At 40.7% G+C, this 50,779-nt stretch overlaps 2 protein-coding genes and 1 pseudogene across 2 annotated transcripts; all 3 read right to left on the bottom strand.

Annotated features, from left to right (window-relative positions):
- Positions 1–17,352: 17,352 nt before the first annotated feature.
- Positions 17,353–19,885, bottom strand: LOC139445664 (3-[(3aS,4S,7aS)-7a-methyl-1,5-dioxo-octahydro-1H-inden-4-yl]propanoyl:CoA ligase-like). Its single transcript, XM_071226854.1, has 2 exons — positions 19,852–19,885; positions 17,353–19,579 (listed from the first exon to the last, which is right to left on the bottom strand). The coding sequence occupies exon 2, from the start codon at positions 19,563–19,565 to the stop codon at positions 17,916–17,918; it is 1,650 nt and encodes a 549-aa protein (XP_071082955.1). The 5' UTR covers positions 19,566–19,579; positions 19,852–19,885; the 3' UTR covers positions 17,353–17,915.
- An 8,497-nt stretch (positions 19,886–28,382) lies between these two features.
- LOC139446213 (3-[(3aS,4S,7aS)-7a-methyl-1,5-dioxo-octahydro-1H-inden-4-yl]propanoyl:CoA ligase-like) lies at positions 28,383–31,648 on the bottom strand (annotated as a pseudogene).
- Positions 31,649–41,233: 9,585 nt separating this feature from the next.
- LOC139446736 (3-[(3aS,4S,7aS)-7a-methyl-1,5-dioxo-octahydro-1H-inden-4-yl]propanoyl:CoA ligase-like) lies at positions 41,234–45,894 on the bottom strand. Its single transcript, XM_071228038.1, has 2 exons — positions 45,839–45,894; positions 41,234–42,890 (listed from the first exon to the last, which is right to left on the bottom strand). The coding sequence occupies exon 2, from the start codon at positions 42,875–42,877 to the stop codon at positions 41,234–41,236; it is 1,644 nt and encodes a 547-aa protein (XP_071084139.1). The 5' UTR covers positions 42,878–42,890; positions 45,839–45,894.
- Between the last annotated feature and the right edge of the window lie 4,885 nt (positions 45,895–50,779).

Genomic DNA, 50,779 nt, shown 5'->3' with positions numbered 1-50,779 from the left:
TCATTAAGCCGAATCCAAGTTCCGGCCAACTTTGACGCATTTTCTTTCACACTGTCGATGTTTCAAGCCACCTCTGTTTGTTTGGGACACATCTTCCATGTATTTTAGACATTTCAACCCAATTTGGGAATCGACACGTAACAGAAATTGGAGGCTCGTCCGGGGTCGAAATTGAATATTAACTAATGTCCAAAAGAAACGATACCAAGTGGTTGAAAGTTTATGGAAGAAAAACAAAACCATATAGAAAATTCATATTGGTATATTTCATTAGAGCTATCTTTTAACATTATGTGTACAAACATTAATTTCAATCAAACTTTAATATGCAGACGGACAGGCCCAAAGAGTTGTGTCAACAATGAAAGTCACAGTCATAACACATGACGAGGCAAGTGTGTAAAATGTCAGAATACTCATCATAATGTCACGTTAATATCGGGTATGTACACCTTAGGCATTAATGCACGCCGGAACACGTCGACGGGCCGATGACGTCAAACGTCGAAAGATGTTGGGGGGAAGTGCGTTGCCATTCGGCAAGGAAGAATTGTTCCAATTGCTGGTGGTTGACCGGACCCACTGGTCGACTTCTGATTTAGCAATCGAGGTGCTCCTATAAATTTTCAATGGGGGTTCATGTCCGGCGAACATGACGGCCATGGTAAAACCTGAATGGTTTTGAATGTTTTACTGAAATTCTGCGTCAACCATACCGTATGCGGCGTCGCATTATCGTGCTGGAAAATGATTCAATGATTATTGTCTGACATAACCGTTGCATCAACCTGGTAACAGTTATACAGGCGCATCTAAACGTGCTGGCAATGAAAGCTTGCATCGCTCTTTGTTGGGCCATTTCAACAGCTCCCTCCATCTCCGTCACAGTTAAATGTGCCATTTCTTTGGTGTGCTTTTTGGTGTTGTGTTCCAAACGCATCGTGTCAACAGTTTTAGAGAGTATATCTGCACGTGCATTTCATGCTACCGCACCTGACATCGTTTTGCAAATTGTCAATTTTTCCCGCTTTTTCCCACCAATCAGATTTGGCTTGGTACGTGGGACATGTTTAAGTATGTTTCCATATAAAATAGATCACATACAAAAAAGAATAATACAAAAAATAATTGGTATCGTTCCTTTTGGACATTAGTTTATCACAAATTGTTTGTGTGATATTGTGTGAAGCCGGCAATCACTATGGTGTTTAGTGTAGAGGAATTTGTTAGCCAACCTTTAACAAAACAAGTCTCTATGCTAAAAAAGTCTGAACTGGTCGAATTGGCCAAATATTCCAAGTTCACATCAAACAAGAAATGTTTAAGGCAGATGTCTAGAAAAGTTTGACAACACACCTGGTTGAGAAATATATTTCGGATGATGATGTTTTGGCTTTGAGGAAATTGCAATTTAAAGGGAGAAATTGGCTATGGAAAAAGAATTTTGGCTTAGAGAAATGGAAGAAGAAAAAGATAGAGTGACTTTCCGCTTAAAGAAATTGAAACTGAGAATGAAAAGAAAACAATGAGAATTGACGCTGAGAATAAAAAGACAACAATGAGAATTGACGCTGAGAATAAAAAGTTGAAAAATGAAGCTGATAAAGAAATTAGGCCCCAAACAACTTTAATTACAGAATTATCTCACTCACCATAAATGAACAAGTTATGGATCTTTTGATCTTTCCCAAGCACATAAGAATGTTCTGCCCTTCTCTAAAACGTGATGTTGAGAAGTCTTTTCTTACATTTTGAAATGGTGGCTAACAGTTTGAAATGGCCTCAAAATCGGTGGACCATGTTGATGCAATGTGTGTTTATTCTGCCTTATCTATTGATAGGAGTTCTGATTATCAGGTTGTTAAGGCTGACGTTTTGAAGGCTTATGAATTGGTTTCTGAAGCTTTCAGGCAGACGTTTAGGTCTGCTATGAAAAGGGATAGTCCTGCTTTTGTTGAGTTTGCAAGGGTGATTTTGATAGTTTGAGGCAGTTTGTTTTGCTTGAAGAATTTAAGCAGCGTGTGTCAACGGGTATGCGGACATATCTTAATAAGCAGAAAGTTGATCAGTTATACAAGGCTGCTTCTTTGGCTGATGATTATTGGCTAACTCACAGGGTTTTTAAGCAGTCAGGGTTTACAGGCAGGAGTTTGCAGGGTTACAAATCAGGAAAGGAAAGTTCATTACCTCCTAGATCTAGTTCTAACAATTCTGCTTCCGAGTTTGTTGACAAATAGTTCAGTTCTACTCTATTTGGATCTAAAGATACTTCTGGATTTTCGTCAGAGCCTACTTGTAGATATTGCCGCAAGCCATGGCATATCAATTATGAGTGTAGAAAGCTCTCTTAAAAAACCCATCTTCCCCAAATGCTTTTGTGAATGTCAAGTCACTGCCTTTTTGAGGTTCGGCTAATGAGGAATTAGTTGTTGTAGACCAGTCATCAAAGTCTGTTATGAGAGAGGAGTACTAACCTTTTTATGGTAAAGGTGTTGTGTCAGTTAAAGGTGACAGTTCCAATGTTAAGCCCAATACCGTTTTGAGGGATACTGGTGCTCTTCAAACCCTGATTGTTGATTGTATTTTTGGATGGTCATCCACGAACTATAAGGTTTTGTTGGAGGGTTTATGTGGTTGTACCAATGCACCTTTCCTTTTTTTAATTAAAAGACAGATATGGTGTCTGGGTTGATCAAGGTGGGGTTTGTAGAAACTCTACCTGTTAAAGGTGTAAACTTGCTCATTGGGAATGTTTGCAAAAAATAAGTCAGGAAATCAGTACATGCTTATCATGTGTGCTTCCACAAGGTTTACAGAGGCTATTCCTTGACGGACAATTACAGCTCAGGTTTATAATCAAGGCTTTGGTAAAGTTCTTCACTGTGGTTGGTTTGCCTAAGACATTACAGTCAGATCAGGACTCCAATTTCATGTCAGGTATTCTCCAACAGGCTATGCACCAGTTAGACATAACTCAGATTAAGTCTAGTACGTATCATCCAGATTCTCAAGGCGCTTTAGAGAGGTTTCATCAGACTGTTAAGAATATGATGAGGACTTACTGTTTTGAGACTTAGACGGATGTTGTTCTGTGCTGTGAGGGAGTCAGTTCAGGAGTCCCAAGCTAAGATTTGGTCCTTTTGAACTTGCCTTTGGCCATACTGTTCGTGGACTTTTAAAACACGTAAAGGTCTTTGGTTTAAGGATAGGTCTGAAATGAGTTCGTTGGAGTACGTCTCATCATTTCATGCTAGGCTTTCAAAAGCTTGTGAAGATGGCAGGGATAACTTGAATGAATACCAGGACACGATGAAAGGACACTATGACAAAAAGTCTCAAGAGAGAAATTCCAGTCCTGGCGATAAAGTCTTAGGGTTTGGGGCAATCCCTGGTCAACCATTACATGTAAGGTACCACAGTCCGTATGTTATTGACAGAAAAGTCAGTGATATAGACTATGTTGTACAAACACCAGGCCATCGTAAAAAGAAACAGCTTTGCCATGCCAATATGTTTAGAAAGTAAGATGAAAGAGGTGAGGTTTGGTGAAACGGTGTATAACACCGCATCCAAGATTATTGCACTTATATTGCGGCATGCATGCACGTGTGTGTGTGTGTGTGGCTGCTTGTACTAGTTCGGACTGATGCCGATTTATAGTGCTAGAAGACTGAGATACCTCTGTTTAACATGAATACCAAACTCAGACACAATATACTGACCCCGAGCTGACCAGTCCCGGGTTTTTGAATACCGTGTACCTGTAGCGTATAACCCTACTCTCTCATATTTCGTGATAAATTGAAAGCATCATTGAATGTTGGGTAATGCTGCAGTCAACGATATACCAGCTGTGTCACGGCAGTATGTACATAATATAATATGCCCAAGACATACCAGTGCCTGAAAGCATTAATAACCAGGGGCATGCATGCAGTCTATCAAGGAGCCTGACAACATGATCCTCAAAGGTTGACTTGAACAACAAGCGTGGGGTTCTATAAGATGACAATATCTATTTTTCTGTGGAATTATCATGGGATACGTCCTGATTAAAATTTGACAATAGAATAATTTATATGTATGCTGTTTTGTAGATTGAAACATGATGCAGTGACCTTTAAAAGATTATATATATACATATTATATATATATGGGCAAGAGTTCACGATGTGCTCCCTCATCCAGCTGGACACAAGCACATATCTCGTGGTGGAGGATCTTGTCGGGAATAGGAACAATGAAGTTCTGCTTAATCCCGGGACTTTTAGCAAGCTTCTCCTCAAGCCATGTTGGGTAATGCATCAGATCGTGGAAAGTGATTGCATTGTCTTTCGCCTTTCACGCCCAATGGAATCGGTTTCGGTGAATCGTCGAGAGTGGTTATTCTTTGGCGTTGACAATTATATTTTCCCACATGGACAGGGAAATATGTGGAATTTATTAGATAGTTGTCCCTGAAAAAATCATTTCTTTTCTCGCTGAACGAATCCCAGTATGATATGGTGCCTACGATTGTTTACCTTTTGATAATGACAACACGGACTACATCAGTGTGCGTGTTTCTGTGAATGTATGGAACATGTTAATTCTGAATACCTACTGAGGTGATGGGGTTGTGAATGTCTGTCATAACAGTTGTTGGTCTATAAACCAGTGGTTGAAAGCGTGAGCAACAAAACACAGCTGATATTAAAAAGACTAAATGTATTTCTAGAGTAAGCGGGTTCTTTATCGGGACCCATCCCTTACAGGAAAAACCCTAACATTTACTCTGGATTAATAATAACTAATTTCAAGATTCTACATGTTGTTTGTTTGTTTGTTGTTTAACGCCGCACTCAGCAATATTAAAGCTATATGACGGCGGTCTGTAAATAATCGAGTCTGGACCAGACAATCCAGTGATTAATATCATGAGCATCGATCCACGCAATTGGGATACGATGACATACATCAACCATGCATCATCCCGTTAGTCGCCTTTTACGGCAAGCATGGGTTGCTGAAGACCTATTCTACCCAGGAATCTTCACGGGTCCCCTCAGCTTGCAATATTGGTCCAGTAAACCTTATATACACGCATGTGATGTGTTATTGAGGCCGTTGTATTGTGCAAGATAATCCTGGACATATCCATGCCCTTGTGTCCACAGTGACTGGCATCTAGAATCTCACGATAAGTTTTGACAATAATCGTGATCGTGCATCGTCTGGGTTTCGTGACATTTTAGCGACCTTGACCTTGAGTAGATGTGCTATTATTTTTTTATTGAGGTTAACTGAGACAAGAGGAAGATTGATTGACTGTTTGTTGTTTAAAGCCGCTATGACGGCGGTCTGTAAATAAACAAGTCTGGACCAGACAAACCATTGATTGACATCATGAGCATCAATCCACGCAATTGGGATACGATGACATGCATCAACCAAGTCAGCGAGCCTGACCACCCGATCCCGTTAGTCTCCTTTTACGGCAAGCATGGGTTGCTGAAGACCTATTCTACCCCGGATCTTCACGGGTAGTTAGATAATGTGATAATATGGAACCTGATGTATTGACAGTTAATCTCAGAAGGATATAACAGAAGAATATGAATCTAGATGACTAATATGTGTAAGAGAACTAGGGTGTGGGTAAGTATTGTTTTGCGCCGCTTTGGCAATACTTCAGGCAAATCACGGCAAGAGTTTTCGACCATTGAATCCAACCTTGGACTCGAACCCAGTCACGACCTAGCTACACCACACGATGTATATGTTATCGTTTTCTGTGCACAAAGTTTGCTGTGGATTGTTTACAATGTATCATTAAATCAGATACTGCAAGCATTCGTTTAGATTGACAGGTGGCCACAACTACAATACATATACTTCACTTGACTACACGAACATTTGCTGAATATCAAATGGATGGAATATGAGTAGCAGCAATTATACAGATGAAAATTTGACGTTCATGGTACACTATCATATATCTTGTCACTTTTTTTGCGACCTAATGCAGCAATCACTTGATCACGTTGAGTATGTTTTTATTAAATCTTGTAATGAGGAACATGTTAGAAAAAATATCCTTTATGTATTCATTTTGTTTTAAAATACATTATGCTGTTAATTAAAGCACGGGTCGCCTGTTACAAGGTTGGTGAGACAGGGAGAATCTTAGAACTTCCAGTATTATCATCACCACTGGTGCTTCCCGACTGATGTCAACACGATCATGTTTCCCGCTAGTTAATGTTGAGGACTTGATCTTCAGCTTTTTGTAACATATTTGGGGTTAAATTCTAGCAAAGGAAGCATTGACAAACTGCCATACGTCTGATGGCTTAAAGGGGGCATAGGTGGCCCAGGCGTCTAAGGCACTGCAATTCGCTGTGCGTGCCGTAGGTGTGCCAGAAACCCGATCATGGGTTCGAATCCTAGATTCGTTCTGCTAATGTATGTCGGTTAATCAGCAACCTACCACGCTTGTGGTAACAATCTAATATCTGCATCACGTCAGACTTTACTCACACTTCAAGATGACACGCCGTGATATGACTGAAATACCGTTCAATTCATGGAACGATTAATCTCGTTCATCTGCTTTGGCACAAAAAGCAAAATAAGTTAACATGTTGTATTCTTACTGCCATGATTCCTTTGCAAATACCCATTATAGCTCGATAGCTTACAGTGCCTAGGAGTATGGACCAAATATAGCCATGATTTGCTGCAAAACTCTCAGTCCTGTATTGGATTGTCTTGTGTTGTATGTTCCGTTCCAGTAGCAGTATTTTGGCGTCTGGTTACATCTTTGACTAACACATAATCCCCGAAATATAGTTGCAGTTTAATAATACAAAGGAACCCTCGGGTGTTAAGTTCCCTCAGGTCTCTTCATTTCAGTCTGGAGTTAAAATTAAGGGGAAGTTTATCGGCTGTTAGTGCTGAGAATGGTTTGTTTGGTTTGGTTTGTTGTTGTTTAACGCCGCACTCAGCAATAGTCCAGCTATATGACGGCAGTCTGTAAATAATCGAATCTGGACCAGACAATCCAGTGATTGACATCATGAGCATCGATCCACCCAATTGGGATACGATAACATTAATCAACCAAGTCAGCGAGCCTGACCACCCGATCCCGTTAGTCGCCTTTTACGACAAGCATAATCGCCTTTTACGGCAAGCATGGGTTGCTGAAGACCTATTCCTCCCCGGATCTACACGGGTCGCTGAGAATGGCATGGGAATGGAATAGGGTGAATGTTTCCATGGCAGGTGTACTGCTGTGCGACATCAGGCAACAGACACTTACTCGTTCATGCAAATCGTGTAAGTGACGAGTAGTACCGATAGGGCTGGACATATTCACCCTTTTCGCGAATGCCTATTCTCTGCATTAAGGTTCAATATTTATCAAACATACACTCAAGGGTCTGTAGAAGTAAATGAGACAGGGGAAGCTGGGAAGGGTGGAGAGTGGAAAGGAGGTGTGTGTGTGTGTGTGTGTGCGTGCGTGTGTGTGTGTGTGTGTGTGTGTCTGTATGTGTGTGTGTCTGTGTGTGGTGATGGTGTGTGTGTGTGTGTTTTATTAAATGTAAGTGGTATGTTACTACCGCAACACAAAACGATGATGTTGTCATATCGTTATATATCGCGAATGAAATACCTTCAGGTTTCAGGCGTGTGTCTGAATATGATAGATCAGTAGAGTGAGTAAGTGAGTTGGGTTTAACGCTGCTTTTAACAGTATTCCAGTTACATCGCGGCGTGTCAGCTTAATGTGGGAGGAAAGCCCGAAGTGATGCAGGTCTCAGACGTTTACCACTTCGGTGAAACCCACGAGCACGGGTATGGTGCTGACAAACCTAGAAACATAATCGGGGCGAACTGGGATTCGAACCCACAATGATAGGTTTCTGGCGTGCCCAAGGGACGCAATTCTGCACAGCGAATCGCGGCGCCTTAGACGACTGGGCCACCCGTGCCCCCAGATCAGTAGAGAATTACATCACTGTTAACTATAGTGACTTCCTCACAGACAGGTAGATATGTATAATTACGTTTTAATGTGCACAAACAAGTACATAATACGACAATTGTCAGATTGTCTGACATTCATTCGACGGCATATATAAGCTGAAGTCAATTATTGCGAATTGTCCGTCATCAGATGATACATTTTATATTTCGTGACTGTATGGTACCATTAGACCGCTGATTTAATCTTCCTTGGGAAATGACAGCATTACAATCGCAGAACAATATCACACGTGCTCAGTTTCTTAAACAACAGAAAAACCGCCTGGCCGACGGTGAACTTAAATTTAGTGGAAAAATCATCGCTTTACGCCCAATCTCGTGGAAGAAATAATTTGATAATCTTCGGAAAATTTGTTACAAAAGCCCTCGTTGCTGTCTCGCGAACAACCGGATGTAGCCCAAGGCTGTCTATTTCCGGTCAATGCATAGCAAATGGCAGGGCGAAAGCAGAAGAGGGCCAATTGGAGATGTAGGGAGTTCTCATCGCACAATGGAAGGAAACAAGGAAAAACACAGAACTGTGAAAAAAATACGCTCAGCATTTAGTGTTGTTAATGTAATTTCGTTTATGACACGACCGACAGATCTGGGCCACAGCGCTCATGGGATTCGTTCGTTTATGGTGCCCATCTGCGTTCTGTGCACGTGGAATGCATTGCAGAGCAGAGACGACGTGGTTCGTCGAGAATTCCGTGTTATCTGATCACAGGAAGATTAATGTCATGTCTTGATCCGTCCATTAGAGGTTTCAAACGGTTTTCGACTGGAGGATTAGCCTTCCTTCCCAGCTGTGGGATGCTTTAATGCAGATACACGCGGACACTTCAATCCATCGTCCAGTGAGACTTAGTGGATGTGTATGTATGTGAAATACATCTACTTAAAGGGGCACTGATCTAACGCAATTCCCCGGGACTGGTTGTTGCCTTTGTTATTGTTTTTTCCCAGTGAGTACCCGGATGTAGAGCAGAAATCTAGACTAGCTCGCGACCTCTGTTGCGCAATTCGTAAGCGCATTAGTCACTTTTATGGATACCGGTAGTAATAAGAGCGTATGGTCACATTGATCAACAAAATGAAATACAGTTTTCGAGATAATAAGGAAATGTAGGTATTTTTGTGGGTAGCATCGGTAATGGTGACGAAGTTTTGATAAGTCACTTGCTTGGTAATTTTGCGATTTTCGTTTACACTATTTTGACTTGCAACACAAAGTAAATATTTCATCTGAGCATTGCTTTTTTTATAGTGTGTATATTTTTTTACTGTCAAAATGTGTAACATATTTATCAAACATAAATATTCAGTTATTTTACAAAGTGACTGAAAAACATTTCCATCTGTATTATTATGATAACGAATTCCAAACATTTTGATGTTTAATGTCATCACCAAGAGACTGAAAATGTTACGTTGAAAAGTACATTTCTATGTTGTTAGGCTTCTAATCGTATTATCGACGCAATCCGAAATTGCTTTCACTGCATAGATACTTTTTTTAGTATTAAACTATGACCATCTGGGGTATTTCCAAATGACGACATCCGATGAGCTCCGCCGTTCTTTTTGTCTGTTTGTTTAGGCTGAAGAAATTAATCAACATGCGCCCTTTGTCGAAATCTTTATAGATCACAGTTAACCAATCAGTGTTTATGCAAAAATTCGTAAAGCAAATATTGCCTCCAGCCTCCAAGTTTATTTAGCTGTCTTTGCAGACGGTAGCCCAGTCTCTGGTCACGCTCAGTTGCGTTGCGTATCATCCGGGTACTCAAGGGGGAAAAAACAATAACAAAGGCAACAACCAGTCCGGGGAATTGCGTTAGATCAGTGCCCCTTTAACACGCATGTCCTATTTGCATAATGTTTTGCGAAGATGTAATATGGGTGATTACTTCAATGCATGATAGAGTTATGAGTGAGTGAGTGAGTTGGGTTTAACGCCGCTTTTAACAGTATTGCAGTTATATCGCAGCGTGTCAGCTTACTGTGGGAGGAAAGTTCGAAGTGATGCAGGTCTTAGACGTTTACCACTTCGGTGAAACCCATGAGCACGGGTATGGTGCTGACAAACCTAGAAACATAATGGGGCGAATCGAGATACGAGCCCACAATCATAGGTTTCTGGCGTGCCTAAGGGACGCAACCCTGCACAGCGAATTGCGGCGCCTTAGACGACTGGGCCACCCGTGCCCCCTGATAGAGTTATGACATATGATACTACTGCTTAGGAGGGGTACGATCTAGGGCTGGGGGTCCAAATTTACTACCCGGGTACCCACCACCCTATTACCCTACCCTACCCGGGTACCCGTTGTAGATATTTAGAGATAGGTACAATCTGTCCGATTTGGAAAAAGGTTGCCCGTAGCCCTGTCAAAATGTGTTTAGATACACAAGTGTAAATCGATCTAGTCAGACTCATACATACACTGAAGTTTATTTCATGAAGCATTATCTTTATTCACATTTTGACATATAAAAGTCAGAAGGAATGAGTGCATTGTCAGAAAGAAATGGGAACATTAGTTACTTATTGTGTAATCATAGAGTTTTAGATAATTTTTGTCACTAAACAATATATGACGTGACTAACCACGGGTCCGGGTAGTCCTGTGGGTACCCGAGCCCTACTCAGGACCCACCGACCCGAGCACCCGAGTTGCCCGTCCCAGCCCTAGTACGATCTGGGGCACATGGGTGCTCAAGGCGCCGCAGTTCGCTGTGTTGAGTGCCTTAGAATACTATGAACTGGTTCCTATCCCGCTTCTATCAGATTCCATGGTTTGTTTGTTGTTTAACGCCGCACTCAGCAATATTCCAGCTATATGACGGCGGTCTGTAAATAATCGAGTCTGGACAAGACAATTTAGTGATAGACATCATAAGCATCGATCCATGCAATTGGGATTGATGACATGTATCAACCAAGTCAGCGAGCCTGACCACCCGATCCCGTTAGTCGCCTCGTAAGTCAAGCATAGTTTCATGTACTGATGTTTACTTCAGTTAAGGGGCGGTCGGGTAGCCTGGTGGTTAAAGCGTTCGCTCGTCACGCCGAAAACCCGGGTTCGATTACCGCCGTGATATTGCTGGAATATTGCTAAAAGCAGCAAAACCCATACTCATTCACTCACTCACTCACTCACTACTTCACTTAAACTCACTCAACAGTTACCTCAATTGTGCTTTGCTCTTTATCGAAATTGGCAGACTTTGTATCGGTAATCGAAATACCAAAGCTTTGAGTCTACCCATAGTTATATCACTGTCGACTGAAAGGAAATCAAACGACAGGAGAAATTATAGTAGTACTTATTTTGAGGACACATTATACCATAATGATTTGTGAGTATCGTACTGTGCATTTGTCGTTTCTGTTTCCTTTGGTCTATCTTTCGTTTCATCTGACAGCTATAAGAGTAGGAAGATTCCCCAGGCATTGATGATATGAGTTAATGCTTTGGCTCAGTCAGAATTCCTGTTAAATACACAATTACCAACCTGTCAAAAGTTGAATAAAACATTAGGTTGTCACACACGCTGGTGGTATTACATTGGATAGCATACACACCACCTACGAAGTGATGGTGAAGTGAAGATCAAAGATAGTGATTTGCTGCAACGCAGTTCTAAAGGAGAAAACAAATCTGGAAAGTACGTACTAGACTTTAGGATAAAAGTCTTAGGGAAGGTAGGTTATAACGTGTTGCGAGTCTAGCATGCAAGTATTACCATTTATTTGTGATTCCACCACACATGGTTAACCTATAAAGAAATGAATCAAAGGCAAATGTTATTTTAGAACATTTAGCAAATATGGATTTTGAACCCACGATTTTATATAAAATCACACTAATGAAGGCAATCAAATAGGCAAGGACAATTTGATTTATCCAAATGATGACGAAAGTTCATACCAGATTATGGCTATTTAAACAGTATTCGGATAGGTTCGTGCCATTCTTAACTACCAGTATTGTAAGAGTCGGAAAACACTATTACACTTCATATGAATTCTGACCACGATGGACTGCCTCACAAGCGGTAATCCATGGGGTGCCATTGGGAGATGGGCAGGTCGTGCTGATGTGCGTACATAGTGAGTGGGAGATGCGTGCATGAAAACGGAAGGAAGAGGATCAGTTTTATTGTCTCGACCCAAACATTTCTTTAGTAGTAATAATTGATATTTACTACTGAGCTTATGATGAAAACTCAGTGAAATCGGACCAGCCGCAAAAACATCGACCCGGTTCAATTAAATATAACACGTCAACGCTAGAGAATAATCATTCCCGATTTTCTGCCGAAACATAATTCAGTGGGCTTGGACAGAAAAATAGCGGTGAACATTATATGAGAGGATCACTGAAAATGAGTGAAACTCATTCTTATGTCCGGGGGCACGGGTGGCCCAGTCGTCTAAGGTGCCGCGATTGCTGTGCAGAGTTGCGTCCCTTGGGCACGCCAGAAACCTATCATTGTGGGTTCGAATCCCAGTTCGTCCCGATTATGTTTCTAGGTTCGTCAGCACCATACCCGTGCTCGTGGGTTTCACCGAAGTGGTAAACGCCTGAGACCTGCATCACTTAGATCTCTCCTCCCACATTAAGCTGACACGTGGTGATATAACTGGAATACTGTTAAAAGCGGCGTTAAACCCAACTAACTCACTCACTCACTCATTCTTATGTCAAATAGAAAGGAGGTGGGGGAGCCTAGTGGTTAGAACTTTCGCTCGTCACGCCGGACCGGGAATCCACCACATAAATATAATGACACACATTCATAATGTCCCCCCGAAAGTGATCTTGCTGGAACATTGCTAACAGTGTCATAGAAAGCATACTTACCCACTCCCAACTGCAAGATAGTATCATTAAACCATACCCTCGTGTTATCAAAGAACGGGATAGTTTTTTGCGAATTGTTTGAAGAGACTGAGCAATCACAGGTCATGTCAAGTGAAACCGAAAATGAATCATGTCTCCTGCGTAGAGGCTAGTATCATCACAGGGAACTACGAAGCTCTTATGTCTATTGATTCGCCTGTTATATATAATCGACTCCATGGGACGACTCCGACTATATTATGAGATTGTGTGATCATACTAGGTAACATTCATGCATTCCTGCTTCAATTTGTAAAACGTATCCTAGGTAGGTTAACTTTTAAAAGATGGTAAATATTGGGAAACGAATCACTTAAATATCGCTTATTCTATTGCGTCACCTTTAACTTAACCAAACATAACGAATATGTATATTTTCAACAAGGCTACCTCTAGTTGAGCGAGTCGCGAGTCGCGAGTCACGGGTCACCATGCATAGCATATGCTAATTAACGTATTCATTCTTTTCACTGTGTAAGTGACGAAAGTTGTCCTAAGGGAATAGGGGTGGTGAGTGAGTTGGGTTTCACGTCGCTTTTAACAGTATTCCAGTTCACGGCGTGTCAGCTTAATGTGGGAGGAAAGCCCGAAGTGAAGCAGGTCTCAGACGATGAAACCCACGAACACGGCTATGGTGCTGACAAACCAAGAAACATAATCGGGGCGAATCGGGATTCCAACCCACAATCATAGGTTTCTGGTCTGCATGGCGAATCGCGGCGCATTAAAGACCGTGCCCCCGAATAGGGGCGGTGAGATAGCCTAGTGGTTACAGCATTCGAACATCACGCGGAAGACCAGAGTTTCATGTACAATGTGTAAAGCCCATTTCTGGTGTCCTCCGCCGCGATATTGCGGGAATATTGCTTACAACGGCGCAAACTATACAACAAAAGCGAAACATCTATTTGACCTGTGTTGAATTTGGATGTCAAAATAAACGTTAAACACGATAGAACAGTGACGTTGTCATCAAATACATGACGAATTCAAGAAGGAAAGGTGTTGTTTAGTTGAGTTAGTGAGATAATGAGGTTTTGCGCCCTTTTAGCATTATCTGACGTGAAGAGTCAACGCCGTAGCCCCTAAAACGCACGCAGGTACGCATGCACGCATTAGCATTGGTTTATCGAATACACACTCACTGGAAAGGTTCCAATGTCCAACATTGTTTTAACGGATGGTTAGGGAATTCAACCAACTCCTACAACTCAAGTAAAGATTTTGATGATACAAATCCCATTTCCGTTGGTTCCAGAACGAACAAGACTTGTCCAATACCTGCAGTCTGCGACAAGAGACACATCTGTAGGTTTCATGTCAAGAACAAAATGTCTTCAGAATTTAACTCCTACACCTTGTCTCTTTCCATCAGCATAGAGAGTAAAGACACGCAGACCGTGTGACATTAACCACACACCTCGGACAAATGGTAGTGTTTGCAATACCAGCTCACGACCTTGATTCAGTCTTAATGGACCATGAGAATCAATTGAAGTCAAAACCATTTTGAAAAACTAAGCGCCCGAAACAAATTATGTTGGAACTGTTTGACTTAATCATCATTATTACGGATGTTAATACTCAACAAAGTATCTCAGATTATGATTCCGAAGACTCCAAGCACGGGATGTTGCTAATTGGCACACGCGTTATGCCAATATTACTGAAGGAAACGTGTTAGCGGGAATTATTGCCAACGTTTTAGCTCTTCCTTGAAATCGATCGAACAGAAATAAAAAGTGACCTGTACAATATTTGTCCAGGCAGACAGGTCAGCAAAACAATTACACGAAACCTCGATTAGTAACAAGACATAGACCTTTAGTTCGCATACATGACCACAGTTAAAATTTACATCATAATCATGTATTATTGTTCACAGGTAAGTAGAAATGTCAGATAGATTCAATCTGGATGGTATATTAATATGATTAAATTTCTCACTGAAACTTATCAAATGTCTGACTTTATCTCGTCATGATATGTCTGTAATATTGCCGATGTGACGTTAAATTTTAACTCCCTCACTCCTATTGGAACTGACGATCACAAGAAAATAAAACGAAATATATTTGTTCAATAAAACAATTTAAGTTCATTGAAGGTTAGATATCTTTGGGTATTGTTTGACGTAAAGCAACAAATTAAAAGTCGCTGTGTCGATGTTACACGATTCAAATGACTTTAAAAAAGCAAAATTGGACCTTGTACCTTCGTAATAGAGTCCTCATTTAGACAACGACAACGAGTGCGACAGCGACGTATATCGCCGACTGAGACATCATGGTATCACCGCCAATCGAAACACGTAACCCAAAACGCCTATGTTTTAAGGTATTCATTCCACAGGAAGACAGTTACACGTTCACACATACACACATTACTATGGTGGTAGTGGTATAACTGAAGGACGTCTTGGACCAGAAAAAAAGGTATATTTGCGCCCTACATCGACCATTTGACCCCTGCCAGTCGCCCCAACAAAAATACAAGTAGATTTACTGAACCAAAGGAATTTACCATGTATGACATCGTTGACGATAGCTTTCGTCGTGTCATGGTTTTCTGATTGTGGCTTCAAATACAGATTCGCTTTTATTATGATTCTTTATTTGTCAGCACCATGTTAGTGGTAAACATTTGAGAGCTGAATACTTTTGTGCTCTCGGTCCAGCTTTAAACCAAACTCACCAACTCAACCTTAACATAACTGCCTTATAATACCTCTTTACAATATGGGATGGATTTTTGCTATTGCATATGTGCACATATGTTTCATGGACGCTTCGAAACAGGATTCATGTATATACTGAACAAATAAAATTAGGGATCGTGAATGTGTCTGGTGATAGTTTGTGCAGTGATGACTGATTTTCCTAAAATGTGTATGGTATGTTAACATTTTTCATGATCCCTAACATTTTGTGTTCAGTATACAACATGTTCGTGTCTCGTATGTATTTGGTGTCATACATAACTGCAGCATACGTGTATCTATATATCATCAACATTCACTGATAAGCTTTCGACCTTGGCGGGTGTTCCTGATAAGCTTATCTCCACAGCACGACCACCATGTGACGAACATTCAGAACATTATCGGGCGACGTGTACTATGACACAACCGATCTACTTATCTTAAGTAAACATCGAGACAGTTGACCTGACCCAGTACCGAACAATAAAATCACACTATTATAGCCTAGTGGTTAAGTGGTAAAGGCAAACTCCCTGACAGCGAAGACCCTGGTTCGAGACCTATGATGGTAAAAGCCTGTTCTTGTGTTCCCCGCTGTGATTTTTCTGCTATGTTGCTGAAAACCCAACTTACTAACTCATATGGTGATATTAATACTTGTATTCCTGAAGATTTCGAATACACAGAAAATGGACGCCACGGCGAAACATACACCCCTGAAACAGCAATGTTGACTCCGGTGTGTGTGTGTGTGTGTGTGTGTGTGTGTGTGTGTGTGTGTGTGTGTGTGTGTGTGTGTGTGTGCGACCTTTCTATCGCACTTAGAACAACTTATGTTTGTCTGTCTGTTGTTTAACGCCGCACTTAGCAATATTCCAGCTATATGACGGCGGTCTGTAAATAATCGAGTCTGGACCAGACTATGCAGTGATTGACATCATGAACATCGATCCACGCAGTTTCGATCCATGACATGTATCAACCAAGTCAGCGAGCCTGACCACCCGATCCCGTTTGTCGCCTTTTACGACAAGTACAGTCGCCTTTTACGGCAAGGACGAGTTGCTGAAGACCTATACTACCCCGGGTCTTCACGGGTCATATGTATATGTAGAAAATCTGGAAATCTGAGTACACGTAGAAAATCTGGAACTCTGAGTACACTCTAAATGAATATAATAACTCAAACTGTAATATACTCTTGTTCTGTGTCAGCAGAAAAGGTGAACTGGCACTTAGAGGGACAATTCATACAATTGGGATTCCAACCCAGACCACGATCATATCTGTGCCCAGCGAATTGAGGCGCCTAAGACATCTAGATGACTCCTGGTATCATGACTTTATAAGAACCAAACAACACACCGGGGCTACTATTTATTTACTATTTATGACGCGATAAAGCACTAAACTGAGCCAAATGTAATCTTATATTTGTCTGGTATAATCATAAGTACATTGAACATACATTGACAGTCGGCGACCTTGCTGTCGCACGGAGAACAACGTATTAGCAACAGTCTACTTGAATAATATGGTGCACAGTGCATGAGGCGACGCCTGTATTCGTAGAAAATCTGGAAATCTGAGTATGAAATTAATATAATAACTCAAACTGTAATATAATCTTGTTCTATTTATCAGCAATATATTTCAACTAGCACGTTAATAATTAATAAATTAAGGAAAAGAAGTCAAATAAAAACATAAACAACGGCATGCGTAAATCACTGGAATGTGAACCTGTTCAATACCTGCTATTACACATAGTGTAGGATAATAATCGAGGTACAAAAGCCGATGTCCCTTGTGTTCCTCAAGGCGTAGGTGTGTTCTGCCATCGCATTCAACGACAAAGATATGTAGTACAGTAAACTACGGTTACAACGAACACGCTTATAACGAACTGACGGATATAACGAACTACTTTTTTGGTCCCGACTATTTGCTGTAGTTATGCTGTATATATGCTTATAGCGAACTACGGTTAAAACGAACTAAAATTAGTAGTCCCTTTGAGTTTGTTATAACCGTACTTTACTGTACAAGTACATTTAGAAGTGAATAAAACACATTCATTCATATACAGTGAACTACGGTTATAACGAACACGCTTATAACGAACTGACGGATATAACGAACTAACTTTTTAGTCCCGACTATTTTCTGTAGCTATACTGTATATATGCTTATAACGAATTACGGTTATAACGAATTAAAATTAGTAGTCCCTTTGAGTTCGTTATAACCGTAGTTTACTGTATGACAAAATCATTTCAAGCCTGCTTCAACTATAATTGAAGCCTCTCTCGGGCGAGTTTTGCCAGTTCCTTTCGGTTCAGTTTAAGAGTTTTTGTGACAGGGAATGTTTCAAAGAACACAACATATTTTGGAACTACGTTCATGGTAGAAGGAATATTCACCGTAATTGCAGCTTTAGCAAAGTTGAGAATGTCTTCTTCACTTGACTGAGATCCGTCATTTCGCTTGACGCATGCACATATTTCTTGGTGAAGAACTTTGTCTGGCACTGGAACAATGAAGAGCTGTTCAACTCCAGGGCATTTGTCCAGTTTCTCTTCCAGCCAGGTCGGGTAGAGGATGTAGGCACCGTGCATGATAGCATCTGAACTTCTCCCCTCAACACTCAAAAGACCTTTCGCGTCAACGTAACCAACATCATCCATACGAAACCAACCATCTGTCAGAAAGGAGGCCATATTCCCTGTGTCTCCAATGTAACCGTCAGTTAGAGTCTCCGAACGTACGATGATTTCCCCCCGTGTTTCGCCATCCGCTTCATTCAGCTCTGAATCAACTACTCGAATCTCAACTCCCTGCACGGGGTACCCTGTCATATTTTCCTTGAAGTCGTGTTTACTACTTTCATTAAGATCAACGACACCCATTGCGCCAATTTCGGTAGAGGCATAGAAATTCAATATGGAATCTGTAAGATGGCCTATTGCTTCAAGACAGTCTTTCTTCAAAGGTTGCCCACCAGTCAAAACCTTCTTTAGTTTCTTTCCTGCAGATTCCCAAAGATCTCTTCGTCTGAGAATGCCTATTAGCTGGAATGATGCGAAGCCTCCAAAGGATACATTTTCATCACATATTATGTTCCAGACAAACCTGAGCATGTCAGCTTCTCCTCCAACCGCATCATCAATCATGACAGTCGGAGAGCCAGAGTACAGGAAATATGCTGGGAAGCCGCCAATCCACCCCAGAGGAGCAGTAGTAAAAGAAACATCTTCTTTGCCACTTATTCCAGTGATCGCTCTTAGCCTGTGAGCTATGAGAAGAAGGGCCTTATGTGTATGTTGAACCAGTTTACTGTATCCGGTGCTGCCTGATGTGGCAAAGATAGAGGCGATATCTGAGGATTTTCTACTCCTGCTGATGAATGTATTGCTTGGCAGAGATGTTAGGAATTCTGACTCTGGTTTTCTGGTTCTACAATTTGCCAAATGCACCAGACTAGGTACATCTTTGCTCTTGATAACAGAAGCGTGTTTGCTGTCAGATACCACCTGGAACCTCTGCTTACATATGCTCCATGCACCGTTTTCTTGATCTGGATCAGCGACAAGCATTTTGCATTTTGATTTACACATTGATTCAATAATATCTTGTCCATCCGAACTCAGAATTTGGCCGTTCATGGTCACGGCTCCAGCTAAATGTACACCGAAGTCTACAATGATTCTCTCCGGGCAGTTCGGAAGAGCAATGCACACCACATCTCCAGGTTGAACACCAAGTTCAGTCAATCTGAAAGCAAATCTACTGGACAGGTCCAGGACATCTCCCCGTGACAAGACATATCTGCCATTTTTGCTCCGGAAAATAAAAGCAGGCGTGTCAGGTTCCGTCTCTCCCCAGAAGCAGATTCTATCACAAAAGGTCTGGCCAATGCAACTATGTTTGCTCTCTGCCATCTTATTATCTTCAGCTGTAAAGAAGTAAATCAGTTTCGTCCAAATGGATACTTCTGTACTTGTAATGCAGCTGTACACCAAACACAATATAAGCCGCCTTCATGTTGAATAGAAGATCTACAGGCAATACTACATGTAAATATTTGCCTTATCAAAGGTCTTAAGGTGTAGCCTGACCAATTGTGACATTCATATATATATATGTCCTATATTTTCTCATATCCCAAATTTGATTTAAAATCATTATAATATATTAAAATTAATATAATACGTATGTTATACTTACTCGTCCCTCAGTTTGCAATACTGATCATGTAAACCTTACATTCAAGCATGTTATGTTATATTGAGGCCGTTGTATTGCGCAAGATAATCTGGGATATATCTATGCCCTTGTATCAACATTGACTCTGCATACAGAATCTCTAGATAAGATATGACACGCATCGAGATCGTGCATGGCCTGGGTTTCGTGACATTCTAGCTACCTTGACCTTGAGTAGGTATACTATTGCTTTGTGTATTGAGGTTAACTCGGACTAGGGTAAAATTGATTGATTATTTGTTGTTTAACGCCGCAGCAATATTCCAGCTATATGACGGCTGTCTGTAAATAATCGACTCTGGACCAGACAAGGCAGTGATTGACATCATGAGCATCGATCCACACAATGGGGATACGATGACATGTATCAACCAAGTCAGCGAGCCTGACCAACCGATCCCGTTAGGCGGCTCTTACAAGCACAGTCGCCATTTGCGGCAAGCATGGGTTGCAGAAGACCTACGCCACCCCGGATCTTTACGGGTCGACTTGAGGAAGAAACTACTGAAAGCCTGACTCCAATTCGTGATTTTTCAATTGTTATATCATGTTCATATGTTTTATCAATCTGCATTTGAGAGTATGTCTGTTTGTTTGTTTGTTGTGTAACGTTGCAGTCATCAATATTCCAGCTCTATGACTGCAGTCTGTAACTAGTCGAGCCGCATTTGACAGTGTAAGTATATGTATTATAGCAACGTTTAGAGATGTTGTTCATGCAGGGAGATATGGATTAATACCCGAGTTGTGTATGCCTCAAAACGTGTAACACAACAGGTGTAACAAAGCCAGTGACAGCTGTGTTGCTAGCCAGGATTATAATAGTGAGTAGGTGAGTATGGTGTAACGCCGCTTTTAGCAATATTCCGGCGGGGGACACCAGAACGGCTTTACACAGTGTACCCATGTCGGGAATCGAACCTGGGTCTTCGGCGTGACGAGCGAACGCTTTAACCACTAGGCTACCCGACCACCCCAGGATTATTATAATTGTACGTATTCATGTAAGTAACATGGCTATACTTTCACGCCATGATAAAGTTATGAGCATATGTATATCCTGATTCATCGTTCTCGCTACGCGAATGACGCTTCAACACTAGCAGATCATTTTTTTATACAGTGATATCGAATATTACTTAAGGATAGACTGTATTGTTTTCGTTTCATTGAGGTATGAATAAAAAACTCAGTTTGTACATTGGTTTTTCGCTACACGTATTCATACAGTTTGCACATCGGTTTTTCGATTCATACCTTAAACCGAAAATAATCCAGTCAATCCTTATAATTAAATTCGACAACGAAAACATGTGTTATCCACAATAGTATAACCAACAAAAGTTGTAAGTATTAATGCAGAAAAAAGACGAGATATTCCAGGTGTAGGAAAACATACTGTTGCATGAATCACTTGACACGCCCACAAAGTCAGTAGCCAATCAATGGATAGTAGGGTCAATACAAAGTTCATAGGACCCGTCAATCAAAGCAAAGAGGCGAGAAAAACTGCAACAGTCAGACTGTAACGAATCGGAAGAAATATGTCCGGGAAAAGGCGCTTGTTTCCAATGACATGGCCAATTGCCGCCAGATTAAAACATTAGCTCCCTGAGAACGGGAAGACACAGTCTGAAAACTGCAGGTGAGAAATGACACCGTTTGTGGAACGCAGGCCAGCCGAAAATAAAATGAGCCTTCGCGTTCACTGCCTCATTCCTTCTCGGCCATTGGTCTGAAAGTGTAGTTTGGACAATGAAATGCATGAATTTCGCTGAATATATCCTGTGCAGGACGATACACGTGAGCAGAAGGGGAATTTCCTTGACTGTAATATTTAGATTCCCCGACATTCCGGATCCGTAGTAATAAAAGCAGTCCGTCGCGGTAGGCGTGGCTTTATTGTTTAAATTCATTGGGAAATGAATGTAATAACACGTAACAAATTCTGCTAATCAGAATGCATGAATAACAATGAACTAACATTAAATTATACTCAACTGTCTTCAGAAACGAAAGGGGTTGCAATCTATAATTACACGACGCGAGCGATATTTTCATGTGATGAGGTTATTTTGTCATGAAACCCAATGTAACCGTGCAAATGAAAAGGAATGGACAATAACTGTTATTTGAAAAGGTACAAGTGGAAAAGGTGTGTCATGGAGGTTTCTCATTCCGTGTCTAGCCCATGTTGTGTAAGACGGCCATCGACCTTACTTCGGGCGCTCTGAGATCCACCGTCCTCGTCTTCATCCCATAGCACCAGCGCACCCAGCATTGCCAGATCAAAGAACATCCTTGCTTCGACAATGGAAATGTGGGGAAATATCCAGCCACTTGAAATAGAGTGAGTATGGTTTCATGCCGCGCGCGCGCGCGCACACACACACACACACACACACACACACACACACACACACACACACACACACACACACAATGGTGTCAATCACTGCATAGTCTGGTCAAGACTCGATTATTTACAGACCGCCGTCATATAGCTGGAATATTGCTAAGTGCGGCGTTAAACAACAGACAGACAAACAAACAAAACATTTACATATGTTATGCCTCATTATTCAAGTAGACTGTTGCTAATAAGTTGTTCTAAGTGCGATAGAAAGGTCGCAGACACACACACACACACACACACACACACACACACACACACAAAATGGTGGGGTAAGAAATTTCATTTTCAAATGTTGTCTGAAATGTCACCAAAAAATTGTCAGACACACTACAAGTTCATTGTCGATTTAGTAGAGATTGCTAGTGATTATCGCAATGTTTTTGTCACTTGTTAATATCACGATCATGGAAAGATTTTTGTTGCTTTAATTCATAAAACAGGTGCGTTTGATTTGACAAACTGTGCCCGCCTTTCACTTTCGTTTAGGCGAACAGAGTTAGTTCCCTTCTGGAACCAGCGACAATGCGTTTTCACCACTGAATCAGAACGATCACCAAACCCTCAACACAGGCCACAAATCAGGGGATGTTAAGCAACGTCAGTCGCGGAGAGTAGTTGCATGGTAGACTCCTGAAGGTTTCTAGGGCGTCGGTGCTGCCCCACATTGAAGCACATGTAGTGGTGTCTCCAAGTGACGTTGTTCGAAATATGCATCTGTTAACCCAGCAGTGAATGGGTACATGGTAGGATAAAACGGTAATGTGACTGTTAACCTTCTAGCTGTTGGGTGATCGTTTTTAATGTTTAGCGGTACACCCGAAGTAATTGTAATATGAGTGACGTCCCTTAGAGAATTAGTATTGGATATGGAGAAAACCACATGGCAAGCCCGGTGATTAGAAAGTGTATATAAAACGTGTTATTTCTGTGACACAGAACATGGTTACAGAAGAGGGATATGAAGAAAAGTTTTAACACCCGACATAGAGCGATAAGACTTGAAACCGCAGTGCTGAGGTGAAGTATCCACAAATAGCCAAATAGCCATAACGCACATGGGCGGATACAGCACCCCCGCACCACCCCTCTGTATCCGCCCATGACGCACGTGCGTGAACATGTCCGAGGGTCGAGCAAGTCCCCAAGGTGATGTGCAGCTGCGAGAGGGGCTACACCTGGGTATGTCTTACAGAATCAAACCAACGGGTGAATTCGACTTCAGAAAACCGGGAACATGGACGAAATTAAATCGTCGTTTTGAACGTTTCAGTCAAACGTCGGGACTTGTTTTGGAATCAGATGGACACTAACTTAATTCGTTAATTTATCGCTGGGGTGATGAGGCGGGAGTTGTGATAACCTCATCAAACTTTCTGAAGAAGAAAGCAGTTACAGTACTGTGACCGTTCTCTTCATTTAAGCAAATATGTGATCTATGAAAGAGCAGTTTTTACAGAGGGAAAGAAACACTGTTGTTTCTTTAATATCAGACCTGTGTAGACATGCTCTGGAAGAACATTGTGTTTATTTGTTTGTTTATTTGTTTTTTTAACGCCGCCGTCAGCAATATTCCAGTTATATGACGGCGGTCTGTAAATAATCGAGTCTGGACCTGAAAGTCCAGTGATTGACATCATGAGCATCGGTCCACGCAATTGGGATACGATGACATGCTTCAACCAAGTCAGCGAGCCTGACCACCCGATTCCGTTACTCGCCTCTTACGACGTTTTTCCCTAGGCAAGAGAGTGAACTGACTTAAAAAGTCCAGTTTCCACCCTTGCCGAACGAGGCTGGTATTATGGAGTTTGGCCATCTTCCCGCGGCAAAAAGGTGAAAACTGACTTAAAAGTTAGTTAACAGTTAGTCAGTTAACACCTTTTCCGCGGGAAGATGTCATTTGGCTGGACTAACGAGTCTATGCATAGCCCAATCAAAATCGTGCAACGAAATCGAAATCCGGTTCGTAAACTGTCATGCAGATTTCGGTCGATTACAGGATTTGCAAATCATTTGCACCGTTTGTTGTCAACAGATATTTTTAAAATACTGTAGCTCCTAGGGCATAGGTTAGTGTGTGGCTTTGTGGCATTTTAAATATTAAGTTATGACTATTAATGTCGGAGTCCTACAATGGACCTTTGGTAGTTCCTATCAATATGGGATATTGTGTGTTGCATTTATTTATAACTGTAAGTTAGTGACTCGTGTTAAACCCTGCTTTCAGCAAGATCCTCTGTTATATCACATCTGTCACACTGATGTGGATACGAGAAAGTGATCATGACTCTGATTGTAACACACAAGATGTGGTGAGGAAATTCCGATGGTCACAATCAAGACGAACATGGGATTCTAGCTCATGACCAACGATTGGGTCGTAGCTCTGCACAGGAAAATGCAGTGGCTTAGACGTCAGAGACTCTTGATACAGTCACCCTTTCCAAACAACACAGTTGTACCAGCGCTCCTGTTTGAAAATGTCAACCTTGTGATGAGTAAGGCAAAATTAGTTCTTCATGATCATATTCACTGAACAATAAATGATTCGAATGTGATATGAAATTGTTGAAAATATCAACGTGGTCTTGTCACTATATGACTGGAATAAGGCCGATGCGACGTTAAATTTTAACTCACTCGCGCATGTGTTCCTGAACACAAACCCTACCATGGATCGTGATGGTATTAGATATCCCACTCACTCGGGAGGTAAGGGTGAGTGAGCATGTTTGGTTTAACGGTGCTTTGAACTGTATTTCAGTCATATCACGACGTGTCAACTTGATGTGGGAGGAAAGCCATATTTGATGCAGCTGTAGCGGCCATAACATGATGGGATTCGAACCAAGGACCTTCTGATCAGAGGTCAGACGCCTTGTCCACATGACAAAAGAGGTTAACCCCGTCAGCAAACTGACAAGGTAAGATTGTCATCAGTGGGACGAATCTACACCCTGCTGTACAGCCCTCAAACCTTTACTTCTTTTATGAAACCCACCTGCACTGGTATGGTGCTGACAAACCATGAAAAATAATCAGGGCGAATCTGGAATTCAAACCACTATTCTAGGTTTCCGTTACGCCTAAGACATGGCACAGCGAATTGCGGTGCCTTTGACGACTGATCTACCAGAGGCCTCTGTTTAAGTATGTTCCAAGTCGGGAATATTAACATCTTAAAGAGAAGATAAGTCTCTTTTACAGCAGCACAGGATAGCACCTTGTGATAAGAATATGGCTGGGAAACTCTGTCAGAACAATTAGAAGTACTAATACGAACGAGTCAGTAAAATGTTTAACAGACAATCGACGGTCGGGCTAACATGTTTAAAGGTGCAATTACCTCCATAGGTATACGGGCTGGACACCATACAGATTCAGGATAAGGCTAGACACTATAAATTGTAATGTTGCATTCATTAGCTAGGCCTTAAGTGACAATGTGGTGGAGAATTGCAGTCACTGACTCCAACATGCCTACTGTGTTTCCATCCCTTGAATTAGTAACTGCCACTGATTACCAGTTGATACATAATGCAAATGTCAGTACTGCGTTTACTGTAGAATACATTTGGCCATTACGTTCTCTTGTGAAAAAACGAAATCCAAGGGTTAATCACGTACAATTAGAAATTACTTGGATTGTTTGTTTAAATATATGACATGTAATCCAGTGCAATGTTCAAACTGGTTAACGTATTCATTGCCTCATTATGTTTACGTTGTAAGACAAAAACTGGTTACCTATATTTTATTCAATAAAAAAAAAAATAATTGAAAGCAAACAAATTGTGAAACAGACATAATTGAATAATACTGAATATAAATATGAATAATTGAATAAAATATAATATTTAAAAGATGCTACTTAATGTGACTATGCCTGGCGCTCGGCATCAACGGGATTAATGGTTGGTCGGCTCGGAGACAGCATTCTGTTCCTGAGAGGGATGGCCATGTTAAACTGCGGAATGGTATCTCAGAGGGCATGCTCTATATAACAGTAATATGTGAATAATTGAAGTTATTTTCAGATTAGATAAATGAAAACATAAATACATGTAGACATTTAAATACACAAATAACAAACATGAAAAAATGAACTTTTCTGTTTATTTTATGCAGGTAAAGATTTTTCGGTTATACACTTTGATTTACAGTATACACATTTGATTATATACATAGCTACATGATCACAGGAGATAATATAAACAACTAACATTTAATCAAATACTTTGAAATGGTAAACTTACCTATTTTGAAATGTCCTGTTTAATATATATCATAAGTAAAAATACACAAACACGGGGTTTTAATTTGCAAAGTGTATTGCTTCAATTCAGAGAAAAGGTGAAATAAGCATAATTTAATTTAACCCAATTCAATCATTTAATATACCCTAATTGAACCCAATACAATATTTATATATCAACGTACGGACTCCTTAGAAATATAGCATCACATCTGGGTATACATTTCAAACATCAACACCTCTCACCTACATGTACGTCAGAAACCTATGATCATGGGTTATGGGAGAGAAATGAGTATATTCACTCTGTCATTTATTTCATTTTGAGGAGAAAAACATATAAGAACTTCAAACGTAATATACCACTATTAACGAATGTACACAATACCACGTTATGCATTTCCCTATGTATTCAAACAAAATCATATACATAATTCAGTTTAAAATCAAGAAAGACCAGTAAAATAAATTCAAACACCTCCGCAAATATGACATTAAGAAACGGTAAAGAAGTGACATGTTACAATATGACTACAATAGGCTAAATGTTACCAAAAAGACAATGACTTTCAAATCCTATCTGTTCTATCATTTTATGAATAGAATATTAATTATCTTCATTTTATGTGATAATAATAGGCATCAGTCTTTACTAGCCAGATAGGGGGCACGGGTGGCCCAGTCGTGTAAGGCACCGCGATTCGCTGTGCAGAGTTGCGTCCCTTGGGCACACCAGAAACCTATGATTGTGGGTTCGAATCCCGGTTCGCCCCGATTATGTTTCTAGGTTTGTCTGCACCATACCCGTGCTCCTGGGTTTCATCGAAGTGGTAATCGTCTGAGACCTGTATCACTTCGGGCTTTCCTCCCACATTAAACTGACACACCGCGATATAACTTGAATACTGTTAAAAGCGGCGTTAAACCCTACTCACTCACTACTAGCCAGATAAAGTTTCTTAGAGAAATAATTACGGGTTTGTAGGTAAAGCACATCAAATTAATCCTGAGCATATTGGACATAGAAAACGCTAAAAAGCAAAAATTAACAGATTTCGTAACAAGAAGAAACATGTGTCTTGATGTGTATAGAATGTTTCACGAGGACGTATTGCAAAGTATCTGGACCATTGACGAAATACAAGGCAAGAACCTAAACTACAATGTCAATTCTCGATGCTAAATTTCAAATTTGATTTACATAATGTTTGGAAAACGTTACCCTTGTAACCGTAGTGGTTTCCGAGAAGAATTGCTTCTGAATAAAACACGCAAAAGTTAAAAGTACTGAAAGCATCAGTAATCAGGGGCACGCAGTCTCGATGCTCTTATGACGACGTGAACAAGCATAGAATTCTTATAACCTTTTCCTCTGTTGTTGAACGCCGCACACGGCAATATTTCAGCTATATGACAGTGGATTGTAAACAATAAGCTTGGACAAGACAATTCAGTGATTGACATCATGAGCATAGATTGGGATACGATCATATACATCAACGAAGTCAGCGAGCCTGACCACCCGATCCCGTTAGTCGCCTCTTACGAGAAGCAAAGTCGCCTTTTAAGGCAAGCACGCGTTGCTGAAGACCTATTCTACCCCGGATCGTCACGGGTCCCAAATTGTATAAAGTTCAACAATGGAACAACACACATGTGTGTTGACGCATAGATTGGAACATGCTGTGGTGAGGTTTCAACCAATCCTTTGTGATCCTAACAGACTTTGGGAGCATTGCCAGCTACGCTCAGGGAGTAACCATTTAATGAAAACTACATTTTTATGGGCACGTCTTCAGGATTTGCGATCTGATACAACATCTACAGTTGCAGTCTTTCTGTGGCAAACCTGGCCAGCTGTTTTCGGTCAACTTTGATTGAGTTAAGCACAGGGAATGTGTCAAAGAATTCAACATGCTTTGGGACAACATTCATTGCTGACGAAATGCCAACATCAACTTCCCCCTTCAGAAAGTTTATGATGTCATCCTGTGTAAGTCTGGCTCCTTGTTCCAGCTGGACACAAGCACATATCTCGTGGTGTAAAACCTTGTCGGGAATAGGAACAATGAAGTTCTGTTTAATCCCAGGACATTTAGCAAGCTTCTCCTCAAGCAATGTTGGGTAGAGAATGTATGGGCCGTGCATGATGGCGTCAAAACTTCTGCCTACTACAAATAAGCATCCTCTGGTGTCTTTATAACCCACATCCCCTGTTCGAAACCAACCATCTGGTAGGAAGGATGAATGTGTTCCTCCATAATATCCTTTCGTTATAGTCGCTGAACGAACGAGGATTTCACCATGAGCTTCGGTTTTAACTTCAGCCATATTTGAATCAACTATTTTTACGTCCACGCCTGCAGCTGCAAATCCTGCTATATTTTCCTTGAAATCAGACACGTTCTTGTCATTAAAAATAATTCCATTGATCAGACCCATTTCTGTAGAGCCATAGGCGTTACAGACAGCATCAGTAAGTTGCCCTATGGGTTCAAGACACCCTCTCTTCAAGGATTGCCCACTAGTCAGAACTGTATGCAGTTTATGACTCTTAGATTCCCATATGTCTCTCTGTTTGAAAATACTGACGATCTGGAATGAAGAGAGAAATGCTAATTTGATATCTTCCTGACAGATCACGTTCCATGTAAACTGGTGATTATCCGTGATGACTCCAACAGAATCATCTATCAGAACCCGTTGCAAACCAGCATACAGAAAATATACTGGGAATCCACCACCCCAACCGAGTGGAGCACTGTTGTAAATGGACTTCTCATATTTGACAAGTGCTCCAGCCATTTCCAATATCATCTCTCCTATCGTCAGAATGGCCTTGTGTGAATGTTGGACCAGCTTCGTGTATCCCGAACTTCCTGATGTCGTGAATATTTGAGCAACGTCTGACGGATTCATCTTGTTGTTCACATACCTATTACATGAAGGCAGTGATCTGAGAAATTCACATTCTGGTTTCTTTGTTTTGCAGTATGCCACATTCTTCAGACTTGGCACATTGGCGCATTTGATATCAGAGCTATACTTTCCATCAGATACGACTTTGAAAAACCTGCTGCAAATTCCCCAAGCCCCATTTTCCTGATTTGGATCAATGACAAGAGTTTTGCATTTAGCCTTTCGCATTGATTCGATTATATCTTGACCATCCGAACGCAGAATTTGGCCGTTCATAGACACAGCTCCCGCTAAATGTACACCGAAGTCTACTACGACACTCTCTGGGCAGTTGGGAAGAGCAATGCAAACCACATCTCCAGGTTGAACACCAAGTTCAGTCAGTCTGAAGGCAAACCTACTGGACAGATCCAGGACATCTCCCCGTGACAAGATATATCTGCCATTTTTGCTCCAGAAAATGAAGGCAGGCGTGTCAGGCTCAGTCTCTCCCCAGAAGCAGATTCTATCAGGAATTGTTTGATCCCCGTATGCCTCCATTGGTGACTCGTATCCGGAAAATATGTACAATACGTCATGATAATAAACTATATTTTAAGTTAATTGGTTAAAGATTAACCGTGCTATTAAAGTCATCTGATTTGCCTGACGACCCGATCTATTTTTCGGCAGGCAATAGATGGGGCACCTTTCCTAACGAGGGCCCACTCTGACGTGAAATTGTGTATGCGGTGAGTTTGAGTCATAACGTCACATTGGGTTGGATGTGTGTATAATGTTATAAGTTGCGGGGCTATATCGTCACAGAGAGGGTTGCTTGAATGAAATCCTGCCGCAGGGATCAATGTGCGTGGTATACTCCATAGTGAAATAGATTTTCCACCTAAATTTGAAAGCACACCGAAAATTCCAGTTCAGTTGACATGACCAATAACAATAGCCACTCTTTTTGGATCACAACAGTAATGTACTGTGTCTCAGGTCTAAATTCATAACAAATAAACAGCGACACCAGAAATTGGAAGCCAGTGGCGAAGTTGAAACGATACCATTTAACATCATCTTCACAGGAACGGCTGTCACACCTGGAGCGTTGTAGAGATTAAGTATTTGTGTAACCATCCCTGTGTTTTATCTTTTCTGTGCACCTTGACCTCATTCTTCTCACCCGACAGTGCGAGGTATATGGAATCCAAAGATCATGTGGCGCAGGTCGCTTTCAGTAAGAGCGGGACCAAAACTCATCACATCATCGCCAACAACCTCCATGATTTCACTAAAAGAAAACTAACAGAAGCAGTCCACATTCGCCGCCACAAGCCATCAATCAACAAAGATCAAGGCTATTTCATCCCATCCGCCTACTATGAACTCATCAAACAATAATCACTTATCCTGTTTATTGGCTTCATGTCCCTATTGGCTTCCACCTATGTGTTCTCTGTCCATCGTATTGTGACAGCATCATCCCTTTGTTGTCAACACCTACCAATGTTATCCCACTCATGTATGCAATTGTTGTTACTGTTAATCCTCTACTGTTAATCCTCCACCTACTAAATAGATTCTGTACTATGCCCCTCATTCAGTCTTGCTTGACAACGGTATAAGGATCTATACCAAAACGTCGCTTTTCATAGTATAAAAGAAGGTGTTATCCATAAAAGTGTATCTATCTTGGATGTTAAATTAAGTTAATAAAGCATCTGGGCACCTCTGTAGTGTTCATGGATGTTACAAACATTGGGGCTATTATCTCATTTCTTCAGCATTGTGCGGCGTTATTCGCCAAACCAACGTTTAATTGTGTCCTTGAAGTATATTTGAAAAACAGATGAGCATCTAATTCAGTCGATTATGCGCTGCTGTATTCGCATTTAAAAGTTGTGTTTGTTTGTTGTTTGATGGCGGTCTGAAAAGAATCGAGTCTGGAACAGACAATCCAGTGATTGACATTATGAGCATCGATGTACGTAAATTGGATGCGATGACATGCATCAACCAATTTGCAAGTTCAAGGTGCCGTCTGTAGTTACGCCTAAAACCACTAAAGAGAGATTGAATTTGTGAACAGCTGAGAACCGAACTGACGATCACTGGCATAGATTCCAAACAAGCTTGCTTGACGTTGAGTTAGTGTTGGACGAATATCTTGACGTCGAGAACATAGACGGGCAGAACGCAAACTTGTTCTCGTGGCGACCTTGATTATATGAAGGTTTGTGGCATTAAAATGCTCATCCCTTATATAACATGACGTCAGAAACAAGACGAGGTTGAGGCGTCTATGCTCGTGGAAAGAGGCGACTAACAGGATCGGGTGGTCAGGCTCGCTGACTTGGTTGATGCATGTCATCGTATCCAAATTGCGTGGATCGATTATTTAAAAGACCCTGGTCATATATAGCTGGAATATTGCTGATTGCGGCGTTGAACAGCAAACAAACAAACACACATATCATGCATGATTGTTGTTACTCGGGCCGACCGTAGATCTTTGGTACAGGGAAACACTGTGTATCTTAATAACACCGAGTTGCCTTCAAAAGTGCTGAAACCTGAAGTTGACTGTCACCTGTTTTGAATATCCAATGGCCAACTGCTGATGCACGATTTATAAAACTCAGAAGTTTGTTTCAAGTTTTCTTGTTCTCTGCTACTGTTAATGAAGTTGGAAACAATGTGCACTTACTTCCAGTTGCACAGGCACGTCATTAATTACAATGAAAAAAATGTGTATCAATGGTAAATCTTTACATAACATATAAATGCTGAATGTGTGCCTGTGTATATATTATGATAGAAAAACCAACCATTCACGTGTACCCGGGATTCGACCTGTCACCTACACCAACTAAGTAAAATATCCATGATTACTGTACTTACGATGCTGCTGCTCCCTGTCTAACTCCTCCTCATGCAGCAACAGACCGAAGCCTTATAAAGGTGCCCTTGGTGATGTCTTTCATTTGTCTGGTGACGTGTGTGTGATTAAATGTCGCACACGAAATGTATGTTTTCCATGCAGCAGCACGACTCTGGAAAATATGTTTCAAATTTAAGCTGAGTAAGTGTGAGTGTGTAAAATGTCAATGAACTCAAAATCAAGTGGGTTGCGGTTAAGGCTATGGTGATGAGTTCGTGATCACATGTCACACACGAAATGTATGTTTTCCATGCAGCAGCACGACTCTAGAAAATATACTGAACCGCAAAAGAAACGTCACCATGGATAGATATATGAGAAAACTTATTTGTCCAAACACTGTAAACATACTTTGAGACATATTAAAAAGATGAAACTTGGCAAATCTGATCATCAAGGTTGGCATTAAAGTGTCAAATGTGAAACACAACACTAGTCTCTGAGAAAATGTCATCACAAGTCTGCATCTCGTGTGTCCGCCATGTGCATTGATGATTTAAATCAGGACTGAGGGCAGGCCACTGCATGGTTCTGATGCCATTCTGCTGGAGGAAGACTCTTGTTGCTCTCGCAGTGTGGGCACGGGCGTTATCATGCTGAAACTCGTGGTTGCGGCGAGAGATATGGCGTGTGGTCTCAAGACTTGGTCAATGTACCGAGCCTCTGTGACACCATTGCCTCTCCTTAGACCGATGTTCTGGAAGACCAAAGGGTCGACCCTCTGTGCAAGATCAATTCCAACCCACACCATGATGCTCTCTAAACAACACGCGCATCCGAATAACGTTCCCACGGCGTCGCAAGGCTCTCTCTCTCTCTACCATCTGCTGTTGATATACAGTAACGGCTCTCGTCTGAGAAGAGGAGTCTTCTCTACTGCTGGTGGCGCCAGTGCTGGTGCTTTGTTGCCCATTGAAGACGGTCCCGGCGATGACGTTGTGTAAGAATGGGTCTTCGGTGTGGCCTGTGACAGTGGAGGCGTCTGCTAGTCAATCGTCGACGCACGGTGTCTGCACTAATTTGTCGCTGATTGGTTCCCTATGGTCTGTCGAGCAGTTTCCACAGCAGTAACAAAGCGATTTTGAAGATGCGGTTGCACAATCTGACGATCCTGACGTCGAATGGTGACCCTTGGTCTTCCACTTCGTGGTCGGTCATCTGTAGTGTTGGTGGTATGGTACCGTTGCTGGAGCCTGTATATGGTCCTTACGAACTTGAAATGCATTGGCTACTTGCCGGCCGGTTTGTCCAGCTTGCAATCGTCCAAGGGCTTGGTGTCACTGATTTCTTGTCAATCTTGGCATGTGGTAGCAATTCAATAACGAATGAATGTTATCCGATCTGGCGGATTTTTAAAGGGCATGAAATGGGGGAACGCATGTTTATTTCAATTTGCACGGAACTCACGTGCATCGGGTTACCATGGCCGTTGCCGTGATGCGTTTGGGCGATCGGTTTTATTGTCATCTGCTTTGTTTTTATCATCAAATTTTATTTTTCCGGACAAGGTAATATTAAATTTTAGAAACTTTGACAAAACTTACCCAGATATTTAAATGACAACTTGTCATGCAGTGTTACTTGGGGTGACGTTTCTTTTGCGGTTCAGTATATGTTTCAATTTTAAGCTGAGTAAGTGTGCGTGTGATATAGTTACAATGTACTCAAAGTCAAGTGGTTTGCTGTTAAAGCAATCAGATGGATTATGTGTGTTTGTTTATCCTAACTTTCATGTAAATGCTGGAGATATTTTCAGAATAGAAATGTTTGTAGACACAGTAGAATACATTTCTGTTGATGCCCGATGTATGCTGACTAACTCGACCCGTGAAGATCCGGGGTAGACTAGGTCTTCAGCAACTAATGGTTGCCGTGAAAGGTGTCTATGGGATCGGGTGTTTAGGCTCGCTGACTTGGTTGAAGCATGTCATCGATCCCAATTGCGTGGATTGATGCTCATGATATCAATAACTGGATTGTCTGGTCCAGACTCGATTATTTAACAGACCGCCTTCATGTAGCTGGAATATTGCGTTAAACAACAAACCATCCAACCAACTGACTAACTCGTGTCAGTCAACGTTGTTGTGTCAGTCCAACAGAAATCAATCCACATATTTTAAAATCTTGGTATTTTTTGGTTGTAAATTAGATTTGAAATCAGTGATCCAAATAGGACAAGTCTTGCAATTATTTGTGTCCCATGCAGAAATACATCATGAAGGTGGGTTTAAATGAAAGATGACCTGCAACTTTACTGAACACATTTTAATGATGTCTGGTAAATGTAAAACTTCAACCCCAGAGAATATTCTGTCTCGAAAAAGAATATTGAAATGTTTTTGAAATAGAAGCCTTCATGTTGCAACACTATTTCCTTTGTAGACCAGGCCTCTCGGTAACATCAGGATTAAACATCAACTCCTGTTTCACATGTTGGCAGATGATAACCAGCTCCAAAAGCTCCACCAGCTCCACAAGCTCTTCAAGCTCTTTAGGCCACGTCCCATCCATCTGCTGTGTGTCACTGCAACCATCATCCCAACATCAAACTGTTGTAATAATAGTGTAGCGCTATGAGCATCCACTTGGTGAATGGAATCTGGGGCATTATAAATGCACTTATTATTATTATTCTAATTATTATTAAGACATGACTGGACGACAAGTAACAACATGAAAGTTAACGTGGAGACAATGAGAATATCCTTGTCAGCCTATCTCTGTTGATGATGCCACCATTCCCCTTATCATTGACGCTAACCTCAACCTGGAGAAGCAGATTACCCACCTTTCTGAAGTCTCCAGCCCACAGCTGAGGAACATCCGCGAATTGCGGTGCCTTTGACGACTGACCTACCAGAGCCCCCTGTTTAAGGACGTTCCAAGTCGGGAAGTCCTACATTAACATCTCAAAGAGAATATGTCTCTTTTACAGCAGCACATGACAGCACCTTGTGATTAGAATACGGCTGGGAAACTCTTTGTCAGAACCATTACAAATACTAATACGAACGATTCAGTAAAATGTTTAACATAGACAATCGTCGGTCGGGCTGATATGTTTATAGGTGCAATTACCCTCAAAGATATACAGGCTATACACCATGCAGATACAGGATAAGGCTAGACCCTGTAAATTGTAATGTTGCATTCATTAGCTAGGCTTCAGACAACGCACCAGCACACGCACACACGCGTGGGACCGTACACAAATGTGCATGCACATTGCTTCATAAAGCAATAATCTTTAACGCTACGTTAAGTCCTTTTTCACCTCACCCAGTGATGAAATTTATAACACTGTAATTTAATAAATATTAGCGGACTACCAGGGAATAACATACGTTTGATGTGATTAGGGGGTCGAAAGAAAGAAAATCATATTGAAGCAAATACTATAAAATTCAATTATTCACCATTCTTAATTTCATATGTTCCGAAGTATATGCTATTTCTATGAAGATTTCAAAGAGGGTCGTATGTCTCTTGCTCAAAAATTGTTTAATCAGGGTTACAACAGTCAAGGCCTTAGCAGATCAAAGTTTGCATGTGTTTGTGACATGTACCACCGGTTGAACAGGATACACCCACCTTTTCGCGAACACCTGGTGTCATCACTATTTGATAGTGATTCATAGACACGTGCTCATAACGTAGTCAGAATCGCACAATGGACTCTGCTTTTAGAATATATTATGGAAAGATTGTCGCTTATATTTACACCTATCTTAAATAGCAAAGCACATGGTCATCATGGTCATGTGTACATGTGACACATTCAATGCATTTGTGGTCAAAGTGTATTGTGTTGTATAATTTTACGTCAGAACAGCAGCAGAACAGTTGCGGTTAATGTAACAGTAACGATATATAAGTACAAAATTGACGACAAGATTCTTTCAGTTCAATCCGAAAATGACAGATATTTGTTAAGTTTTGGTTATCTCATTAATCAGATTATATTTATAAAACTTAAAATATTACACAGGTTTTTCAACTTGTGTCTAGGGAGGGGCCTAACTTGAAGCACCGGAAGTGGCGCCAACATTTCTTAGCTTGACTACAAAATATTAATTAATTTGTCACGTGTATCAACATAACAATTCACACAAGCAACTGATAAATAAGAAACGAAACATACTATATGTTTTGACCTACATTAGGCCTATCTAGATAATATTGTACTTACGATAAACGAAAACACCACTACACACATATTCCAAGACAATTTTAATTATGGATTTCCTTTTCTTACACAGAATTTTGTCGATTCGAGTTGACGATCGGAATTATGTCAACTTGAATTGGAACTTTCTCCACGATAAAGTCACCAATGTCAGAATCGAAAAGAAAAGGCTCCCTGATTATCTCGAACAACTCTCCGTCAAATTAAGCGTCACACGAAAATGTTTTGTTGTTCATATTGAAGACAAGCGAACTTGCAAAGTTCTTGGCAGTTATAGGCGGATGCGCTCATTGGGCGTGGTTGCTAAGAGATCGCGTTGTCAAAAAGGTAAAAAAAAATAGTTTTAGAAAGTAACAAAATAAATTCCGAGTGCAATCAAAAGTACCATGTCCAGGATGATTTAAAAAAAAATTGTTTTCACGATAACATCTCTTTTTCTAAAAATGCAAATTAATTTATTAATTCATCCCAAGGTCGTAACCCTGAGCACGTGATGGGTATTGGGAAGGAATCTTGTGATGACGCCGGTAATGAGGCCGTGTGTATTAAATTGTTGTCAACTGACCAGGAAGATTGTCGAGCCATTGACATTATGACAGATGCTCGTCATGGATGGAGAAAAATGCATCTGAGAGAAACATTGTTGCTTTGAGATTCGAGACAAAATATGTGTACATGTCGAAGTAATGAATAAGCTGGATGAAAATAATGTTAAAATCCATTTTATCTTCTACAATTATTGAAAGACATGTATGTTTTGATAAGTAATATATTTTATTTCGTCCGCCCGCTCTCTAGTCAGTTCAGGCTTAAGGGGAGAAACACATACATAAAATATGGATGGCCTTGTCAAACGGCCCACGTGGGTGGATGTTTACATGACGTCACCCGTTTACTCATTTACCAATGAAATTCGTGTGTCATATTGACCTGTCAGATCACTTGTATAAGCTCCGCCCATTTTCCCTTATACGTAAAATATTTACTGCGCATTCGTCCCGATTAGGCTGATCGGATGTTGGGGGCTTTAAGTTCAATGGTTCAATGAAGAAGTCGAAAGATTACAGATAATACGGACGGACATTATAATATGGACAACAAGCCATGTCACTTTGATCTATTGTATGCTCCTGATGAACGAATCCTCATTCATGTGAAGCCCTTTGACCACTTTCATCATGATTTCTTAAACATGTTTTTTCGTTTCTAAGACCATATATAACTAGTTGTCCAAAAGGTGACCAATATCGCAAAATTACCAGACTTTCAGTGCTATTACATACTACTTGTTCTATTACGCAAACAAGCAAAAGGGTTAGCCAGTCGAGCATGGATCAGACAATCCAGTGATTGATATCATGAGCATCGATCCACGCAATTGCGATCGATGACATGCATCAACCAATGTCAGCGAGCCTGACCACCCGATCCTGTTAGTCGCCCTTTATGGCAAGCATGGGTTGCTGAAGACCTATTCTACCTCAGATCGGTGTCAGATATTATTAGAAAGATAATATGTGCACTATACTGAATGTTCTATTTACCACAATTGTCAGCTTTCAGTAAAGTGGATAATGCACAAAATAGTCAGAAAACGATACATTGATGGTAACAAACAGAAACACTGGATATACATGTACAACTGTATAGTTATTTTAGTGAACAATGTTTCCCATTATCACGAAGGATGCAACTTGTGAGATAGATCGGGGTACGTCGGGTTTACAGATTTGTTTTGGACATGTTTCCTTTTTTGGGGATAGACATGGACACATCTAAGCGTATCATTTCCATTTGTCAGTTTTGTCACAGGCAGAAATGTAAATTAAAATCGTAAAAACCCGAGAATAATGGTCCGTTTTCAAGCAAGAAATTACATTTTCTATTGTGCCATCAGTCATATCATGCTGTTTGCTGTACATCTTCCAATGGTTTTGACACATTCACGTATACCTTGACCTTTCACCTGCACCAGCTAAGTAAAATATCCACGATAATTATCTATATATTAACGATTCCACTTTTTCTACTCTATTCTTAATCCCCCTGCAACTACAAATCAAAGCCTTATAAAAGTGTTCTGCCGTGAAGCCCTTCGTTTTATAGCAGTGCAATGTGATTGTGATTCAAAGTCACACACGATATGTATGTTTTCGATGCAGAGGCTCGCCTCTGGAAGATGATGTTTAAATATTAAGATGATTAAGTGGGAATAAGGGATTTATTTACAATGTACTCATGGTGAAGTCGACTGCATTTAAGGATATTAAATAGATGGTATATTTTCTATAATGTCCTTACTTTCATACAAAGGTTGAAGTGATTTTCAGAACTGCATTGCTGTCAGACACAATTGGATGCATTTCGATTGATACCAAATGGATGCTGCCTCTCGTAACGATAATTTCTGTTGTGCCTCTTCCACATAATTTAATCCACAAAGAGTACATTCAATGCATGGATGATGTTTTTGTTTGACATGAGATACCTTTAAAAGGTTTATTTGGCAGTTTGTTTTGGCTGTGAAGTTGGATTTGGATTAGGGGATCAATACTCAAGATAGCACAGATTTTGCTATTGTGTGTGTCACATGAATAAGTAACGCATGGAGATCGGTTCGAAAGAAAAATGTCCGCCAACTTTACTGAACATTTTAATGATGTCGGTAGACGAATAGAACAATACCTTCATGATGCACATAGATTTCATGATATCTCGAATTGACCACCAGAGGACTGCAATCTAAACCATATATTTCAGCAGCCGCTTCTGTTTCCTTTTGGATATAAATCAGAATATGTGCTCGAATTGGCAAAGTCAAAACAAGTTAATTTGGCGAAGAGGTTTAACTTAAGTTTCAGGTATATCAATGATCTGATATCGTAAATAGCCATGAAATAGCCACGAAATAGCCATTCCCTTTCACTAACTTACCTAGCTGAACTAGAAATACATGATACAAGTGAGACCGCCTCATGTTTCGTATTTAGATCTATCCACGAAGAGAGAAAAAAACCCACAAGATATGATGAGAGGTATGACTTTAATGACTTTACAATGAATTGATCACTTCTTGAAAGTACGCCATAAGGTTGACGTGCATATGGATATTTACAGATTAGATAAATTAGGATAGATTAACTGCCACACGAATATTGTAAAAGAACCTTTCATGGTATACATATCGACAGTTCACACTAATGATGAGATAAATAGATGCATGAATACATAGATCATATAAAAAGCAAACACTTTGAAATAGTAAAGTTATTTATTTTGAATTCTCCTATCGATGCCTTGTTAATAGAAATACACCTCAAGGTTTACCTATTTCATTCCAATGTTTATTGTTTCAATGCAGGGAAATTGTGAAGAAATCATTATTCCATTAAACCCGAATTTAATCATTCATATACACATTAAATATTCTATAAATTAACAAAGTTGAAGGAAAATGCCACATGCATATGTATCCGATTATAGAGAAGAGTGAGTGTGTGAGTATTGTTTTACGCTGCTTTTAGCAATATTCCAGCAATATCACGGCGGGGGACACCAGAAATGGGCTTCACGCATTGTACCCATGTCGGGAATCGAATCTGGGTCTTCGGCGTGACGAGCCAACACTTTAACCAGTAGGCTACCCGACCGCCCCTATAGAGAAGAATGAAACCAATATTTGTAAATCATTCAATACTTTTAATGATTAACTATTTGCTTCAATGATTTTAACAATTTCAACAAATAACAACCAAAAGAGTGTGAAGGGGAAAATAAACACTGGTTTGATGTGTATACATTGTTTCACCAATAAATATTGCTCATTGTCTCGATGTCACCATTTTATATAACCTCGTATATATATATATATATATATACACATATAATCAATGAACTGCAAGAAAAGAAGCTACCACATGTATATGATTATAAAGAAGTATGAAGACAAAATATTTTGAGTTAATCATTCCATCTTTTTGATAATCAACAATTTCCATCAATAATTGTAACAATTGCAAAAGTATTAGTTACACTGGTATACATATGGGTGTAATCTGGATATAAAGTAACAAATAAAAGAAAACAGATTCTGGAATAGGAAAACTGCACTGGTTTGATGTGCATACAATGTTTCATGAAGAAATGTTAAACAGTTCCTGGCTTGGAAATGGAATAAAATATGAATATAAAAGGCAACTACAAACCAAGTGAAATGTTCATTTTCGAGTCTTGTTTTCAAGTTTGACCACCACAATTGTTCTTAATTATGTGAGCAAAATGTTATCTTTATATCCACAGCGGTTTCCGAGAAGTCTTGTTCCCTCTCCGGGTCCTGTAACGTATACTTCACTTCCTGATTTGAAATGGCATTGGCAGAAAAGGAAAAGGAAGCAAACATCCAGAAAAAACCCACAAAAGTATATCTACGTTCCACGACACTCATTGCAAAGTCATTGCATGGGGTTCGTAGGATATTCTGGGGTATGTGTGCTGATGTCTACATTGGAAGATACTGCAGTATGGTTTCAACGAACCATCATTTTAGTAACCCGGGGAGTATTGCCAACTAAGCTCAGGGAGTAACCATTCAACGAAAAACGATTTTTGTGGACATGTGTTCACGATCTGATACAACAGCTACAGTTGAAGTCTGTCTGTGGCAAACTTGGCCAGCTGTTTTCGGTCAACTTTAAATGAATTAAGCACAGGGAATGTGTCAAAGAATTCTACATGCTTTGGGACAACATTCATTGCCGACGAAATGCCAAGACCACTTTCCCCTTTCACAAAGTTTATGATGTCATCCTTAGTAAGCTGGGCTCCTTGTTCCAGCTGGACACAAGCACATATCTCGTGGTGTAAAACCTTGTCGGGAATAGGAACAATGAAGGTCTGTTTAATCCCAGGACATTTAGCAAGCTTTTCCTCAAGCCATGTTGGGTAGAGGATGTATGGGCCGTGCATGATGGCGTCAGAACTTCTGCCTTCTACAAATAAGCATCCTCTGGTGTCTTTATAACCCACATCCCCTGTTCGAAACCAACCATCTGGTAGGAAGGATGAATGTGTGTCTCCATAATATCCTTTCGTTATAGTTGCTGAACGAACGAGGATTTCACCATGAGCTTCGGTTTTAACTTCAGCCATATTTGAATCAACAATTTTCACGTCCACGCCTGCAGAAGCAAAACCTGCTATATTTTCCTTGAAATCAGACACGTTCTCGTCATTAAAAATAATTCCATTGATCAGACCGATTTCTGTAGAGCCATAGATGTTACAGACAGCATCGGTAAGTTGCCCAATCGGTTCAAGACACCCTTTCTTCAATGGTTGCCCACCAGTCAGAATTGTATGCAGTTTATGACTCTTAGATTCCCATATGTCTCTCTGTTTGAAAATACTGACAATCTGGAAAGAAGAGAGAAGTGCTAATTTGACATCTTCCTGACAGATCACGTTCCATGTAAACTGGTGATTATCCGTGATGACTCCAACAGAATCATCTATCAGAACCCGTTGCAAACCAGCATACAGAAAATATATTGGGTATCCCCCAAGCCAACCAAGTGGAGCACTATTGTAAATGGACTTCTCATATCTGACTTTTGCTCCAGCCATTTCCAGTACCATCTTTCCCATCGTCAGAATGGCCTTGTGTGAATGTTGGACCAGCTTCGTGTATCCCGAACCTCCTGATGTCGTGAATATTTGAGCAACGTCTGACGGATTCATCTTGTTGTTCACATACCTATTACATGAAGGCAGTGATCTGAGAAATTCACATTCTGGTTTCTTTGTTTTGCAGTATGCCACATTCTTCAGACTTGGCACATTGGCACATTCGATATCAGAGCTGTACTTGTCATCAGATACGACTTTGAAAAACCTGCTGCAAATGCCCCAAGCCCCATTTTCCTGATTTGGATCAATGACAAGAGTTTTGCATTTAGCTTTTCCCATTGATTCGATTATATCTTGACCATCCGAACGCAGAATTTGGCCGTTCATAGACACAGCTCCCGCTAAATGTACACCGAAGTCTACTACGACTCTCTCTGGGCAGTTGGGAAGAGCAATACACACCACATCTCCAGGTTGAACACCAAGTTCAGTCAGTCTGAAGGCAAACCTACTGGACAGATCCAGGACATCTCCCCGAGATATGTTATGTCTGCCATTCTTGCTCCAGAAAATGAAGGCAGGCGTGTCAGGCTCAGTTTCTCCCCAGAAGCAGATTCTATCAGGAATTGTTTGATCCACGTACATGTATGCTTCCATTGCTGAGTTGTATCTGGAAAAAAAGTACAATATGCCATGATCATGAACCAGTATTTAAGTTAACTTAGTTTTGGTTTGAATGTGTGATGTATTACGCCACAATAATCAATGTTCAACCTATATGTGGTTTGCCAGACAAGTGAGTCTTATGAGCGATGTCCCACGTCATGCAATCAACCAACCCTGACGAGTCTGACGATCTGATCTAATTTACCCCGGACAATAGCTGTAGTCAGGCATGAAATGTGAAATGTTGTGTGTTTAAGTCATAACGTAGCGACGAAAAGTGGGTTCGAATACACACCAATATGTGATCCGGCTATATATTGTCACTGAGAACATGGTGTGAAAGATCGTTGTACATGAAATGCGTAAGAACACAATATTTCCAATGGCCTCCGCGGTCTAGTGGTAGAGCGTCCGCCCGGAGAGCGGAAGGTCCGGGGTTCGATCCCCGACCGCGTCATACCAAAAGACGTTAAAAGATGGTACTTGTTGTTACCCTGTCTGGCGCTCAGCATTAAGGGGCTAAAGCAAGGGCTGGTCGGCTCGGAGTCAGTATACTGTGTCTGAGTTGGGTATTCGTGTTAAACTGTGGCATGGTATCTCAGTGGGCTAGCACTATAAATCGGCATCAGTCCGGACTAGTACAAGCAGCCACACAAACACACACACGTACATGCACGTCGCTATATAAGTGCAATAATCTTGGACGCGACGTTAAACCCCATTTCACCTCATCTCGCACGTAGAAGAAGCATATTCTTGTGATGACAATATATACTCAATGCCTCTAAAGATCCACCTACATAATATAGGAATAAAAACAATTAAAAAACAACATGCAACTATTGGATGAAAGACAAATATATATTTTGTTTCCAGTACAAATTCAATACAAATAAAGAGCGACATTGGCTCATGGGCCAATCTGGCTGTATACCGACCTCTTGGTTCTATGTGACTTAATTCAGATTACAGTCAAGGGCCGAACCGAAGAACTGAGATTATTCATGGCTATGCCCTCGACGGGGGTTGAAATAGCGTAAAATTATTGTCCCCCTGAGAGGGCATGTAAGACCATCTCATTCAAAGTGTATTTATATCTACACCCTTCAAAAAAAGAAACGCAGAGGTGTTTTGAGAATTCCAATTAGATTCCCCCCCCCCCCCCCCAGCAATCGTCATAAAGACAATTCTTATGTTTCATATCATGTTTGTTGTACATTGCGCGCAAACACATCTCACAATGTTTTTTGTAAAGGTTTATCAGAAAAAATGCAAAGGATGCAGGAAATTGCTTTCAGAAAAAGTTTTCAGCACAATGCACGTGCAAAATGTTGGAAACAAGAGTAGAGACATTGACTATAAAAGACCGTACAAAATTCATCAGTTCATTACGAATTTTTCTGACGTGAACGGAGATCGAAAAATGCCAAGATTAACTGCAGCTGACCGAAATATCGCCATTGGACGTTTGGAAGCAGGGGAGTCCCAGTCTGCCGTTGCAAGAAACTTCAACGTTCACCAAAGCACCATATCGCGACTATTGGATCGATATACCCGCACTAATTCGACTCAAGATCATCCCAGAAGAGGAAGACCAAGAGTGACCACCCCTGCTCAGGATCGTTACATCCGATTGCATCACCTTCGGAATCGATTTGCTACAGCAACGGACACTGCAGGACAAGTGCCTGGTGTGCGAAGAATTTCCGACCAAACCATCACAAATCGTCTGAGGGAAGTGGGAATTCGAGCGAGACGACCAAAAGTTGGACTGTCTTGCGACGTCTACACCGTCAACGACGTGTCCGGTGGTGCAACAGAGTACAGGCATGGGATCACAGGAACTGGCGACGCGTTTGGTTCAGCGATGAGTCACGTTTTCTTCCTCAACGACGGGATGGAAGACAACGTGAATACCGACGTCGACATGAACGTTTTGCGCCGAACTGCGTTTGACAGGTGGACCCATTTGGTGGAGGGAGTGTCATGGTGTGGGGAGCCATATCCTACACGGGTAGATCACAGTTAGTGGTTGTGTAGGGCAATGTTACAGCAAACCCATATATAGACCAAATCTTGCGTCTTCACCTCCTCCCAACGTTGGACCGCCAGAGGGAGCTGTTCCAACATGACAACGCTCGTGCAACAGTTAATTTCCTTGTTAATGAGAACATCAATGTCCTTCCATGGCCGTCCAAATCGCCTTATCTCAACCCGATTGAACATTTGTGGGCGAATTTGATCGACGCGTCCGTCAACGTCACCAGCGTCCCCCACACGCTGGCACAATTCGCCAACGCCTTACAGGAGGAATGGCGAAGAATTCCCCACCGACGACTTGTGCAATCTGTGCCAAGAAGGTGTCGAGCAGTGACGGCTGCAAGAGGTTGTGTGACCATTTACTGACCATGACGCCCCCTTGTGGCTACACATGTGCAATGACTAACTGAATTAATGCTGACAATGACGACAATGCTTTTGTCGACCACTGTGTCTATTTTCATTTGATTGTGTTCACGCATATTGTAGATAGTTTACATCGCTTAATAAATATCCTTATTTTTTAACTATGCGTTTCTTTTTTTGAAGAGTGTACCTCTATTTTAACTGTAGAGTATTTGTTCACTCTTAATCTCTGGCTAAACCATTAACTGGGGGAAGGTATAAAACCTTACTCTTGTTGCTAGCGATCTACAGCCCCATTTGTATATCATGTCGTTCCCCCATAATCAGTTCTACAACTAGTTTTAAATCAGTCTATGATATATTGCTACTTATTACACTGTCTTCGTGGACAGTTTTTTATAAATATTGTACAACTTGTTCAAGTAACATTGTGGCTAAAAATATTGCTGACGTGACTTAAAATTTAACTCACTCACACACTCTGAACGTTCATGGTCCGGTCTGTAAGTACGCCTATAATCAGCCGATAGAGATGGACCTGCTCACATTAAAGAACACAACTGACGATCACTGATGTGGATTCCAAACGAGGTTGCGGTTGTGGTGGACGAAACATTGGCGTCGAGGACGGAGACAGACAGAACGCATACTGCTTCTCATGGTGGCGATGCTAATGCGGACATTTGAGGCATTACAGTGCTCATTCCCCAAATGACGTTAAATCTGTTACGTGGGACAAGTTTAACAAGGTACATATCATGCTTGTGTGATATTGTTCTAGGACGATTCCAGATATCCCAGTGGTTACAATGGTTTGGTACCGGTACCACAGTCTCCAAATAACACCTACTTACCCAAAAATGCACTAGTTACCCTAAACTGCACTGCCAGTGACGCGTTCGGAGTATCCCATGGTCATTAGTTCTGGCAGAAATCAACTCATCGTTTCATGTGCCTGTAGTCCTCTACCATTAATGAGATACGAAAAATTGTGGCCACACCTCGAGCATTGATTTTGAGTCGCAGTTTTGGCTAGGGGTCAGCAGACGTACTAATTTGAAGACGCATTAATTTAAAGATTTAAAGTAATGTATATCATTATGGAAAGGGGTTTGTTACTTTTATTTTCATACGATCAAATAATATTCCCAAAGTAGCAAAACATCCAGGATGGATGTCAGGTAATCCCCAGTTCTCGTATAATATACATAAACTCGAATGTGAACATATTGACATCAAAGATGACCCAGGTTACGTATGAAGAAACACATCATTTATGATTAACCAGAAATATTAAGGGGTATATTGCAGACATACCATATTGTTTTGTTTTTTGTCAAACGAAACTGTTAAGTACCATTGGAAAGATAATAATATGCTATTTTGAATGTTAACTTTGGTTGATTGTTGTTTAACGCCGCACTCAGCAATATTCCAGCTATATGACGGCGGTCTGTAAATATTCGAGTCGGGACCAGACAATCCAGTGATTGAAATCATGAGCATCGATCCACACAATTGGGATTGATGACATGCATCAACAAAGTCACCCTCCATCCCTTTAGTCCCCTTTTACGACAAGCATAGTCGCCTTTTATGGCAAGCATTGGTTGCTGAAGACATATTCTACCCCGGATCTTCACGGGTGACTGTTAAATTTTTTTGGGTATACGATTGTATATTTCAGTGAATAATGTGCCAAAATATCCAACGTATGAGATAAACAATTCCTTCGGAGGACATGTACATTTGGCTGTAAGAGGATTTCGCAACTCTTCAACCTTCAAGTAAAGACTTATTGGTCTGTTCTGACGTGTTCCGGCCAAGGAGATAACGTAGACAAAGTAGACACACAGTATGGATAACAACTTCAATAGGGACGTGTTGGTATCTACCGCTTTCACAGTATAATAAACACGTTGTTAGCCAAAAATTGTGTCTACTTTGTCATCCGTCAACTTCTAAGAGGGATTTCGACTTTCCACAACGGTAAATCCTCATGTCAGATATAAATGCCGAATATGTGCTTGTGAATATAATGGCCGACATTGATTCCCTTTGTGAAATGGACAAGGGCAGTCTTAAAGTAACATTTCCAATTTTCCCTAGACAGATGTGTACATTTTGTATAAGACAACATTGAAGTACTCTATGAAGCTTTAAATACTTTAAACTGTGAAGTTTCATTTGATCAGTGTGTGCTTAGTCATGTCGTGATATTGTACATATTCCAAAGGTTTTGTCCATTCACTATTCGTGCTTCAACCTTTCACCTACACCAGCTGAATAATAAAAACGATTTCTATACTTACGGCTTTACTTGACCTCGTCGGTCCCTCGACGTGTGGCTACAGACTTTATAAAGATATACTAGCAATGTCGTTCTGCATATTAGTTGTATAATTTGTCTATTATTCAACGTCACACAAGATAGGTATGTTTTGTATGCAACGGCATGCATTTGGAAGATGACATTGCAAATGTAAACTGAATAAGGATGACTTTGAATATCATGTGTGATTTATCTACTCCACTCACACGTGATAAAGCGTATGGGTAACTGTGCCACGGGTTTCATATCATAATCAAACGCAAACTAACAATGTTAGCTTCACGTCAAATTGCAATAACAAATATATGATCTAATCACATCAACCAAGCATAACGTAGGGTTGATATACGTTTACTTCGGCGCGTGTACGTGTTTCATCTGACGTTAAAAAAGCAAAACCAATAAAGTCAGGAATGTAATAGTCCCGATTATATCACATGGGAAATGTGTGGATCACTACAAATCGGCGAATCTATTCCTAAATGTGCAGATAGGTTGACTTAATGGTGAATATATTCACTGCCTAGATGCCTTTTCGAAGTGTATCCAGTCGCCACATGGCTGAGACCTTTAAATTAAGTTTTATTGAGTAAAACTCAAAATTGACAATCGTAATATAGTCACTTATAATAGACGCCCCAGGAGCGGTATCGGTGGATGCGTTATTACTTGTGTCATTTCTTAGTGACACAAAGGATACTCTCTGAAGCAATAAACGTTTTAATCCTTGAGAGAATACATGTCTGCAGAAAGATTGTAGATCTTCGAAATGTAGACTCTTCCAAAGACAACATCTCCAAAGATGTATGACAAACAGCATTTCCTGTGCTCCAGGATTTCCTGTTTACCTCTCACAATTATTGAGGTGCTCCAGAATCCATTTCTTTCGTTTTTGTTTCGGACACTTGTAAAGAGGACAAGTTCATGACAAGTGTTACGGTGCATATCAAGCAAAACGTCATCAAAACAAAGTTTCTGATTTGGGTAAATATTAAACGTCCACGTCCGAGAACAACCTGTATCGATCATTATCCGAAACAGATTCCATTTTTAGATTTCCATTCCTGTCCAGCGGTTACATCCCCATACGCAAGTTCGTGTGCTTTTTAAATGATAAAATATAGCCCACATATTCCTTCCCATCATCCTTAGTTGTCATTAGTGTACAAATGACATTGTTTCTTTCACCTACTTTCGATCACCAAAAACCCAAAGATGCATATGCCAATTAAGTCTGCAGTTATCCCCATATTCAATTGTCGAAGGCAAACATAATGTTTGTGGCCTGGATCTTCGCCTTTGATGAGTGACATTTGTAGGGCAGCAAACATCAAACAATGTCCATGGGATCTTAGTCTATAAATGCCACATAAACTACATAGTTATACACGATTATAACATAGCTACGTGATAAATCTGAGAGAACAATGAAGAACGAAGTGAGGTTTATTCCACGCTGAAACAGTGTTCTATCAATCAGTCATTTCTGGTGTTTCGAATATGCGATCGCAACTTGATGACGCCGTGTATAAGACGACGTTATCTTTGAGAGGGGAGTGTCTAGTGAGTTGTTTTCGTAGGATGTAGCTGGGCAACGCAGATTTACGCGAAGGTGAGCGATCGTATCCAAAAGCGGGAGAGATATGACAATAGTTATTGGGAGAAAGGGTACAGGTAATCGACTTGTGGATTGTGAGAATATTGAGAAATACCCACCTGGACTTAAAATGGACTTGTCCGAAATTGCCGAGGTCGGACACTATTGAGGGAGTCATCATTATTGTAATACGGGTATGTATTTTTAAAGCTTGTACATTGTATCACCATTCTTAAAGCGGCTGTATATAATTTTGACATCTCATATAAGAAATAAATGAGGTCTAAAAAGGCCTTGTCAGAAGCAACTGGGTTTTATAGAAAACATGAGGGGCGCAGACCCGAGTGGTTTATTTTCCTGCAGTGTATTATTGTAGGATAAACAACTTGCACTCGTCATTTATTCCTAAATAAACCCGTTTGCTTTTGACAAGCACTTTTTAAACGGGAGAGGATGCAGTAAAGGTTCCACACAGACTATGTGGGGCAGTCAGATGATGAGATTTGATCCACGGACCTTCTGATATCATTGCGATGGACACTTTGTCGACATGACCAAAGAAGTTAACCCCTTCACCACGCTGACGGGATAAATCAGGATGTGAGCTGTGCATGGCACAAAGTCCTGTTACGTATGAATGATGGCGCTTAACAGTTTTGTTGTTGTACATACATCTTTCTGCCAAGGACGTTGAGCAGGAATGGACATTGTTTCACTCTAGACTCGGATAATATCGCATTCTCAGGCTACACTCAAACACTTACGTTTTTAGCACATTGTGTGAGTGACGGGTGATACCGGTAGAGTAGGACATGCTTACCCTTTTCAGGGACACCTGGTGTCTGATTTTCAAAGATCCATTCATATAACTGTCAATACTATTTTGCCTTTTAATCCCAATGGAATTCGTGAGATAATGAAGATTGACTTTACTCTTGTGTTGTATATTAACTAGGTTAATGTGTTATCGAATTAATTACAGGCTATTTAAGTTATAAATCCACCATTTAGTGAATGAATGGATGTTTGACTGAATCAATAACAAATCATTAAAATATGAAATGCCGAAATCTGATTGAGTATTATAGTTACTCTTTCTAACACGTGTCTCCATCCCTTGACTTGGTGCGCGTTTAGCAGTGATGGTAACCTTCTGCTGTTAGCGGGTCAAATCTAGAGTCACATGGTAACACGGCAATTATTGCGCCCCAAGGGCACAACCCATGCCGGTGTATTCCATGTATGGCTTAATGGCTTATTTAATCAATACCACACGGTACATTATCTTTGATATATCCAGAAAAAATGACAGAAGGGTATTACGTGCGTTATAATTATAATAATAATAATAATAATAATAATAATAATAATAATAATGAAAACATGGCAGATATGCGGACCTCGCTTTCGGAATGTCACGCTTGCATCCCAAGTACCAAGTTGTCCGACTCCCCATTGTTCTCGGTGCCTTAGGTTTGGTACCTCCCAATCCAAACAAGGCAGCGCTTCCTGGGAGAAGTCCCATTCGCTGTCTGGGCTGCGGTTAGAGGGGGCAAGG

Source organism: Haliotis cracherodii, unplaced genomic scaffold, assembly GCF_022045235.1.
Source record: "Haliotis cracherodii isolate W230 unplaced genomic scaffold, xgHalCrac1.p SCAF_6, whole genome shotgun sequence".
Lineage (NCBI taxonomy): Eukaryota > Metazoa > Mollusca > Gastropoda > Lepetellida > Haliotidae > Haliotis > Haliotis cracherodii.
Note: the sequence above shows the minus strand (reverse complement) of the source record. Positions and strands in the feature narration are given on the sequence as shown.

Bases quoted from the DNA above. Each gene is read 5' to 3' on its own strand.
- LOC139445664 (XM_071226854.1), bottom strand. From the start codon at position 19,565: ATGGCAGAGAGCAAACATAGTTGCATTGGCCAGACCTTTTGTGATAGA.
- LOC139446736 (XM_071228038.1), bottom strand. From the start codon at position 42,877: ATGGAAGCATACATGTACGTGGATCAAACAATTCCTGATAGAATCTGC.